General features: G+C 45.1%; 3 protein-coding genes and 1 long non-coding RNA gene across 7 annotated transcripts; 2 read left to right on the top strand and 2 right to left on the bottom strand.

Moving 5' to 3' along the window:
• Positions 1–6,713: 6,713 nt before the first annotated feature.
• Positions 6,714–18,661, bottom strand: ITPA (inosine triphosphatase). Its single transcript, XM_081867382.1, has 8 exons — positions 18,425–18,661; positions 15,443–15,500; positions 15,297–15,361; positions 12,695–12,768; positions 11,472–11,503; positions 10,464–10,579; positions 8,181–8,257; positions 6,714–6,966 (listed from the first exon to the last, which is right to left on the bottom strand). The coding sequence occupies exons 1-8, from the start codon at positions 18,644–18,646 to the stop codon at positions 6,843–6,845; spliced, it is 768 nt and encodes a 255-aa protein (XP_081723508.1). The 5' UTR covers positions 18,647–18,661; the 3' UTR covers positions 6,714–6,842.
• Positions 18,662–18,664: 3 nt separating this feature from the next.
• On the top strand, positions 18,665–27,711 carry METTL13 (methyltransferase 13, eEF1A N-terminus and K55). Of its 3 annotated transcripts, none has more exons than XM_081867324.1 (8): positions 18,665–18,913; positions 19,737–20,481; positions 21,102–21,301; positions 21,869–22,130; positions 23,225–23,389; positions 24,187–24,399; positions 26,143–26,274; positions 27,054–27,711. In XM_081867324.1, the coding sequence occupies exons 1-8, from the start codon at positions 18,680–18,682 to the stop codon at positions 27,326–27,328; spliced, it is 2,226 nt and encodes a 741-aa protein (XP_081723450.1). In that variant the 5' UTR covers positions 18,665–18,679; the 3' UTR covers positions 27,329–27,711. The 3 variants fall into 3 exon arrangements, with proteins under 3 accessions (XP_081723450.1, XP_081723448.1, XP_081723449.1); XM_081867322.1 differs by having other exon boundaries at positions 18,716–18,913; positions 21,869–22,064; XM_081867323.1 differs by having other exon boundaries at positions 18,752–18,852.
• A 2,841-nt stretch (positions 27,712–30,552) lies between these two features.
• On the bottom strand, positions 30,553–40,908 carry LOC309344768. Its single transcript, XR_014157875.1, has 2 exons — positions 40,813–40,908; positions 30,553–30,920 (listed from the first exon to the last, which is right to left on the bottom strand). It is a non-coding gene; the product is annotated as an uncharacterized lncRNA (long non-coding RNA).
• A 189-nt stretch (positions 40,909–41,097) lies between these two features.
• UAP1 (UDP-N-acetylglucosamine pyrophosphorylase 1) lies at positions 41,098–57,638 on the top strand. Of its 2 annotated transcripts, XM_081867335.1 has the most exons (11): positions 41,098–41,177; positions 42,747–43,041; positions 45,107–45,311; positions 46,130–46,305; positions 47,890–48,062; positions 48,554–48,747; positions 49,582–49,725; positions 50,486–50,674; positions 53,226–53,273; positions 55,785–55,851; positions 57,068–57,638. In XM_081867335.1, exons 2-11 carry the CDS (start codon positions 42,750–42,752, stop codon positions 57,143–57,145), a joined length of 1,566 nt encoding a protein of 521 aa, XP_081723461.1. In that variant the 5' UTR covers positions 41,098–41,177; positions 42,747–42,749; the 3' UTR covers positions 57,146–57,638. The 2 variants fall into 2 exon arrangements, with proteins under 2 accessions (XP_081723461.1, XP_081723462.1); XM_081867336.1 differs by lacking the exon at positions 53,226–53,273.
• The last annotated feature ends 2,461 nt before the right edge of the window (positions 57,639–60,099 follow it).

The raw sequence follows: 60,099 nt of genomic DNA, 5'->3' as shown, positions 1-60,099 counted from the left end.
CAGCACACAGAAACACAGTTTACCTTCCCACCGGAGTGGTACCTATTTATCTACTTGCACTTTGAGTGCTTTCGAACTGCTAGGTTGGCAGGAGCAGGGACTGAGCAACGGGAGCTCACCCTGTCGCGGGGATTCAAACTGCTGACCTTCTGAGTGGCAAGTCCTAGGCTCTGTGGTTTAACCCACAGCGCTACCCGCGTCCCCCATTTATAAGAGTCCCTCCATTTATAAGAGTATATATATTTAATGTAGATGAATAGGTGAGCAAATTCATTCATTCAGATATGCAGAAAACATAAAAATAAATAAATTTAAGGAACAGCAGAAAGGGGGAAGGAGGTTGAGTTTTGAAATGTTAAAATGATTGTAAAATTATTGAAATGTATAAAACTGAAAATCATAAACTGTAAAGAAGAGAAGGGCAGGGCAGTGAGAGATCAGCAGCCTTCCTGTCCGCATTCACCTGCACACCCACCTTGCCAGCGGAAGCCTCCCAAGTGGGAGGGGAATTCTCTCCAGGGGCACCCCATACACCCAGGCCCCGCAAGCGGAGTCAAGGGCAGCACCTTAAGATGGCTATGAAACCACTCAGATATGAATTGTGCAGGGCGAACTGTAGAGTTGGAAGGGACCCCCCAGGATCATCCAGTCCAACCCCTGCAGGGCAGAAAGATCCCACTGCCCCCCCCCATCAGGATCAAACATGCCAACGTGGCCCTATCAGCGCCATGCTTTAACCAGCTGAGCTGACCAGGCACTGAAGAAGAGAATTCATGAATGCATGCTCCCACAGAAAGAGTACCATAGATCACATGCGAACTAGCCATACTTTGTCACCCCGCATGTGCACGCATGCCTAACGGGAGGCAGTGAGCCCGGGAGGCAGAGCAACAGCCACGGGAGCAGTGTGGCTCTTCCTTGCCCCCTTCCTCCTGGTAAGCAGCAGTGATGCTGCCGCCATGTAAGTAGCAGCTAAGGCACCTCTTCTATCAAGCTCTTCTCTTCATTTTATAACATTTCTTGGCCCACCTTTCTCTCCAAGGAGTTCAGGGTGGCATACATGGTTCTTCTCATTTGATCCCCATAACAACCCTTTGAAGTGGGTGAGGCTAGACTCATTATACTCACCCCTCCCTGCCACCCCCCTTCCTTGCCTCCCTCCCTCCCCTGGTGTGGTCTTCCAGAAGGTCGCTCCTGCCAGTGCCATGTCTCCTGATGCCTGTTTTGGGGTGCCTCACTCTGGCACAACCAGCACAGGGGAGCAAAATTGGGGCAGTCAGTTCTGGGAACAGAGGCTGATTTGTGATGTCCCGATTAAAGCAGGGCATTTGAGGGGTTTGAAAGTGTGGCCCAAGGAAATAGGCTTGAGAACCACTGTGCTCATTGTTGATCCTCAAGTTTTGTGCCTCTGCTAATAGTTCTTTATCTTTCAGTTGGCCTTGAGCTGGACAGTCCTTAAAATAGAGAATCACTTCAGCTAGAAGGCTGTCTTTCTGAAGGTAGCATTGGGCCAGCTGTGCGCTGCAAGCATCTGAATCAGGGAGTTGTGCAAATGTAAGCAGGACTTTGCAGCTTTACATTTCCCTGTAGATTAGAACATGTTACGGTTACAGGTGGATGCGGTGAAATATTGTGTAGAACAATATGATGAAGTATGTTGAAAAAGGAGAAATCCGGGAACTCTCTTAACAGAGGTCATTTTTCCTCACTAGATATGGGTGTAAGACTATGATGGTGGTGCTCCTGTGTGTGAGGGGTGGGGGTGGTTAAAACAGAATAAGATAGCATTTAGGCAGTTTCTGAGAGGCAGCTGCACAGATTTATTTTCACCATTTTATGCTTCAAAATTAGTTTCCTTTTGGCAGCTAATATCAGCTTTGTGAAAGTAATCTAGCAGACTGCTTTTCTCGTATTCTGTCCAGAAATTTAAATACTAAACCCCAGAATATTCTCACAGATTCAACATGTTTTCCTGGGCATATACAAAGAACTGAACTTCTCTTTGAAATAAAGCCATTTGCTGAACCCAGGAGTTCAATGCCTGGCACCCAGAAAAACTCATGGCATAAGGGAGTTGCACCCACAAACTAGTAACATTCCACGTCCTCACAGCCTAAGGAAAGCTGTTTATTGGCAGAACACACTGGACAGAAACTGAATAAACAGGGGGATGAGGAGGTCTAAGAGCAGGCACCCCCAACCTTCGGCCCTCCAGATGTTTTGGACTACAATTCCCATCATCCCTGACCACTGGTCCTGTTAGCTAGGGATCATGGGAGTTGTAGGCCAAAACATCTGGAGGGCTGCAGGTTGCAGAAACCCTGGATGAATAGAGAGGTCCAGTGCCTGTTGCGGGAAAGGAACAGGGCTTTTAGGTCGGGCGAGGTGCAGCTTTACAGTGTGGCAAGAGCAAACTTGAAGAGGGGTATTCGACGGGCAAAACTGGTCTATAGGCAGAGGACTGAGGATAATTTAAGGAGTAACAACACAAGACAGATGTGGCAGGGGATTCAGCATATTACCAACTACAAACCTAACCTTGGTGCTGTCGACGGTGACCCTTTGCTGGCGGAGGAGCTTAACTTCTTCTTTGCTCGCTTCGAGAAGGAGCCACCTGAGACGCCGGTATTACAGCCACCAGCCCATAGGGGCCCCTCATTCACTGTAGAGGAGCATGAGGTGAGACAGGTATTGAGGATGGTGAATCCGAGGAAGGCTGCTGGACCTGATGGCATCACGGGAAAGGTGTTGAAGGGCTGTGCGGATCAGCTGGCGAGGGTCTTTACTAAGATCTTCAACAAGTCCTTACACCAGTCTATTGTCCCACCCTGCCTGAAGTCGTCAACTATTGTTCCTCTGCCTAAAAAATCCACAATCAGTAGTCTGAACGACTACAGACCAGTTGCACTGACTCCAATCATCATGAAGTGTTTTGAGAAACTGGTGCGCCGTCACATTATTTCCTGTCTTCCATCAACTTTTGACAACTACCAGTTTGCATACAGGGCAAATAGATCCACGGAAGACGCTATCACTACCACTCTCCATGCTGCTCTGTTCCATCTGGAGCAGCCGGGGAGTTATGTGAGGCTGCTGTTTGTGGATTTTAGCTCTGCTTTTAACACTATCCTCCCCCATAGACTGGTGTCCAAGCTAGAGGCGATTGGACTCTCCAACTCCACCTGTCTCTGGGTTTTGGACTTTTTGTCAGAACGTTCTCAGAGGGTTAGAGTAGGGTCACATATGTCCACAGCCCTTAGCCTTAACACCGGCTCACCACAGGGTTGTGTGTTGAGTCCCCTGCTCTATACTCTCTATACGTATGATTGTACAGCCATTTATTCCAGCAACAAAATCATCAAGTTTGCTGATGACACTACGGTGGTGGGGCTCATTTCAGGAGGGGATGAGTCCGCCTATCGGGACGAGGTGGAGCGGCTTTGTGCTTGGTGTGGAGAGAACAATCTGGCTCTTAATACGGCTAAGACCAAGGAATTGGTGGTGGATTACAGGAAAAAAAAGGCGGACATTCAGCCCTTGTATATCAACGGGGAACGGGTGGAGAGGGTGGCGGAATTCAGGTTTTTGGGAGTGACTATCGATCAGGGCATGACTTGGAGCGCAAATACCACTGCTCTGGTGAAGAAGGCCCAGCAGAGAATTTATTTCCTCAGACTTTTAAAGAAGAACAATCTGAGTGAGAGACTGCTGGTGTCCTTCTACCGAGGCTCCATAGAGAGCATTCTCACATACTGTATTTGTGCCTGGTTCTCCAGCTGTACAGCTAGGAAGAGGAAGGTGCTCCAGAAGGTCATAACCACAGCCCAAAGGATTATTGGTCATCCCCTCCCATCTTTGGAAGAACTGTACGGTTCCCGTTGTCTTAGGAAAGCAAACAATATCCTGCAGGATGCATCTCACCCGGGACACAGTCTGTTTGTACTACTGCCTTCTGGCAGGAGATACAGAAACATCAAGTCAAGGACAAATAGACTGAAAAATAGTTTCTATCCAAGAGCTGTGGCCTTCTTAAATGCAGTAACTCGATAGTGTGACCTGGGAGTTTGATGGGTGTGGGTGTGGGTGTGGCTGGAATGTGGTTTGTTTGGTTGTTGTTGTTGTTTTGCTTTTGTTGTTTTTAAAGGGATGGCATCCAATTTCGTTGCACTTGTGCAATGTTGCACTTGTGTAATGACAATAAAGAATCTATCTATCTATCTATCTATCTATCTATCTAAGAATAAAGTCTTGCTTCTGTTCATCATAATACTGGACAGATTACTACAGGGTGTCGAGAGGGGTTAATTTAACTATTAAGACTCCCTGCTTGAAATCGAAAGTGGAATTTTCAGCTGCATCAGAAGAGTTGAGAACAAAGAGAGAGACCTCTCCAGAGTAACTTTGAATCAACACAGCCGTAAGGCACAAAGGAGATCAGGAATAATTAATATAGACATAATATTTGATAAAGAATTAAAGGAACAATTGATGGAAATTAAAACCTCACACAGGAAGAAGAAAGGAGAAGTTCACTTGCAAATTTACAAATTATTATATGTGTTAATGCAAATTGAAGTTAATTATTGTAGCTGTGGTATAAGGGTTTTTATCAAGAACCGATTGTATTTGCTTTGAGCAATAATCTGGAAGTAGAATTAAAGGGACTCTGACCCTGAAGTACAGCATGTGGGAAGCCAGATCAGATTTATAATTGGCTATGTAATTGATTTGTACTTGAATTAGTATTGCTATTTAGTATTAATATAAGATGAATATCGGATTTTTGTAATTGAAAATTAATAAAAAATATTTAACAAAAATAAGAAAATACAATTTCTGCAAAACTTCCTAGCAAGCCCAAAGAGGCAGGCCCTGGTTAATAACAAATCCCATCATAGTTTTCCAACCCTGATTTTAAAAAGAAATAAATACTATTGAGCACTTTGCATTTTCAATTCACTTAAATCATTGTGGCATCCAGACTAGAGGACTCAAATGCATTTTGTTTCTGCTGCTCTACTCTTCAGCACCTTTACTTAGGAATAAACACCATAACAATTAAAATGAAATGGATAATATAACATAATAAAATGAGCACCACTTGCCATTGTTGATTGGCAAATCTGTTGTTTTCAGTTTCTTGTTTTCCAATCTTACATTCTGTTCTCAACAATTTCAAATCAGTTTGCATTTAAAAAAAGATCCCCATAAAAATGTGTCAGCATTATAGTGTGAATTTGTCCTAATGCACATATCTTTGTATGAAACATTGTCCAATATGCACAGCACTCTCTCATCATATAATGGGAATATCTCATTCTCATTAACAGATGCATTTCTTATGCACACTTAACCTGGTAATATACATCTGAACATATTACATGACTGCAGAACTGCATTGCAAAATTAAGAGAATGTTGATTACTTACGGATGACTGTGTTCTTGCACTCTGTAGGAAACTGTGGCTTAAAAGCAGGTTCGCCTTTAAATGTGAACTGAATCAAATTTCTTCCCCCTCCTTACTAATGCATATGCCTGGCCAACAACCGCTGATGATAAAACATTTAAAAGGAAAAGGAAAAATAATACTCCAGCAACCAGCTGTCACCACAGTGGGCTCCACCATGTCCATGTCAGCCCAGGTGTATATGTGGGGCTATTTGATCAGTAGCAGTCACCAGGAGGAGGGCAGAACTTTCCTACCAACATGTCAAGTACAGGAGTTCCCTTCTTTCTTCTGGAAGCTCACCAATAAGAATTAACAAGCATTTGGTCTTTTTATCACAGTATCATGTTGTGAGCAGACAGGCAACTCTCTGCAAGGATAGCAGATGCTCACTCTAATCCCTCCTCACTTCTGCAGCAAGATGTCCCTCCTCCTCTGCGTCTCCTGTGTTCTCTGACACGCTCGGACCTCCAAGTTCAGGGGGAGGGAGGGGTTCCCCCCACTCTGGATGGATGTATCACCCAGCTGCTCCCTCCCTTCTAGTTGCCTAGCTCCTCTCTCAAAGCTGGGTAGCTCCTTTCTGAACTGTGCAGCTTCTGTCTCTGCTTCTGGAAATGCTGGGAATGGGGGAGGGGTATTTCCCTTCCTCTTCTGTTAAGAGCTGATCTCCCTGTGATTGCATTCTCCAATCTTCCGATCCAGACCAGACCCTGACACAACAGTAACCATCACTGCAACTTACCAGCAGGGAGAAGCAATGAGGTCAGCATGGTGCATATGCACTGGCAGAGCCCATCTAGCACCATCTAGTGCATTTTCACCACGCTAAACTCTCTGCTGTCTCCCCCCACCCCGAGAAGTCACAGTGACACCACTGATTGGAGGTTAGGCAAGCCCCAATCATTTCCTGCTATCTGTGTGGTCATTTTGGGAGGTCCTGGGTTTTGGGGCCCCACTTGACCTGCACCACTGGCTCTAGTCACTTTAGCTTTTGCTTGGAAGAAGGTGCTTTAAGACATTTGTCTCTTTTCAAAATCTGCTCCTGATCCATTGTTGGTTTGCCTTGGAAATTCAAGGGCCTGTCTTGATAACAAAGCACATCAATCTAGTGTTTATTTTCCTAGTACTTGAACAGTTAATGCTTATTCTTGCATCTTCATTCCTGTATGCTTGAATTCTTCTAGTGCTTCTAGTGAAAATCTAAATCCTTCAACACATATTTGACATGCTGCCTTTTGGAAATAATTATTTCACAAGCAAGAAAGCTGGAAACACAGGTCTTTAAAGAAAATTAAAATTATTGGACATGATCTGTGCAGGCAAGTAAACGTCGATCTCCAACTTCAAATACAATTTTCTGTACAAAAGTCACAGGATCTCATAGACCCAGGCAGGCTAACTGGGACAAGATGTGGCCTCTGACAAGTTGTGCTCTTGAGAGAAATAGGTAGACAGTTCTTTCAGGGCTTTGTAACGATGAGAGATTGAGTTTTTCACTGACTTGGGTAATTCTGCATAGCTAAGGACAGAAAATGCAACATTATCAAGATAAACTGTAATAGTCCACCAATTCTGTAGCAGTTTTTTATTATTACTTTAAATTTGCACACCTCCCAGCCTAAAACACACACTCCTGAATTAGGAAGAATTATATTAGGCATGCAGCACTTCCCTTACCCAAGGCAGCCAGATTACATGAGCACTAACCAGAATAGCCAATGGTTAAGAGATTATGGGAACTGCAGTTCATGCCATCTGGAGGACACCATGTTGGCTCTCACTGGAGATCTTGGAATTTCACTGCTGTCAAACTACTGTAATTTCCACTAGACTCCCCCTGACAGTAACTATACAGTAAGCCTATAACTTACACACATTTAACTTGGGCACATTCAGATTTATTTGTTTGGCAAAATAAAATAAAATAAAATAAAATAAAATAAAATAAAATAAAATAAAATATAAAATATAAAATATAAAATATAAAATATAAAATATAAAATATAAAATATAAAATATAAAATATAAAATATAAAATATAAAATATAAAATATAAAATATAAAATATAAAATATAAAATATAAAATAAAATAGAATAGGGTGGGCATCTGGGGGAAAAAGACTTGGGCAATCCCATCCGTCATTGTACCCAATGTGTTTTGACTATACATGATTTTCATTTTAGACACAATCCTCACCACATAAGTTACAGGCTTACTGTGTCCACAAAGATTTCAGGGAAGAATTATGATTTCCTTGGGAAATAAACTGCATATTCTGTAGAACTACAATGTACAAACTAACCAGAGTACAGTAGTACCTCGGGTTACATACGCTTCAGGTTACAGACTCTGCTAACTCAGAAATATTACCTCAGGTTAAGAACTTTGCTGAGAACAGAAATTGTGCTCTAGCGGCGCAGCAGCAGCAGGAGGCTCCATTAGCTAAAGTGGTGCTTCAGGTTAAGAACAGTTTCAGGTTAAGAACAGACCTCCAGAACGAATTAAGTACTTAATCCGAGGTACCACTGTATTATTAAAATGTGTATACCTCCCTTCATCTGAAGATCGCAGAACAGTTTACAACAGAAAAGTACAAAATGAGAATACAAAATAGATAATAAAAGAAAAACAAACAAATAATTCCCTTCCCACATATACATTTTAAAAGCTATAGAGCTCTATGAACCCATTTTGGATATTTTACATAACAAAGAGACAAGTAGCAACTTACGTCTTATCATAACCTTCTGGCTGGAAGCATGGATCCCATCCGAAGTCTCTAGGTCCCCTTGGGTCAACTATATGTCCCTATAAGTAAGAGGGTTTTTAAAGAACTCGATTCCCATTCAGTGCCCGGCATAAAAATTAGTGATGTATAAGCCAGGCTCCACCTGTTGAGAATCCTGACGGTGCTTCAGAAACATGGAGGAAGAGCTGGACAGCATCAAAGGAAAGGTACTTTTTCTTTCTTTTAGTAGCTAGTTTCCCCTGTTCATGGATTTATACAAACATTTTACAACTGGCAGCTTTCTTTTTGATCCCTTTCTGAATAACCCCCAACATGAAATTTGTCTTTTTCACAGGTTCCATACACTGGGTCAATGTTTTCATCTAGTTATCTACTATGATCCCAAGATCCCTTTCCTACTCCATCACTGCCAGCACATATTCCATCAATGCAAAGCTTGCTCAGGACCATTTGGGTGAAGGAATTTGTTAAAGGTTCTATGAAAGTCCAAGTAAATAATGTTTTATCAAATCATCCCATCCACATGCTTGTCAATACTCTCAAAAAATTCTAAAGCAGAAGCCATTTTGATTCTACTTCAGCAAGACCTGTCCTTCTACTAGCCTACCATATTTACTCAAGTCTAATGCAACATCAAATCTAATGCGCACTTCAATTTTCAGAACCTTGAAACCAAAAAAAGTATTTGCTGGTGAATGTTAATGCGCAAAAAGTGCACTGAGTTTCAGCCAGCCAAGCAAGGGAGAGAGGGGCTCCATCCGGACTACACACCCCTTTCCTTCCCGACCGCCTGCGCTGTCTTTGGCTTCTCCTGCTCCTCCTCCTCCCCCCGCCCCTCTCAGAGCTTGTGCCAGCAGAGGGAGCTGGTTTTTTTACAAGCACACACACATTTTTCTCTGCTCCCTGTTGGTCCACCCTCTGTATCAACATTCCAAAATGGAACAGTGCCGGAGCTGTCTTGGGCCCTGATTTATCAGCCTGGCACTGCCAGTTGCAAACCAGGAGGAGGCGGCGTTGTAATCCAGGTCACCACCGCTACCTCTTTGGGGGGGGGGGCAAGAGGAAGCAGCTGGTTCTGATCTAATTCCTAACCTATTAACTGCAATGCACAACACAATGTCGAGGGATGCCTTTCCACTGCCTCCCTTGGATGAGGATGCAAGTTTAGAGAGAGGGAGATAAAGGGAAGCAAGTGCACCTTCTCTGCCTTATTGGGGGGGGGGGGATAGAAGATAATTTTCAATAGAAAGGTGGGGGGGCACAGAGGGAAGAGATCCACAGCAGCCTCTTACCCAGGGAATGGGACCCAAGGATGAGAAAGTAGCTAAGGAGTGGAAAAATTCGAAGTGTGTGAGAGTGAAAGGAGGAACAAAAAGAGTGTGAGAGGGAGAGAGGTGCCTTGGCATCCAGCCTCCCCGCTCACTTCTTCCCCAACACATGATGGGTAATTGTGAGGAGAAAGAAGAGAGGGAGGCAGGAGTGGCTATGGAAAAGGGCATTTCACAGCCCCACTCTGCCACCCCCACCCTGTGTGCGCTTTCCCCTCCTTGCTTCCTTGGGCAGCTTTGCAGGTGGTTTGAGGGCACCGAGGAGGGTGTGAGCCACCCTCCAAACATTTATGCAAATCCTAAAAATCACACACTCAGATATTATACCCCTGGAAATCCAGACATATGGCAAGCCTAACTAAACAGTCTTCCAGCCCTCGCTAGAACAGAGCTTGGACGCCCTCCTCCCTCAGCCCTTGTTGCTGATGGGAGACAGTGCTTGGATAATCTTGCTTAGCAGGCGTGTGCTGAGTGGTCACCACCCTCCTTCCCCCCCCCTTCTCAACCCAGCCCTTGAGAGCTTGGAGGATGCTGTTTACTGCCTTCCAGTCCTTGCTGGGACAGAACTTGGATGCCTCCCCCCCCCCCAGCCCTCTGATAGGGGACGGGGCTAGAGCTGGGTAGGCCCATACTGAGCGGTACTGCAGCCCAGGGATGGGGCTTGGAGGAGAGTGTTCATGTGCGCCGAGCCTGTTTACTCAAATGTAATGCACCTTTGAATTAGGGTGCCTAATTTGGCCAAAAAGGTGTATATTAGATTCAAGCAAATATGGTACTTTACCAAATCTCTGAAATAATAATATGTGATGCACTTGAACAGGCCATGGAAAGTATTACTACTGTTATACTGGCAAAACCTAGTTTGCTCAGAGCTTGGGTCCACCCTGCTCCATCATTAATCCAAAACCATCACTGTAGCAAAACCTCTTATACACACCTGAGTCTGGCCTTTGAACAGCTTCACTGGGTCATCTGGATTTCCAGTGCTATAGGCAAAGGTGCAGAGAGCATAAGCAGATTTATCTTCAAATCCTGCTAACAGTTTGTACAGCCCTAGGCCAAAGAAAAAGGAATGTCAGATAATTTCTTTTGGGGAAAGTGTTGCCCAACAAGCAGATACTTACGCAGAAACCAAGAAAACATACACATTTGGAGCATGAACAAGTGTCCCACGCACATCCCATGAATCCTATCATTACTATGAGAACTGTGCATTTCCTACTGTTGGAAGGCAGGCTGCTCTTTGGGATTCAATCAGTTCTGCACCCATCTCAGCACATATTGCTGCCTTGGTGGCCAAAGGTATTGTTTTCAGTGTTATTATTATTGTAAGACTGACATGGTCTTTTACACACTACTATACTAACACTAAGGTTGCTGGAAGCTGTAGCCCTGTAAGGACTAAACAACAGCTCCCAGGATTCTTTTCTTTGGGGGGGGGGGGAGAAGCCCTGTGCTTTAATGTACAGTGTGTATGCAGCCAGAAAGAGCAGACAAGGAAAGGGTTAAACACCCTGTTGCCACTTCTCTGATCCTTGCTGCCCCCTCTTCAAGCAGCTTTTCCTGTTTTTTTTTAGAAAGGGGGTACCTTCATCAGCATTTAAGGTCCTGTTAACTATGGTCCAGTTGTTTACCATTAACACGCTTAGCTGAATTATTTGACTCCTACCCACTTGTTCCAGGAAGAAACACATTACAATCCCTGGCTTGAATTCTGGAACTGTATGCCAAGGTAAATTCTACAGGAAAAGAAAAGCATGACTGCTTAAGAATGGAAAGCCAGGTATGGGACTGATGGCAGGGCCAGACTGCTATGGAAAGTGAGCTAGGCTGCTAGCAATACGTCTGGTCACTACAGAGCATCACTATACATTGCAGAAAAAAACAGAAAATTTCAGGAGAGGTGCCTCATCACAGAAGGAAGTAAGATGAAATACCAAATTACCTTCTGGTTTCAGCTTCTCTAGGAACCATTTTCTGAAATGAAAATTCAGGTTCAAATAATCTTCATTATTTCACATAAATAAAAGAAACAGTGAAATAGTATTTGATAAGCATGGAAACCTAAATGCTTTATTTTCAACAAACATTTCAATTATTTATTTAAACCAAAGTGACTAACTGTTGGCCTCAACTACTTTGCTGTCTGGGGCTGATGGGAGTTGAAGTCCAATGACACCTGGATGCCACAAATTTCTCACCCCAACGTGATACTGAGAAGCAAAGACAAAAAAGGCAGAAGGTGGCCTCTGAGAAAAAAGGGTAAGTGGTTTATGTTGTCCCACAGGTTAGCCAATTCTGATTTGATCACTGTATAGGCTTAGTTCAAGATTCCCAGAGTGACATACAATTTAAAATAATTTATTTTGTAACAACTGAAGTTTCTAGAAGTCTTCAACATCAGTCCCATGCACAACACATTGCAGCAGCCCATTAAAGAGGCTACCAGGGCATAGATTACTGTAATTTCCATTGCTTCTATTCATTTCAATTCTTTGTGAATTGTGCTAAATGGACTTGTGATCTACAGTATAAGTAAACACTAGTACAGCCAAAGAGGTTAAAGGCACTGCTTACCCCTCCTATTATCAGTTTGTTCTTGCTTGGGGTGCTTTTTGGGCCCACCAAGCAGGAAGAAAAAGAAAACCAATTAGGCTATAAATTTGCCATCCAAGTTCTTACTGAAATATAAGGATTCATGGACTTTGAAGCAGCACAAACTCAGGACGAAAGGGAGAAACGAGCTAAGAGGAAGGCATGTTTGGCAAACCCTCATCATAATCAACTCTTGCCCAGAAACCTACGTCCCCACTGTGCAAGGATATGCAGATGCACAATAGCAGCACTCTACCTACGGACTTTTCAGGGTACGAATGGCACCCCGAAACGGATTGCATTCGTAAGTAGAGGTACCACTGTATTTGCTATGCCAGATCAAGTCAATGAAGACTGTTACACAGGAGTAGCCAACATGGTGCTTTCCAGATGTTGTTTGATTACAACTCCCATCACCCCTGACCATTGCCCATGCTTCCTGGGGCTGATAGGAGTTATTTGGGTGACCAATCTAATCCATGTGTCAATGGATTCAAAGAATATTGTTAAACACTTTTTGACATTTTCCATTTATCAACTATACTCTGAATAAAAGCCTTAACTCTTACTTACATATATGGCCCTGGGAGTCCTCCAAGGGCTTTGAAACACAAACAAGTATCTTCGACAATAACTGGTCCCTGGATCTGTTGGTGAGAATACAGTGACAATTTAATTAATTAGACAGCAGAGTTTTCCCCCAATATTGTAAAGGGGCTTTGTATCCAAAAGTAAACATAAATCATCTTCCCAAAGAACTTATAAATATCTAATAAATAATAATAATAATAATAATAATAATAATAATATGCAAATTTATTGCAAAAGACACAGCTATGCAGCTGCTACATGGAAATAAGCAACATCCCCAATGTGTTAGGGACTCTGAGAGATTCACCTTCTTCAGGGGATAAGGTTGAGGACTCTGAAGTAGAAAGGAAGGGCATATGAGGGCAGATGCAGAAGTGTTTCCACCAAGCAAGCTGGGGGGGGGGCAATGCCTTCCTGGCCTGGTAATGTGGCACTGCCATCCTTGGACTCTGAGGGCTCCATTGCAGAAGCCCCTGTGAGACCACAGGCTCCCCTGCTCTGTTGCAGTAAGAGGCTCCTGTAATGTGCTGGACCCCATTAATTGAAGATTACCCTTCCAGAGCAGTTGGAACTAATAGCCAAGATGTAGTTGCTGCTATGATATAGAGCTCGGTATCGGTTTGTTGCTGATACCGGCTTTCATAGAATCATAGAATCATAGAGTTGGAAGAGACCACAAGGGCCATTGAGTCCAACCCCCTGCCAAGCAGAGTCTCCTTGTCTCCTTGCAGAGTAGGACATTTATGCAATTCAGAAATCCTTGTAAAAAGGCTTCAATACAAATGTGATCGAAGAACAAATAAGTTGACTTTCATAATTAATCATTCCTGCATTGCGGGGGACCCCTTGGGGTCCCTTTCAACTCAGATTATGAAGAAGTAATCTGAACTGGAAATTCTGTTCATCCTGGGACTTGTGTACAGTATTTTTTGTGTGTGAATATGATCTTTGCATTCTCTTCTGCTGCCTCTATCCAGTATGAAGAACTCCAAGAGAATCTCTCCAAAATGACTAACTGAAACTTGCCCAAATTTAATAAGGTTCAAATAACATGTTCCGTAAATCTTACTATGTATGCATACTGTCAAGAAAGGAAGGGCATACTGGGGCAACAAGAGAAAGTTCTCTGAATATATCAGTTTAATGAGCCCAATCCAGAGAGCCAAGCCTTCAGCACATGCAACAAGAGCTTTTTGACTGACTTTCTAAATCTACAGTGGAAGAGAGTATTTCAGTTTTGTGTGGAAGAGCAACAGATATGGAAATTCAGTCAAAATCATTTATTTCAGTCCAGATGTGTGCAAAAATTTGAGATCAGGCTGCATGCTACAACCAACAAAACACTAATAATATTTTTAGAAAAAGAATAGAAAACAGGAAGCATATAAGTGCATTTTGAAATTTAAAAATGTAGAATTCATTAACACAGGGTGCTGCAATGTTAATCAGCACAAACTGGTTTTAGATCCTAACTGAGAACAGGTCTGTTGGTGACTACTAACCACAACAGCCAAAATGAAAGCCTCCATATTACAAGACATTTCATATTCCTTTATTTCTGGATGCTGAAGACAAGCACCAAAGGACTGAGGAAACCCAGAAACCCAACCAGCCTTTAAAGTTCCCATTCAAGGTATCTAGTTGGACACTTTCAGCAGACAGGCTTACAACTAGACCACATTGATTGGATAACAGAATAATTATTATATTCCTAGCCATACATTGCTTTGTGTATCCATTATTCAGTTAATGAATTATATAATACAACTGATATACATAGCATTTTATAAACTCTAAGCGATTAGGTCTTTCTGCAGAGCATACAATCAGAATTCAGCACAAAGAACAGATAGTACGGGTAAGATGAGCATAAAGGGACCCCTGACCATTAGGTCTAGTCGTGACCGACTCTGGAGTTGCGGCGCTCATCTCGCTTTATTGGCTGAGGGAGCCGCCGTACAGCTTCCAGGTCATGTGGCCAGCATGACTAAGCCGCTTCTGGCGAACCAGAACAGCACATGGAAACGCCGTTTACCTTCCCGCCGGAGCGGTACCTATTTATCTACTTGCACTCTGACGTGCTTTCAAACTGCTAGGTTGGCAGGAGCAGGGACCGAGCAATTGGAGCTCATCCCATCGTGGGGATTCGAACCACCGACCTCCTCATTGGCAAGACCTAGGCTCTGTGGTTTAACCCACAGCGCCACCTGCGTCCCGAAGATGAGCATAATATGCATTTATTTCAGAAAGAGTTGTGTGTGGCAAATTTAGAGATGGTACATTTTGAACACACACTTAAAAATGTCTGGCTACTGAAACTAGATGCATTGGATGCAAACAAGCATTCTCTTTAACGACTCATAATGGCTTACAGAACTCCATTGAATATACTTCTCATGACAAACCCAGGTTGGCCACTGTACAATCCGTGAAATGGCACTGAATAATGTTAATGGGAACAGAATACTCTCTGAAAGGGAGGAAGATTGTAATAATTTTAAGTTTTTTTTCTGGCCTTAGATTTGTGCAATATTGCCCAAAAAGCTTTCAGAACTAGAGATCTAGAAGGGGGGGGGGGAAGGACCTGCTTAGCTGCTTCCTGGCACTTCTGGATAGAAATGTCATCAGGTTCCCCTTGGTACTCAGGCACTGTAAAATGAAAAGGTTGCAGTTAGCATATTGCAGGAACACTCAAAAAGTACACAAAGATGTAGTGAGGTATGAACTTACAGTCTATTTTCTTTGCAACCAGCCTGTATGGAAAGGAGTCACCTAGGATCTGAATCACCTGCAAAGATGAAGAGCACAGTAATCAGACTCCAATACAATACTGATGTAAGGCTGCTTCCACAATGGACATTTGCTGTTAAACAGCTATGCTTTGTTTACTCACTTTTTACATGGCAGCTGCTCAACTCCATAAACAATACACCCCCTCTCATTCTCCCCCTTGTTCAGGTCCCCCCCATTCGAAAACCCAGTTCACTCAGTGTCACGGTTACAGTTATGATTTTTTGTTTTCCTTCGATTGATTTGTGGCATCTTGTTGATTTTTTTGAAACTGTATTCTAAAAAATAAATTGATAAACATTTTTTTAAAATAAAAACCCACAATTTTTTTTTTTTACTCAATGGAATAGTTGTGCTATTTTCCCAGATACAGGCAGCCTATCACACTGCTAGTCTGGCCAGTAATAGCATTCATAAACAGCAGAAGTCCATTCTTTTATTTTCTATGGTCTGTACCTCCTCTTTGGGGATTTATTTTATTTATTAGTTTCATAATATGTAAAAAAACAAACCCTGAAAGTGGTTTAAAACAGTAAAATCAAGGGGGGGGGAATGCAACTGTATTTTAAAACATACAAAAGTTAAATTACTAAAACTGATTAAAATCACCTCAACTTTCTAAGCATCTTGGCAGGCTTCTCTAAACAGGAATGTTTTCAGCAAGCACTGAAAAGAGTACAGTGGTACCTCGGGTTAAGTACTTAATTTGTTCCGGAGGTCCGAACTTAACCTGAAATTGTTCTTAACCTGAAGCCCCACTTTAGCTAATGGGGCCTCCCGCTGCCGCCGCACCGCCAGACCACAATTTCTGTTCTCATCCTGAAGCAAAATTCTTAACCTGAGGTACCATTTCGGGGTTAGCGGAGTCTGTAACCTGAAGTGTATGTAACCTGAAGTGTATGTAACCCGAGGTACCACTGTACAGTGAAAGCACCTACTTTCAAAGAAGGCCAGATTTGATGAATGCATAAGGGTCGACTAAAGACACTGAGCTTTTTTTACAATTTTACCCAAAGCTTTTTTTTAGGATTTTACCCCAGGACATATACTGCCACGGGGGCCAGATTAAATTGACCGGTGGGTGAGATTAGGCCCCCAAAAGAGACTCTGGACATGCCTGACCTACTTGATCTCAACAGGCAAGGAGCTCCAAAGTGTAGGCACTGCCACATTGAACGAATGAGTTCTTATCAATGCAGAAAAGGTCTTATGTGGCACCTGTAGCAGTGCCAATTCCGCCTTTTGAAGTGGTTGAGTGGGCCCAGGTGAGGTAAGGCAATCTCATAGGTAAACTCAGGTAAATTAGTCCCAATTTGTTAAGGGCTTTATATGCTTGAACGTCAGATAAGCAACCAGTGCAGAACTCTGACCAGGGTGTTACATGCTGACAAGGCCTCACTCCAGACAGCAATTGTGTTGCAGGAAATTTACCTTTTGTCATCTTATATTTCCAAATAGTGTTGCCTTTATATCAAATTCCCCTCCTCCCCTATTGGAGAGGGCTCAGGACTGGGTATACACCGGGAGTGCAGTAAGAAAAAATGGCCTCTCCCCCCCAACACACAATGTCCTAATGAATATATTCATCTCACACACCACAAATGGGTGTCTCAATATCTCTGCCTTTCTCCTCCCTCTCTCAAACACACACAGGAGTTAATCTCAGATTAAGCCCCACATTGGATGAAAGATTCCCACATTTCAGGGGTTGGCTTAGATCAGAGGGTTTCAACCTTTCAGAGTCCATGGCCCCCTTATAAAGGGTTCCCTCAGCCTCCTCTCCTCCTCCTCTGGACCGCAGCTGCCACAGGCCTGGTCTTTGAGCCGCCGACCCCCCCCCCTCCAGGGAGAGGTGCTTCCTCACCCCGCCTCCTGGGGGCTGGAAAGAGGAGGCCTCGGCAGTGGGGGAGCGACCCCCTCGGGAGTCTGGGGCGGAGCTCTTCTTTAGGAATGGAGAACATCGCCCACACTTGCCAAGCTGCCTAGAATCATAGAATCATAGAGTTGGAAGAGACCACCAGGGCCATCGAGTCCAACCCCCTGCCAAGCAGGAAACACCATCAGAGCACTCCTGACATATGGTTGTCAAGCCTCTGCTTAAAGACCTCCAAAGAAGGAGACTCCACCACACTCCTTGGCAGCAAATTCCACTGTCAAACAGCTCTTACTGTCAGGAAGTTCTTCCTAATGTTTAGGTGGAATCTTCTTTCTTGTAGTTTGGAACCATTGCTCCGTGTCCGCTTCTCTGGAGCAGCAGAAAACAACCTTTCTCCCTCCTCTATGTGACATCCTTTTATATATTTGAACATGGCTATCATATCCCCCCTTAACCTCCTCTTCTCCAGGCTAAACATGCCCAGCTCCCTTAGCCGTTCTTCATAAGGCATCGTTTCCAGGCCTTTGACCATTTGGGTTGCCCTCCTCTGGACACGTTCCAGTTTGTCCGTGTCCTTCTTGAACTGTGGTGCCCAGAACTGGACACAGTACTCCAGGTGAGGTCTGACCAGAGCAGAATACAGTGACACTATTACTTCCCTTGATCTAGATGCTATACTCCTATTGATGCAGCCCTTTCTGAGGGCTGCCTCAGCGCCTGGCACCCAGCGCGGCCCCCCGCCCCGCCCCAGAGGCCCCTTCGCCCGCGGAGGCAGAGACGTGAGGGGGCATCCGAGGAGGGAAAGAGGCACAGAGGCCAGGGCTGCCAGCCGCACCCCGACCACCCTTCAAGGCAGCCCAGGGCGCCTCGGCACACTGCCTGGAGCCCCCCCCCCCCCACTCGAGAGCCCTCGGGGCTCCGCCGGGATGACGGCGCTCTCTCTCTCTCTCTCTCTCTCTCAGGCCGGAGAGCAATGGCGGCGGCGGCGCCTCAACCACCTGGGCCTTGGGAGCGTTTCCAGACCCCCCTCCCGCCGCTTCTCCCACCTCCTCCAGCTTCTTGGCATTGCCGGTGACGAAGACCACGCTCCTCGTCGCCATCGCGGCGCCTCCTCGCCTCGCCCGCCCAATCCCACAGTTGGGGCCCAACTGCCGCCGCCTCCGCCCGCTCGAATCGGGCCAATGAGAGAGACGGTTATACGGCCGGTGACTGACGGTTGGTTCCTCGGTTGATTGGTGGGGAGCAGTGACAGGCAACTCCGCCGGCATCCAATGAGCTTAGAGAACGGAGGGGGAGGAGCCATGCGAGGAAGGCGCTTCCGGTGTCTCGTCCCGCCGCGCAGGCGCAGTTTGTCGTCCCCTTCTCTCCTGGCCATGGCGGCGCTGCGGCTGCTGCCCGGGCGCGCGCGGGATTTCGCCTCGGCCGACTACTGGGAGCGCTTCTTTCGGGAGCGAGGCGGGCGCGCCTTCGAGTGGTACGGCGAGTGGCAGGACCTCCGGGCCTCCCTGGGACGGTACCTGCGGCCGCGGGACTCGGTGAGGCGAGGAGCGGGACCCGAGGAACTCACTGCCTCTTGATGCGCAGGCGCCTTCGCCGCGCTCTTTGCGTCCCCTGCTGAAAACATCAATACTATTATGTATTGCATCTTCATCCGAACATCTCAGGGTGGTTTTAATGAATTGCAATTTCCCTCCCCCTGATTTTATGGTTTTTACCTTTCTGTAAATCACTTTGAAGTTTTATTGTTGTAATCAAGTAGTGTATTAATTTTATTAAATAAGTAAATAAAGGCGTGGAGGGGCGGTTAAAATAAGTGTTTTAGAGGATATTGTAGGGTTGTGAAAGGTTCAGAGAAGGGCCAACACAATGATGTTGCGTCTTGCAGTGCTTATAGCATGAAAGCAACACTTTTGTGAACAGCCCCTTGCAGCTCTCTCCCCCCCCGCAATTTCCTCCAGTTATTGTGTGTAAGGAACATCCTGTATATGCTGCTGAATGAGAATAGTTATCATGTTTTAATGCTTTCAGAGGGTATTTAAAACTCATTGCCAGAAGAAAATGAGCAACTTGGCAGGAAAACTCAGCCCTCTGCCTCCTGTGTTTTACATTTCAGTGGCCATTGTGTAGTGGAACTTGTTGGTGATTATTTTTTTATTTTTTTTATTTTCTTCTGACTTCTACACAATCAATTGTTTTATTTGGGGGTATTTTGTGGTACGTAGCAACTGTAGTTCTGGTTGATAGTCCTTTACACGTTCTTGTCTCTGAATTCATGAGATTTCTTGGAATGTCTGTTTTAAGAAACCATTTTGGTTTGCTCACAAGGCATGTGACATTCCTTATGTGTTTTCCCACTAGATTCTTGTGGCTGGCTGTGGGAACTCAGAACTGAGTGAGCAGCTCTACGATGAAGGGTATCAAGATATCACCAATGTGGACATCAGTGAAGTGGTTATCAAGCAGATGCAGGAGCGCAGTGCTCACCTGAGGCCTAAGATGACTTACATGGTCATGGATGTGTTGCAAATGGATTTTCCTGATGAGCGCTTCCAAGTGGTACTGGACAAAGGCACACTTGATGCCCTCCTGACTGATGGGGAAGAGACCACGTTGAGTAGGGCAGAAAGGATGTTTGCTGAAATTAGTCGTGTTCTGCAGTTTGGGGGCCGCTACCTCTGCGTAACCTTGGCCCAAGCACATGTATCGAAGATGGCCATAGAATATTTCTCCCGGGAAGGCTGGATGGTGCGAATACACCAAGTCTCTGGCGACACTTCAGAGGGAGAATTTGCCCTGCCCATCTTTGTCTATGTCATGACAAAGATTAGGCGTGTCCCAGGCTCAGCCTTATGCATCCTGGAGCTGTGTGCTGAAGCACAGGACAAGCCTATCCGGTTCAAGAGCACTGAGCATCTGATTGAGGCAGTGAAAGAGAGGCAACACTACTCTCTGCTACGGAGCCAGATCAATAAGAACCCCAGTTCAGGCACAGTCTCACTGGACCTTTGCAGCAAGGACACTGGCCGAGCCCGTTACACTTTGCATGTGGTGCACAGCCTGACTGTGAAAGCGTCTTTTGACAATAAATTTGCTATCTTCATTGGTAAGTTTTTATCTCCTTGACTGGCCAAGGTTGGAAAGTTCAAGTTAAATCTAAACAATCCAAGAGTCTCAACTGAGTCTCCCTCCCACATTGCCAGTAATGTTTAAGAAGTGGATATGTTTTATTATTATTAAAGCAGCACCACCAAATATACTGAAAAGCAATGTCTTATGAACAGCAAATGGTCTGTTTACAGCATTATTTTTGCTCTTAGTGAATTTACAAACATTGGTTAAAAATCCCATGTATTTTTTTTGTCCCCATAGTGTAGTTTCTCATTTTCTTACTTCCAAAGGAAAGCAGCAAGCCTGAATAGATTAAAAAAAGGGTGTGTGTGTGGCTTTTACAACTGATTCTAGACATGTCTGCTTTTCCTGTTAAAGTGAAGTAAACAGCATCTGCTGCCAATTCATAGGAGTACAAACCGAGCCCATAAAAGAATTGTCTTGAGGATATAGTCATGATGTCTGTACTATTAACATTCCATATTGGAGATGGAGTAGCAGTCTTTGACTTGCTTCAGCAAAGCCCACATAAGATGTTGGAACGCCCTGACTTTGTTCACGTACCTGGACAATTGTTTCTTCATTGTCTATATTTTACATTTTGCCTCTCCCCAGTACCACAGGGCAGAGAAACTGAGTGGCTCTTTGGGACGGATGAGGGACGGAAGCAGCTGGCTACATGTGCGGGATTCTGGCGTCTAGTAACTGTGGCTTTGCACAGAGATCAACACTATGAAGGTATGGAAGCAATCCAGGCAGAACTGTCGGAAAAGGTGATGGAGCTGGCCCCACCTGGTCTCCCAGCCGGGCAGCAGGTAAACGTTGAGGAGCTTCTAGAATTAGAAATGATTTTTTCAAGGGCTGCAGAGAATGAAACTATGTTACATTTGCTGATTGCACAAGGCTTTTGCTTAATGTTCTCTTGATGCAGGAGATGATGGTAGAGGAACTCCATTGGCCACTCCTGTAGGGAGGTGCTAGATGCCTTTGAACAGATGCACACTTCAGCCACACACACCCCTTTTTTCTTCTTTTTTTTGCGCTGGAAATGAGTGTGTGGAGCTTTCCTAGCTACTGCTGCCAGATGTAGGAGCATTAGAAACATATCAACCACAATTTTGACTTGTACGTATGGGCCTATTCAAGCAAGATAAACTAAATATGTTTTGCAAGATCAGGTGGATCTAGAATTCTTAGAATAAAATTAACATTTTGCCTAAAATCCAAGAGAGCAAATCACAGACAAAACTGAGGCAGACAGGCCAGTGGCCCAACCCACTTTAAGGTAATTTCACATGTGATCTGTTTATTTGTCTGTTTCCATGCTTTTTGATAATGCCTTCCGTAAGGTGATGGCAACCTCTGACCGTCTTCTCCTGCAGGTGCCTTTTCTGTCAGTGGGAGGTGACATTGGGATCCGCACCATCCAGCATCGTGGAACGAGCCCCCTTAGTGGGGAATACGTTATTGAGGATGTGAAAGGTGATGGTGCCCACTACTTCCGCCGCCTTATCTTCCTCAGCAACAGGAATGTGGTGCAGTCAGAGGCGAGACTTTCCTTCAGAGGTTCCCACAAAGGTGAAATGAGGTGTGGTGAAGATGAAATGGGGGTGACCTTACTACAAGGAAATGAGGCTTTGCCAAGTAACTGCCAACTATTGACCTGTAAAAGGAGGTTGCTGGGAGGTGTGGGAAGCAGAATGATAGGGACTGGGCAAGTGTGGAAATAGCAAGTTGTGGCAAAAGCATGCACCATCTGGAGTAAGTATGTTTCAGTTGCAACAGTGGAGGCTTCCATTCCTCTGATTTTTGGAGAGAACTAAACTATGAGTTGTGTGTGCGTGAAAGCTTGTAAAATAAGAGGGGGTCATGTAGCACTTCCTCTCTGCATTGAGTATGTGCAGGTGTCCACAGTTCCACTCACCTGTTCACTAGTTATGAGTGCCGCTTGAAAGGGATTCTGAGGAGTTTTCCCATATCTGAGCTTTGGGCATGTGAGGACTGCTTTTCCCTCCAGACTGCCCATCTGTGCTTGTTAAATGGCTTGAGGAATTTGCAGTAAGAATTAAATATTATAAACCTCTGTGAATAAATACGGATCCCTGCTGCTGCTGTCCTGTGCCCCATTGTGTGTCAAGATTGCATGAATTCAGTTTTGGTGCATGAAGTCCTTTTATCTGACCCCTTAGCAGTATTAAGGGAGCCTCCTTTATGTATGTACTGAGGGCATAAATAACAGTGGGGAGAATAAATCTTCTGGGTTAATCATTCTAAATAAGCACAACTCTTATTTACAGAACAGGAGCTAGACTGCATGGGTGTGTTTCCTGTCTGCAATCTACCTTTAGAAACCAAGTTACTCAACTCTAAAAGATTCTTATGTATTAGGCCAAAAGGAGCTCTCTTGCTTGTGCAAGGAAAAAATGCTTTCCACATTCTTTGAAGGTAGAGAAGAGAATTGTAGAATTAACAAAGCCATCAGAAGAGGCTGTACTAAAAGAGAAGAGGAGGCTACTATATGAAAGAAAAAAAATTATTGAGAGGGCTTAGGTCTAGCAGAGCATTGATTCTTGCTTCGTGCTCAGCTTGAAACTAGTGGGGGGGGGGAGGGACATGCCAGGAGCTATTTGAAGTTGCTGTCTCCTGCCCCAAATGTTTTCAGTGATCACACCTTCCATACTATTTCTGCATGGCAAGAATAGGTTTGCCCATTTAAGTTGTTGTTGTTTTGCTTTCAGGGAATAAGAAGCACAAAAAGAAGAAAAAACCAGCCTCCATTAACTCTGCTGAGCCTGCTGCCATACCAGCCAGTCAGTCCATCGATAAAACCTATTTGTGTTGTGCTCACCATAGAGCCATGATTGCAGGATTGTGCCTGCTGAAAAATCCTGAGCACCTCCCAGGTAATTAGTAAGATAAACCTAATTTCCATTTTCGCTTGTCATTTGAGTGAGAAGTTGTGTTTGTTAGAGAAATTTGCTAGCTGTTTCACAGCTAAAATGTAGCCTGCACAAAAAGCTTGAGGGAATCCTGCTGCTTCTCTACAGCCAGGCATTTTCAGATTGCTAGCAGTAATTTCACTGATCCATTGTCAATGTAGATTGTGAATAAGAAAACAAGAGTCTGGCACCCTAACCATTCCTGAAATCTTCCATAAATTTTCATTGGCTGGAGCCCACTTTGTTAAACTGGAATGAAAAGGAGAGTGGGGACTGTTAGCAGGTATACATATATGAATAAAGGGGGGGGGGTGGAATTAAATCGATGGCGCCAAAAGGCAATAAAATGCACTGGGTAATGGCGTCACATTTCTCTGGGTACACAAGAGGTACAAATGAATGTTTGCTAGTACAAATGAATACCACCACATCTGAGAGACTGTTGAAAATGACTCCATGCAGATGCTGGCTTTATGCTTTTGCTTCCCATGAGATAAGATTGTTACTGCCAGTGTCTAAATCGTCCTCAAGGCCACAGTTCAAATCTGTTAAAGTCCATAATATGCCCTTCAAAATGTGCCAGTAGGAGCACAACTTCCATTAAGTTCGCAGTTGTAATAGAGCCATAGAGGGTTTACATATGTATTGGGGTTTGGTTAGCACTGAGTTGGGTGATATGGATATCTCACACCTCGTAACTGGCAGATGCGTCCTATCAGTTATGCCTGTTGATTCATGCCTGCTTTGTGTGCTGATTGCAGAGGCCCTGATCCGTGTGCTGGTTATTGGCCTGGGTGGCGGCAGCCTGCCCCTCTTCATCCATGACTACTTCTTGCAGTGCTATATTGATGTAGTGGAAATTGACCCAGCTATGTTGGAAGTGGCTACACGCTGGTTTGGCTTTTCACCTGAAGACAGGCTCAAAGTTCACATTGCAGATGGCTTAGTTTATGTTGACAGCCTTGCAGCAGAAGGTAACCATTTCCCATATAAGCCTGTGTAATCTGTTTGCCTTCCAGAGGCCAAGCGTTTCATGATTCTCCAAAGAATCTCTGTTGTACTCCTGCTTTTTTGTGTTGCCTACATGTCAGAGTTGACCCAAGGGGTTGGGGAGAGGGGTCTGCCCTGTTATATATCTCTTTTTCTTTACCTCCGTCTTCCCTTCCGCTTGAGAGATTGGTGGGATGGGGGCTTTTGGGGGCCCTTCTTTGTCACAATATGGGGAAATGTGCATCAAATTTAGACTTTTTGTTGTTATTCAATATTTTCTCAGATTATTTGTACTCATTATGACTCAACACTGTATTTTGGATTGTCCTGGACCTGAATACAATCATTGGGAAAAGATGCTACACATACTCAGAGGAGAGAAAGGAAATAAGAATAGCTATGATTCTGCTTTCAGCTGCCTCCAACTCCCAGTTCCCTTGTTCTGTTTGGCAGTGGTTATGGTAGTGAGGGGTCAAAGAGAAGTAAATGCAAAAAAAACCCCTAAGGTAGAGTAGTTTCTTTTGAGGGTACCCCAATGTCTAGGGCAGCCTTTTTCAGATGATGTTGTACTACAACTTCCCTCATTCCTGACTGCTTGCACTTCTCACAAGGGATGATGGGAGTTTTTGTCCAGCGAAACCTGAGACCTTGGGTTGAAAAAAGCTGGTTTAGGGCATTGCACTTCACTGCACAATTTCTATGGCATTACTGCAGTGGTACCTCTGGTTGTGAACACCTCTGGTTGCACATGCTGCAGGTTATGAGCTCTAATAATAATAATAATAATAATAAATTTTATTTATATCCCGCCCTCCCCAGCCGAAGCCGGGCTCTGGGCGGCTAACAACAATCAAACAATCAAATAATCCAACATTCTAAAAACATTTCATTATAAAAATTAATTAAAATCAAATTAATGGCAACCGTTAAGCAAAATTCTGTGCAGGTTGCCAGAGGAGGGAGTCAGGCTGCGCCCTGACCAAAGGCCTGGTGGAACAGCTCTGTCTTGCAGGCCCTGCGGAAAGATGTCAGGTCCCGCAGGGCCCTAGTCTCTTGTGACAGAGCGTTCCACCAGATTGGAGCCACGCAGCTGAGAAAGCCCTGGCTCTAGTTGAGGCCAGCCTAACCTCTCTGAGGCCTGGGACCTTCAGGATGTTTTTATTTGCAGACCGTAGGTTCCTCTGTGGGCCATACCAGGAGAGGCGGTCCCGTAGGTACGAGGGTCCTAGGCCGTCTATAACCTGGAAGTAGCCGCTCCCTTTTGCAAACTTTGCCCCGGGATGCGAGCGGAAATTGCGTGCCAGAGGGAGACACACTTTTGCTAATGGCACCTCAGGTTACGAGCAGTTTCCGGTTATGAACGGACCTCCGGAACGGATTCTGTTCATGACCAGAGGTACCACTGCAGTAAGCGCATTCTTATGGAAACAAATGGGCTTCCTAGACCATCCTTTGCCAATAGTTGTGTTCACTGTGTTCCAAATATCTGGAGGACACCAGGTTTTGGAAGGCTGTACTAGACACCCTTGAGATGGATGGAAATTGTTTCCAAATACCTTGTTGCTAGATAACTGCTCTTTACAGAGAGTCCTGTTGGTAAAAGACAGGTTGGTGTGGTCACACTGTTGGCTATTTTAGTTTGACACCAGGGCACTTACATATCCAAACACTTGTACTGCTTCACCCTATTTCTGATCTCACAGAAACACACTCCTGTTTTTCTTCAGCTTCATCCTCTTATGATGCCATCATGTTTGATGTGGACAGCAAGGACTCTGCCTTGGGTATGAGCTGCCCACCCCCAGCCTTTGTGGAGAAGTCCTTCCTTCAGAAAGTGAGGACCCTTCTGAAGAAGGAAGGTGAGGGTCAATTAGCCTTAAGTGCCCTGGGGCAGATACCTGCATTTTCATTGTCTCTCACTAAAAGCCATTACAGATTCATACACAGATCCAGCAAGTCCATTAAAGCCTATTAAAAGAAATCCAGGGATATACATCCTTTTACAATAAGTCAAATTAATGAATTGCCTGCACAATCTACAGCATTGTCTTTTATATAGCTAGCACGAATACTTTTAGCGGCTTTAGCAAATAGGGCTGTTTTGTATGTGACAAGCAGATCACAGTCAGATAACAGCAAACATATTTTCACTTCAGGATTCTGTCCCTGTAGCGGTACCTGTTTATCTTGGTAGCTCAAATGCAATATGGTATCAAGATTTGGGGGATGATAACCTGAAATAATAACCTGAAAGACCTGGAAGTGTGCCAGAATAAGTTCCTAAGGTATCTACTCACACAAAATGCGCCTAGAACAATGGGAATTTTGAACACTGTACCTTACACACACACACACACACACACACACACACTCACACACTCACACACTCTCCCACTCCCACCTTGCTACACCTGTCTTGGCCCCTTTTCTCCCACCCAGAAGATAAAAACTTTTAAAAACAATCCTCGTCTCCCAGCATTCAAACACCACCCTAAGCTATGGATCAACTACTCAGCCTACCCCCACAAATCAATAAACCCCCTCCCCCAACCCCCTTCTACAAACAAATCTAAATGGGTGCTCTGTGATCTCTGACCTCTGCTTTGTAATAATCAAAGTGTCTTATTCCCCTCTGCAGGCCTCTTCATTCTAAATTTGGTGTGCCGAGACACCCAGCTTCGAGATACTGTTCTGGCTACCCTAAGAGAGACTTTCCCTTTGCTCTATGCCCGGAGGATTGAGGGGGAGGTAAATGAAATCCTATTCTGCCAGCAGCAGCCTAAACACAAGCTACCTCCTGCAGAGCTCCGAGACACAGCTCAGATTCTGGAGAAGGCCCTGCGACAACCTGGTCAAGCATGGGACACTACTTATGTCCTGGCAGATGTACTGGAAGCAGTAAAACTGGTGTGAAGAAGGATAATTCAGTCCCATATAGTACTTTCTGGAGAGAAGCAGCAGCCTACTGAGGTTTGAGAATAATGCTGCCCATCTGTTGCACTCCCACACTTGTACTGTGGAACGACTGTCCATCTATTCAAAGCATTGTAGGGATAAGGTGTTCCTAGACTGCCCTTGAAGGCTGCACAGGTAGCCCTTCTTCATGGAAACGGTGATGTCCTATAAATGGTGTCATGAGCACTTCTCAGGAGTAACTGCTTATCCTGGACGTTCCTGAAAATTGGGGTAATGAAAATTGCCTTTCTCATTCTGTATAGTTTTTTAAAAGTCTAACATTAGGTGCAGATAAATCAGTCCCCTTTGCGTAAAATAAAATATCTTTCTATTGTGCAGTAGCTGTTGTAGTGTGAAGCAATAATTAATGATTTCTCCCAACATTTAAAAATAGGCAAGGTGGACCGTCGTATGTACAGTGGTACCTCGGGTTACATACGCTTCAGGTTACATACACTTCAGGTTACAGACTCCACTAACCCAGAAATAGTGCTTCAGGTTAAGAACTTTGCTTCAGGATGAGAAGAGAAATTGTGTTCCGGCGGTGCAGCTGCAGCAGGAGGCCCCATTAGCTAAAGTGGTGCTTCAGGTTAAGAACAGTTTCAGGTTAAGTACGGACCTCCGGAACAAATTAAGTACTTAACCCGAGGTACCACTGTACTTAAAAAATGGAATCATTGATGGGTGGGATAGAAACAGTAGCCTTCCTTATAGAAAAGTGTGATGCATGAGGGAGTCCCTTCAACACTGTGTAAAGGGTTTTGTGACTACAGGGAGGCAAACAGCCTCTTTAGCAACATTGTGAGCACATGACTGACACTCTCTTAGCCCTTCTGTGAAAGTGGGAAAAATTCAAGTCTGCATATTTTAGTTTTACCTCAGTGTGAGTCACCACCAATTAGACAGAAGCTTCCCGGTCTACTGTGACATGACCTTTTTGTAATGTCTAAAGCTAGTTGCGAAATACCCAAGAGGAGGAAATGAAACTCCCCAAGATTGCCAAAAAATACAACAGAAAGCTCAGTGTGGGGCAGGCTGCCAATGGTGTTCACAATGGAGAGGAAAAACAAGACTGAAAGAACTTAGCAAGTTGTTTTTTAAATGTGTACCATTTGAATTATAAAGCTAGTGTTCTTCCTGGGTGTCAGGTGAGGCAGGAGTTTATTCAGGAATAGTTCTTCCTCTTGGCCACAGGTATGGTCAGAGTGCTAGGATGTTGGGGCGCTAGGATGTTCCCCCAAAAAGCCAAGAGGCAAGGTGGCTTCCTCCTTCTCTCCCCCACCCCATTGCCTTGCAAGGAATGAGCAAGTCACAGACAGAATGACTGGCTTTTCCTTCCCTGTCCTGAACAGGAAATAACCTTTCTGAGAGGGTATTTAGGCCTTCCTTCTATTTCTCCTCAGCAGCCACAGAGTGGTATCCAACAGCAATATTTAACAAACTCGTCACCCTTCGTAGAGAAAACATCCAAATATGCAGTCTAATCTCTGACTTCAAAACGAGAACTTCCAACACCCTGTACCAAAGTAATTTCAGCCAACGTAAGATTGGTGGTTACAGAACACCAGCTCCATTTGCTGCATTGATCTATAGACAGTCTTGTTACATTTCTAAGAATGAGGTTCTCTAAATATGAAACCTGCTGGACACAATATGATATGATACCTGCTGGACACAACATGTCCCAGTGGCACTCAGTGGTCAATGAAATGGGACCCCCAAAATGGTGACATACAAGAGGTAAATCTTGTGACTGAGGTACAGCATGAGAAATCATTGGCTGCAGAATTTTTGGTCCTGGTGGGAGAGTAGCAGAAGAAATCTGAATCTCTGTGGCATAAAAAGATCTTTCAGTAACTCGTTGCCATATCTTTGAACCCTAGGTTTGATGACACACATTCACCTTAAATATGCAACTTGCTTTACTAAGACAAAATATCCTTTAGGTTTTGTATACTGAAAGGGAAGGGGATTCGGATACATCTTGCTAGCCTTGATATCACTACTTCATTTTGAACCTGATTAAGAGCCCACGTCTCCCCTGCAGACATTTGAGATACTGAACTGACAGAACTGTATGAATGACAACATCCAAGATTAGGACTCTAAGCAAAACATTGTGCAGAGATGGTGCTTATGGTGCCCTGAGAACCATTAGGCGTTACGGTTTTGTAACAAGTCTTGATTGGTCTGGGATTGTATATGTCTGTTTTCAGAGGCTCTTTCTGCCTTCCGGCTTGTACTGCAGAGCAAACATGCCTGCAGAGTGCTCAGATATATTCCTCATTAGGAGAGACAACCTCTTAAACTCCTCATGCTCTGAAACTAGAATAAACTTGTTTCAGGATTTGATTTCACTTCTTCAACCCTATTTGACCCCAAAAAAGGCAATGCGATGACCATTATACTCCAACAAATCTTAACCCTGGTTCGATCAGGAATGCCTCGCTGTGAAGCGGTCTTTGTTGGGACAATACAGGAACTATAGATCTGCCAATCTACCCTCACTCCCTGCAGAGTGGTTTGAAGCTAAACAAAATTATAAAGCTTTGATCAAAAAGAAAAAGCTTCAGGCCCAAAGGGGAGAGTGACAATGTTTAATAGAGACTTCTCGAAGGAGGGACTCAGCTACCTTTTGGAAAATAGTCGCAGAAGGATGGCAAGATTCCCCCTCCGAAGTGGAATATACCATCTCTGTTGGGGTTTGGGAGTCATACTTCCAATCCTTATACACAACTAAGCAACATCTGTCCCTACCTCTAAGTGATATTGGTGCTGAGTGGCCCCCGGTGTCAACTGAAGAAGCTCGCAGGCTCATTCAATCTCTTAAACCTGGCAAAGCTCCTGGTGCAGACAATATTTCACCTGAGCTTCTTAAGGCCAATATTGATTTGTGGGCCCCAGTCTTGCTGCCTTGTTCACCAGCATAGATCAATCGGCTACCATCCGTGGGGATTAGGGATTGGGAGTGAGGTTCATGGGGAAACATCTAGATATCACTACATTGGTGTCTGTTGCCAACTATCCTTGGCAAAGAAATATCAGTAAAAAAGCCAAAAGAGACGTTATGCCAACCTTTTAAGCTAAGGAACCCATCTTCAGGCATGATCTTCAAACAGTCAATGAAAGCACTAAAGGCAACCAAACTGATGTTCTAGCCTTCCAGAAACATATCAAGGGACTACCAGTTCACAGTTCATTTATTTGGACAGCATGTCTGCAAAGGTTTATGTCAAATCAGAGATTTTTCATTCCCTAATAGGAGGGCCAACAAGGCTATAGTCAAGATAGAGGTCTATCCAACCACATTTTCAAATAATGTTCATAGTAGAAATTATATTACCACAGCAGATACCCCATGTATTCAAACAGGCAGCATTAAACTTAGTTAATAATAATTATTATTTGCTATTTTCAAAGTAATCTGATTGATTCAAGAATAAATAAAAAGAGGTGGAAACGATGCGTTTTGCATAATGTATATAGTTTGTCCTCGAAGGAAGGCCACTGTGCAGTAGCTCCTCTTCAAAAGCACGGACGAAAGCAGAAGCTGAAAAAAAGGAATGAGAATTAGCGGAAGTATAAATACTCAAAAGGGCTTATTTATGTATGTTCTCTATTCCTAATCCTTTTGGCATATTTGATATTGGTATATATTTGAAATGTAACAAAATATTTCATAACTGGACAAATTCTGGAAATACAAATACCGACACAAAGAAATTAAACATTTCTGTGCTGAAAACTCACTTGGCCAGCATCCTTCCTATCTCATTATTGGTAAACTCCCAAGTTCTTTCTCCAGGGAATGGGCGTTGTGCTGCCCCACCAAGGCTGTAATGATCACTCATTTAGGTCATTCTGAGACAACTGTCACTGTGCCTCACCCACACACGTGATGGGACATTAAGTGAGGCATGCTGTGTTGTTTTCAGTGTTGCAGTGTTAGTGATGGGTGGGAGCATAAAGTTCAGACAGGCACTGAAGATTAAAGATTGCTGCCTGATGCAAAGATGTTCCTTAGATCCGAAATCCCTTCGGGTATCTCATTATAAATCTACATTTTGGGGGGTCCATTGATGTGTACAGCAGTGAAGGTACATTCCAGACCGAAGAATGCCAAGCACAAAAGTTCAAGGAGAAATTGAGAATAAATAGGTGTGGGGGTTTGAGGCAAGACAAAGCTACAATGTGAGCTGAGAGGCATGTGCAATAAGAATATAGTGGCTGGATTAATACCAGAAGTGGCTGTAGAGGGAAGTTTGATATTGCAGAAACTGAATTGGGCATCTGTAGTGTGGAACACAGTGCATGTCAGTGGTGAATAGGGCATGGAGATCTTAAGAACTGCAGCCCTCTGAATTTTTGTTTGCTTGAATGGTCCAAATAAAATACGCTAGAAACAAGCCTGCCTGGATATTTCACAGGCTGTTTAAGTACTGCCTCCTCCAAAGCATTTTGGAGACTGGTAGTTATTAAGAAGGAGGTAAAGGTAAAGGACCCCTGATAGTTAAGTCCAGTCACGAACCACTCTGGGGTTGCGGCGCTCATCTCGCTTTACTGGCGAAACTAGAGCAGCGCAGAGAAACGCAGTTTACCTTCCCACCGGAGCGGTACCTATTTACTTGCACTTTGAAGTGCTTTCGAACTGCTAGGTGGGCAGGAGCTGGGACTGAACAATGGGAGCTCACCCCATTGCGGGGATTCGAACCGCTGACCTTCCGATCGGCAAGCCCAAGGCTCAGTGGTTTAGACCACAGCGCCATCTGCGTCCTGCTAAGAAGGAGGTAGTGTGCTCATATTCAGTTCATGCTCTTTTACTATGATAATTGTTTAACATATTCCGGGGCTGAATTTTTTTAAGGAAAAAAATTATTTGTATAATGTGTGCAGTACGTATAAAAAGGGCATCAGGACTAAAAAGTGCACCCTGAGGAAAACCATACAAAACAGAAAGCAATCAAGAAGCAAAACTACTATAAGAGTTTGAAGGTTTGGCATCTGTCTGTCTCAGGACTTCACCGTTTGTGAAGTCAAACTGTTGGACCATAGTAGTGCCTGCAGGAAGGACATGTTTTGTTGCAGCTGGGGCAGATGAAGGCCTCCAGTTGTTCTGCTGCTGATGCACCACGACGTTTCTGCTCCGCACTCCTCCCAGTGGGTATTTCTCCTCTGGTCACCGCTGTTGTTGTTTAGTCGTTTAGTCATGTCTGACTCTTCGTGACCCTGCTATGGATACACAACTTGATTTCTTGTCTCCAGGCGTTGTGGTTGACTGCTAGGGATTCCCACATGGCAGGATTGTTGATGCTGCCAGCCTTCATGTCACGGTGGCAAGACATCTTTGTAACACAGAGTTGGACTACCAATGAGCCTGGTGCTGTAAGTCAGCTTCCCATAAGAGCACGTCCTGGAGTGCCAGCAACTGATATGAGTGGAACAGCAAAGAAAAGGGGTGGGGAGAATTGAATGGGCACGAGAAGACAAAGGGCCAAATAAGTTCAAACATTCTTCCAAGTAAAATCGTACTTCCCATAAGTCAAAAGAGGCTTCCATATGGTTGAATCTTAACATCCACAATTTTGTGGAAAAATATCAAGTCAACCAGGAAAGTTTCCAAAATCATATGGCGCAATCCCTCTGTGTAACAGATATTCAATCCAAACCACGAAGGAGTGTGTGCTTTAGCTTAGCAGTAAATTGTACATTGTGTTTTGGTAACCACAACAAAAAATAAAAGGCCTGTTACTTGACAAAAAGCAGCTGAATTCATGATATTTTGATTTCTCCCTTAAAAATGAATCATTGGTCATAACTTTATGCTGCAGATTCTTCCTGATAAATTTATGAACCAGTGGCCCACAAATATACAGTGGTACCTCAGGTTACATATGCTTCAGGTTACAGACTCCGCTAACCCAGAAATAGTACTTCGGCTTAAGAACTTTGCTTCAGGATGAGAACAGAAATTGTGCAGCGGTGGCGCAGCGGCAGCAGGAGGCCCCATTAGCTAAAGTGGTGCTTCAGGTTAAGAACAGTTTCAGGTTAAGAATGGACCTCCAGAACGAATTAACTACTGTACTTAACCCGAGGTACCACTGTATTGGAGTAGGGAGAGTTCACATGTTTCATTTTTGCAAGGGCCCACTTGTTGACTTAGACGTATCATTTTTTAAATTAAAAAAATCATTGTTACACAAAGCAATTTCAAGGCATTATGAAATAAATGCAATAATTCTATACAAAATGATTCCTCTGCCTGCTGCAGTCAGTTGGTGTTCCTCTATTATAGGTAGCTTGGTCAGCAAACCAGTGGGTCAGTTTATACCTAAAACTGTAAGAGCAGAGTCAAAGAACTCTAAAGAATGATTTATGTTCTTGTTAGCAGCTAGCAGCTCTGCTGGGAAATGAGAGGGGTGGCTCCTCAAGGACGGAAGATTGCAAGTACACCTGTACTGGGGGGTTGCTGTCACAAACACAATGGTGTATACAAGAAAGGCATATTGAATTGAAATTGAATTGAAATACTTCATTGTCCCTTGTATATAGTGAGATTACACAAGCACCCCCTACCCAGCTCTCTTAGTTTTAATTCCCCTTGTTTACTGACACACACCCACCAAACCCAAAAGTCAGTTGCCCTGTTGTTATCTTTTCATTTAACAGCCCAACAGCCCATGGATAGAAGCTGTTCTTTACCCTGTTGGTGCAACTAATCATGCTTCTATATCTTCTGCCCGAGGGCAGGAGATCAAGAAAGTGCTGGCCAGGGTGTGAATCATTCCTGAGAATTTTCCTCACTCTCCTGAGGCAACGTTCTTCCGCTATTTCATCCAGCGGATTCACAGGACAGCCCATAATATCTTGTGCTGTATTCACCACCCTCTGTAGGCACTTTCTATCAGATGATGTCAAACCAGCGTACCACACCGTGATGCAGTATGAAAGGACACTTTCTATTGTGGACCGGTAGAAGGAGATCATCAAATGTTGATTCACATCATTCTTCCGCAATACTCTGAGGAGATGCCACACCTCTCTCCACTTGAATATATTCCCTACAACACATGAAGGCGGAAAGGGGGACAGACAAAAATAACCCTGTCTCCCCCCGCCCCCCATCCAAGTGTGGGAAAGCAGAAGACGCAGTCACCAAGAAATTACCCGGAGATTATGAGGTGCATATGCTGGCTCTTAGACAGGATTAACTGCATAAATCTAATAGAAATACAAAGGAAGGTTTTCCTACCCCAAACCTGGCTGTAGAAATTCAGCAAAAAAGTGAATGCTGTTTTAGTCTGCAACAACAGAAGTCTAGTGTCCAGATCAAGGGAAGTAATAATACCATTTGATTGTGCCTTAGACCACACCAGTAACCAGTTCTGGGCACCTCAATTTATGGTAAGAAAGGATGCTGACAAGCTGGAACATGTGCAGAGGAGGGTGACCAAGATGATCGAGGGTCTGGAAACGAAGCCTTACGATGAATGCTTGAAGGAGCTGGGGATATTTAGCCTGGAAAAGAGGAGACTGAGCGAGATATAATAGCCATCTTCAAATATCTGAAGGACTGTCAAACAGAAGAGGAAGCATTCTTGTTTTCTCCTGCTTTTGAGGGCAGGACTCCAGGCAATGGCTTCAAGTTTCAAGAAAGGAGATTCCGACTAAACATTCAGAAAAGCTGACTGTTATGTAGTGAAGTTTCACCCTGGGCCAGCAGGGGGATACTGTATATAGTTTCCCCTCAGGTCTGTAGATAGTTTTCCCTCAGGTCCGCGTCAGTTATTTTAGGCGGGAACTCTGGGCTGTTGTTGTTACAATGTTGACAGCCGGCTGCCTATAAAAGCAGGCCGGCTGAGCTGTTTGGAGTCAGTTCTATTCCAGCTTACGAAATAAAGAGCTACTTGGAGAAATCGCTGTGTCGTCTGCTATGTCAACCCACAACTTAACACTGGCGACGAAGGTGGGATTGATGGACATCAGAGCACAGCCAGATGCGGCCAGCCTCTGAACTGAGCTGAATCACTGAGCTGAATCACAGAGCGAAATCACTGAGTGAAACCACTGGACAGAACCAATTCAGAGCTGACTGTTCTGGTTAGAGCACGGTGTTCCATCCATCGCCCTTCACGCCGGCATCGGAATCATGGCTTCACTTGTGCCTCTACCGCCGTTTGCGCCAGCCTCTGAATCATGGGATTCCTACCTCGCTCGGTTCGACTGCTACCTCCAAGCCAACGAGCTGACAGCAGTATCAAAGGATCGGAAGCGGGGCCTATTCCTCAGCCTCTGTGGGCCTGAGGTGTTTGAGACGGCCCGAGCATTGGTTGCGCCCGAAGCAGTCCAGGCAACACCATGGGACACGATCCAAGAGAAGCTCCGCAACCACTACGCACCAAAGCCGTCCAAGATTGCTGCCCGCCATGCGTTCTACCACCGGAACCAGGCAGAGGGGGAGTCAATCAACAACTACACCACCGCCCTGCGACAGGCTGCAATGCACTGTGAGTTCCGAGACTTAGACGATGCCCTGATGGATCGAATCGTCTGCGGGGTCCGGGACATCCATCTGCAACGGCGTCTCCTCGCCAAGCCAGACCTCACGCTGCAGAAAGCCATTGAGGAGGCTGTGGCCTCAGAAGCTGCTGAACGCTCCGCCCAGGAGATCCGCAAGTGCAGCAGCCCGCGTCTTGCTAGGGAGCCAGTTCCGGTGCATCATGAAGAGGCCAGCAGTGATGAGGCATCCTCCAGTGAAGGCGATGACGTGCACCAGACAAAGCGGGAGCACAGGAAGTTTCAACAGAAGTCCAAGGGCCAACCGGAATGTGCCGGCTGCGGAGGCAACCATTCCCGTGCCAAGTGTCGATTCAGAGATGCCATCTGTAGGAAGTGTTCCAGAAGGGGCCACATCGCTAAGGTCTGCCGATCGGCTCCGTCTGACACCCCCCCTTCATCGACTCGCAAGTCCAAGCCTTCACTCCAGTCTGCCAAGGAAAGTTGTTTCGCTCTCACCAACTGCCGCTGCCCGTCTGGAACCACGATTGGCCAAACCGACTCGCCTACGCGACGCAAGCTGAACGTCACGGTGCTCATTGAAGGAGCTCCATGTGACATGGAGATCGACACCGGGTCTGCCCTGTCCATCGTGTCGTGGAGCACCATCAAAAGACTGGTACCCAGAGTGTCCAAAAGGCAACTCGACTCTCACCGCGTACACCTGAGAGACTACCAGGGAAACGACATTCCCGTGGTAGGCGTTGGCCGGTTCCGGATTGCCTTCAAGGATTTTTCGGGCCTGCTCCGGTTGGTGGTGGTCGAAGGTCAGCGGCCAAGCCTCCTAGGGCTAGACTGGTTTGATGCCCTCGGCCTGGAAGTCACCGGCATCAACTGCATCTCTAACGCAGAGACTGAGGGTCTGGTCAAAGACTTTGCTGAGGTTTTTGACGGCACCTTGGGGCAATATACAGGTACGCCCATCTCCTTTAGCCTTGATCCACAAGTCGCCCCCATCAAGCTAAAGCCACGCCGGGTTCCCTTTGCTCTCAAGGCTAAGGTGGACGAACAACTGGACAAACTGATCGCCCAAGGAGTTTTGGAGCCGGTTGACCACGCCAAGTGGGACACCCCCATCGTCACGCCTGTCAAGCCAGATGGGTCGGTGAGAATCTGCGCTGACTACAAGTGCACGATCAACAAGGCACTTCAGCAGCACGCTTATCCGGTTCCTGTTGTCCAACACCTGCTGCATTCCCTGGGTGAGGGTAAGGTCTTCGCTAAGCTGGACCTTGCCCAAGCCTATCAACAACTGCCAGTCGATGATGCCACTGCTGAAGCCCAGACGATCGTCACCCACCGGGGGGCATTCCGTTGCCGCCGGTTGCAGTTCGGGGTGAGTGTGGCTCCTGGCATTTTCCAAAGCCTTATGGAGCGTCTCCTGCAAGGGCTTCCGGGCGTGGTACCATATTTTGATGACGTCTTGGTGTCTGCAGACTCACACCAGCAGCTGTTCGAGCGCCTCCGTGCCGTGCTGACCAGGTTCCAAGAGGCCGGGCTCAAGGTAAAGAGGGAGAAGTGCCAGATCGCCGTTCCACAGGTAGAGTTCCTGGGCTATCTTATCGATGCCTCCGGCCTTCACCCGACCACATCCAAGATCCGCGCTATCCAGCAGGCCCCCACCCCAAAGAACAAGACGGAGTTGCAGGCATTCCTGGGGCTGCTGAACTTTTATAACATGTTCCTGCCCCACAAAGCCACAGTGGCTGAGCCTCTTCACCGACTCCTTAGTACAAAGACGCCTTGGGCCTGGGGTCATCGGGAGACGGCGGCCTTCAACGCGGTTAAGGCTCTCCTTTCATCAGACAGTGTGCTGGTACAGTACAGTGAATCCAGGCCGCTGGTCCTTGCCTGCGACGCCTCACCTTTTGGCATCGGTGCTGTCCTTAGTCACCGTTTTCCAGATGGAAGAGAAGCACCACTCGCCTACTTTTCCAGGACACTATCTCTGACGGAACGGAATTACAGCCAGCTCGACAAGGAGGCATTGGCACTTGTGGCTGGAGTGAAGAGGTTCCATGAATACCTCTATGGCAGGACTTTTGACCTCATCACTGACCACAAGCCACTCCTGGGCCTCCTCGCCGGTGATCGTCCAACTCCACCGGTCCTCTCGCCACGCATGCTGCGATGGACTGTTTTCCTGGCTGCCTACCACTACCGGCTCATCCATCGCCCGGGGAAATCGATGGGCCATGCCGACGCCCTCAGCCGTTGCCCTCTTCCAGCATTTGTGGAAGACCCGGCTCCAGCTTCATCGCTCCTTCTGATTGAGGATCTTCCGGCAGCGCCTGTATCAGCTGCCACTGTGGCCTCCGCGTCTGCCCAGGATCGCACCATCAGCCGGGTGCTCAACTGGGTGTGGAGGGGGTGGCCACAAGGGCCTTTTGCATCAGAGTTCCAGCCCTTCGCAACCAGACAACATGAACTCTCAGCTCATCGCGGCTGTCTGCTGTGGGGAGACCGCGTCGTGATTCCCCAGGGACTCCGTCAGCGCGTCCTGGAGGCTCTGCACGTTGGCCACCCGGGAATTGTCAAAATGAAGGCGTTGGCTCGGTGTTACGTCTGGTGGCCTAATATGGACGATGCCATCACTGCCTGGGTGTCCGCCTGTCAAGCGTGCCAAGAGTCGAGGCCTGCACCACCGGCAGCTAAGGGACACACCTGGGAGACGCCAAAGACACCCTGGTCGAGGGTGCACATTGATCTGGCTGGCCCCTTTCACGGCCGGACCTTTATGGTAGTGGTGGACGCCTATTCCAAATGGCTGGAGGTCGCCCTGATGCCCTCCACCACTACCGAAGCTGTCATCCGGGTGCTGCGAGGCCTGTTTGCAACGCATGGGTGTCCTGATGTCCTTGTCTCTGACAACGGACCACAGTTCACGTCAGGCACGTTTGAGCGGTATCTTTTGGGACTGGGCATCCGCCATGCCCTAACGGCACCCTTTCATCCATCCAGCAACGGGCAAGCGGAAAGAATGGTGCGCTCGGCAAAAGAGGCACTGGCGCGCCTGGACCGGGGAGACTGGCATGAGCGGGTCGCCGAATACTTGTTCGTGCAACACATCACCCCTCATGCGGCCACAGGGAGGAGTCCTGCTGAACTGCTTATGGGCCGCCGCCTCAGGTCACCGCTCGACCGGCTACACCCGGACTTTGCCGTGGCTGAACCCCCAGGCTGTGTCAACGCGCCACGGTCATTTGTCCCAGGAAACCAGGTCTTTGCCCGGAACTATGTGGGGGACATTCCTTGGGTGCCAGCCACAGTAGTGGGAGTCACTGGACCTCGCTCGTACCAGGTGGCACTCGAAGACGGACGCTTGTGGCGACGGCACATAGACCAGCTTAGGCGCAGGGTTGGGGACTTGGACACTACCTAGGTGCCCCCAACTGCGTTTGCGGCTCCAGAAGAGACACGTACAGATGGCGAGGCCCCACCTACACCTCCCTCGCAAACTGCCAGCGTGGAGCCGAACCAAGCCGCTTCAGAGGGTCTGCCAGACTTACCACAGACTCAGACCACTCCACTTGCGGAGGCTCCACCCACAGCAGCGGATCCAGGGGAGTTGGTTCCAACGCCATCTAGGGTCGCACCACAGCCTCAGCAAGAACTGTGTGGCCCCCCGGACTTGGCTACCAGTCCCCGGCGGTCTGGCAGAGTTCCCAAGCACCCAACTTATTTAAAGGACTATGTTGTTGGACATGTATCACTGTTGGTCTAAGTATGGGAAATGTAACCGATATGCTTTTGTGCCTAATTGAACCATTACGCGTAGTGCTGTATATAAGGAAACCATTACGATTGTAACTAACGCCTTGTCTCGGTGGGGAGGGGTGTTATGTAGTGAAGTTTCACCCTGGGCCAGCAGGGGGATACTGTATATAGTTTTCCCTCAGGTCTGTAGATAGTTTTCCCTCAGGTCCGCGTCAGTTATTTTAGGCGGGAACTCTGGGCTGTTGTTGTTACAATGTTGACAGCCGGCTGCCTATAAAAGCAGGCCGGCTGAGCTGTTTGCAGTCAGTTCGATTCCAGCTTACGAAATAAAGAGCTACTTGGAGAAATCGCTGTGTCGTCTGCTATGTCAACCCACAACTTAACACTGACAGTAAGAGGAGTTCAGCAGTGGAACAGACTCCCACGAGAGGTGTGGACTCTCCTTCCTTGGAGGTTTAAGCAGAGTTTGGATGGCCCTCTGTCCCGGGAGCTTCAGTTGCGATTCCTGCATTGCAGATGGTTAGACGAGATGACCCTCAAGGTCTCTTCCAACTCTACAATCCTCCCTTCACGATTATATGATCCTATGATCTCATTCATCTTTACAACTGCCCCAAAGAGCAATAGAATGATCCCCAAGTCCTCACCCCACTCAGCCATCATGCTGCAGTATTCTGCACCAGCAGGATTGGTGGCAATAGCAACAAATATGGCCATTTTTATTTAATTTTATTCTCTTGCTAATTATGCTGCCTTACTTGTGCATTTTATATTTGACATCCTTTAGTTGTTTTCTTTTGAAAAGTCCTCCTTCCCTCCCGTTAGCTTTGCTGTTGAATGTGCCTTGTGCAGCTGACCACCTTTGTAAACTTTTGTTTTGAAATCTTTAAAATAGTATTTCCGCTCTCTCTTAATTATGCTGCTTTGAATGTACTTTCTGACTTTCTTCGGTAATGTTTAATTCTGGACTGTTTCATCTGATGTTTTAATGTGGGTTGTAAACCGTTTTGAGATTTAAATCTTAAAAACGTAAAGCAGTTTCGTAATGAAGTGACTAATAATAATGAAGATTTTAAGAGAAGTCAGGACTCAGCAGACCGGCCTAGGAAGGAAGTCCTGGCCTTAGGGACCACTCCCTACATAATCTTACGATACTTATTTGGGTGTCATACGTTTTATTTGCAAATATGCGTGTTGTAACCCTATGACTCAGGGAAGAAGAGAGGAACCAGGCCTCGCGCCTTTCGGGACCATGACGCCAAAGGGGCCCGTTGCCATAGCAACGGCAGGCCGCCCCGCGCAAGGCGCCCGTCCCCGGGCGAGCCCCGCCCCGCTCCGCGCGCGCCCTGGCGCCCAGCCAATGCCGTCGCGCGGCTCCTCCGGGACCTGGCCTGACGTGGCAGAGGCGCCTCCCCGCCCCGCGGAGCTTGCCATTGGTGGAGGTGGGTGGGGAGGGGCGGGGCTTGAGAAGAGGGCTCTGGCTGGGCTGCTGCGGGGAAGGAAGGAGCCGAGACGGCGCTGCGAGTCGCCCCGGGAGGTGAGCCCGGGCGGGCGGGGGGAGAGTGAAGTCGCGCAGAATCTAGCTTGTCTGTGTATATACAGTATCTCTCTCTATATATATATAGAGAGAGAGAGAGAGAATGTTATTTTTATAGACACAGCATAAGGATGTTTTCTGTGTCACACCTGGCACCCCCATGTTATAAGGAAGTTACCATAGTCAGTGGCAGAAGTATGATGTGGCTCAGTGACACGAGTGAGGCGTTTGTGTGCATGTGTACAAGTCTAGCAAGCTGGTCTGTTTGTTGCAGTAACTCGGGGGTGCTTCAAAAGGGCACATATATATGCAGAGAATGTATATGTTCTATAGAGAGGACATGGGGATAAAAAAAGAAATGGGTGTTGTTATTGGTGTTTATAGTAATATTGGGGGTATGCACTTGTTACTGTTTGTAAAGGGTGTGTGTGTGTGTGTGTGAGAGAGAGAGAGAGAGAGAGACTGTTTTTAACTGTTGCGTGATTTCATGCCACCTTGAATTCCTTTTTTGGAAAATAAGATGGGACGTAAGCACTAAACTAAACACAATTTAAAAAAGAACAACCCTGTTTCAGTATTTGCCTTTACAGATGTGAATTAGGCTATCTTTGCCTCCTTGTGCCAGGAATCTTTCCCGCTGCAGAACTGTTCACTTAGCTATCACTGGAATTGGTGCTTTCCCCTTCTTAATGGTGGCCTTCTTGCATCAAGATTCAGGCCAGCATCCTGCACATCCTTTTCAAAATGTCTTATGTTCTATAATCCAGTTTTGTAAATCATTCCACAAAAAATAGTGGGCTTCAAATACTTTGATGAGGTTATTAAGAGGCAAGTGGCCTGTAATTCCATGCTAGCCATAGACGAAGATTAGTCACATCCACTGCAGCCAGTATGAAAATGCAAGCTAGTAAGGAAAAGGGAAAGTGCCTTCTAACTATGCCTTTTCTTCTTCTTTTTATTATGTATTTTGTGTTTTTTATCTTGTATTTTTATGTTCTGAACTGCCTTGAGATCTATGGATAAAGAACAGTATCAAAATTTAATAAATAAACAAGGAAGAGGCTTTCTTTCTTTTCACTAGCATGGAAACCAAGTAGTTTGGTAAACGTGGGGAGGAGTGACTCGCACATCTCCCAGTCTACTCAACTACCGTATTTTTTGCACCATAACACTCACTTTTTTCCTCCTAGAAAGTAAGGGGAAATATCTGTGCGTGTTATGGAGGGAATGCCTGCGGATTTTCCTCCTCTAAAAACTATGTGCGTGTTATGGTCGGGTGCGTGTTATAGAGCGAAAAATACGGTACTTTCTTGAATCTCACCTATGCGACTACCTGCTTGGCTATGGCTACCTGGTGAATTGTTAAATTCAAGGCTGCTGTAGCTGTACTGTTTTTAATATTCAGTTGGAAGCCGCCCATCATGGCTGGGGAAACCCAGCCAGATGGGCGGGGCATAAATAATAAATAATAATTATTATTATTATTATTATTATTAGCTGGGGGAAGTGCAAAGTGTTTTTGGGCTAAGAGTTTCTCAGTGAGTCTTACTGTTCTCTTCTCCTCCATAGGCCATGGACGGGGACAATGAGATCCATGAGCTCCAGCGCTGCTTGGCTGAGGCAGGACAGAGCCATCTGCTTCGGTTCTGGGAAGAACTGGATGTGTCAGAGCAGCAAGAGCTGTATAGAGACTTGAAGGACATGAATCTGGGAGAGCTGGGCCAAGCTTTCCAGAAAGCCATGAAGGAAAGCAGCCATTTGCCAGGACAGGAGAACGTGGATGCCAAAATGGAACCTGTGCCGCGTGAAGTGCTAGGGAGTGCAACTCGGGACCAAGCCCAGCTGTCAGCCTGGGAGCAGGAAGGTAACAAGAGGAACCCCACTTGCCACATAGTCAGACCTGGTCCCTGAAGTGATACAGACTATGTAAAGAACAACACAGATCATAGGCTTGCTTCTCTACACTTCTTATATAATATCCACAGTTTGTGAAATATGAAAGCATTCTCTGTTAGAAGGTGTAGGCTGATGTTACGGCAAGCTCAGTTGGGACCCCTTGTAGCAAGGTTTTAGCATGTGCTTTGAGGGAAGTGGGAAGTCTCACAACTTCATAAAGTTTTCTTACAGACCGTTGTGTAACTATAATAATACAATGGCAAATCTATGTATTTTGAGACTAACATTTTAAAAAATGGTTGTGTATGTCTCTAGACTCTTATGGAAGGTGCTTGCTGAATGCCAAATTATGAATAATTTTAAAGTGGGGAGAACATACCAATTCCTTGGTTTTCGTTCTATTAGTAACAATGCTGAATAGCACTCTTTAGATTAATTTTCTCTGTCTTGTTGTGTTCCTCCACTTGGTTGTCTTGACTGTATGGAGCCTTGGTGGCCTACGTGGGAGTCTGCTATTCCTTTTACTATGTAGCCAAAGGGATTTAGGCCTGAGTGCCATTTCTTAATATGATCTCTTCCACTAGAAACTGCAGGAAAAAGTAGAAACAGTGGACCCTTGAGCAATCTGTTTGTGTCAGTTCTCTGGACCGCTGAAGTGCATGTTGGTCCATAAAGACTCTCCTTGTTATCCCAAAGAGCTATGACCTTTCCCAGTGCTTTCCCCTCAGAGTCAGCTGGAGACTGACTCTATCATACCATAGTCGTAAGATCTGTGGGCTTGGAGTATGGTCTGGATTGAAGCAGTGACAGAGAGAGAGAAGAAAGAATTAAAGAATTAAAGAAAAAGTAATATCTAGGCTCAAGTCTGATTGCTCTGGACTAGAAAAATATTAAAACTTGCAAAAGCAGCAGCAGCAGCAGCAGCAGCTGTGTTGCTGTTAAGAAGAGAATAAGCAAGATTTTGCTTTTACTATCTCAGTAACTGTTTAAAATGTCATAAAGCAGGCTTTTGAGTAATACAGCATTCTTCTCCAGGCCAAGAAAACTTGGTACTACTGAATATTTTTTGAAGTTAGCTTTGTTCTGGCTTGCTGCTTAGGTTGCTCTTTGCCTGTGTTCCTCATTCACCTATACTGTGTGCCCTTTTTTAAAAAAAACAAATGCTTAAATAGTTTCAGGCATGTTTCCAAGCAGGAAGTAATCCAGGAAGCATTTTATCATGGGGAGGCCAAATAAACATTTAACACATAATGTATCTTTAGAAACACCCATATTTGAACTCCTGTGATAATAAAATTATTGATGAGAACCCCAGATTTGCATGCAACATTCTTTCTTGCCATTTCCCCAACCTATTGTCTAGCCAACTTGCCTGGCTTGAGGCAAACCATCAATTTGCCACTTCATCCAAACCAACAGTCTCTGCTTTTCAAACTTGGAAATTAGGCAAGGAATTAGCAAGTGAGCCTGAGATTCATTCCAGCATTGTACATGTAATGTCAAACACAGGTTGGCATAACCACTGATTCCCCATCTTCCAAGGTCTATTCTGAAAAATGAATGATGTAACTTTTAATGTGCTTGTTCACACATTTTTTATTTTTTGATGTTGAGAAGCAATCAAACCTGAGAGTAGTATTATAGGATGGGAAAGGCAGTCATACAGAGTACAGATGCTCTACCCCCTTTCCCCCTTAAAAGCAGCAACAAAAATATACTTTAAACAATGCACATATATCTCCAGAACTGTAATTACTTTTCTTGTTCTTAAGTGAAGCTTTTGGTTCAAGATGCAAATTCTAGTGGTGTAGAAGGATGTTAGGGAATTTCTCATTACTCTTGGTTCCAAGTAGCGCATAAAACAGCCTTAGATTAGTAGTAGAGAGGACTGGAGTCTCCAAGGGCACTTTGAGCAGGATACAGAGATTCTAGCTTCATTATGTGACGCACGTCTGTTTGGATCAGTTAGATTCTTTGAGTAATGCCTTGCTGTCAATCACTGGAGTAACATTTATTTTTCTTGCTCTTTTCAGGTCTCCGACAGATTTCCCAAAACAAAGTTGCTGTTCTTCTTCTAGCTGGTGGGCAAGGAACAAGGCTGGGTGTCTCGTACCCCAAGGGGATGTATGATGTAGGTCTGCCATCCCACAAAACCCTCTTCCAGATCCAAGCAGAGCGCATCCTGAAACTGCAGCAGCTGGCTGAAAGACAACATGGCCTGAAATGTGTTATTCCATGGTAAGCAGCTTGGACACTTCAGTCATTTTATCAGTGTTCTTCAGGAGCATGTGGAAGCAGATGATCCCTGCTAGTGGTCTTTGTTTTGTTGGTTCAGAAGCTTTTGCTGCCTTGCTTTCAGGGCTGCATGGCTACTCAGGGTTGCATCCAGCAGTGGTGTGAGCAGAAGACAGCTTGCCTGCAGAAGACATTATTTTCCCTTCCTCTACATCATCAACCCCTACACACACTCCACCCCCCAAGAGTACTTTGGGGCCCTTCAACCGTGAGGGGTGTATCCTATAAAGTTGCAGTGCAAGGGTAAAATAGCTATAAGTTGGCATAAGATCTCTTGCCCCAGTTTTGAATTATTTCCTCTGAAGTTTTCTGGCACGTATGGTTTCAGAGCCCATAAGAAAGCTGTGAAATAACACTTGTGAATGCATGGCTTCTTTTGGCCCTTTGGAGAGGAAGGTTCCTACGTATGTCTAGTAGCAAGGAAAGGCCACGAGCTTTGTATCCCATAATAGGTGAACACTTTCGTTTTCCAACAGGCTTTGGGAAAGTGACTGCTTTTAGTTAAAAGGCTGGTGCCATGCTGATTTTATTATAATTATGTGTATGCTTTAAACAGATTTTATAGATTTATTTAGTTATAATTCTATTGTTTTTCAATGATAGATTTTTCCATGTTCGTAGCAGTTCTTGTTTTATTTGTAAGCCACTTTGAGTTCTGATGTGGGGAATGCAGGATATAAATATATAATAGATGATGATGTTGATGATATGATATGCACCCTGTCTTAATTATCTATGATTCTTTTATTTGTGCCATTCAGGTACATCATGACAAGTGGTAGGACAATGGAATTGACTAAAGAATTTTTCCTGAAGCACAAATACTTTGGCTTAAAGAACGAGAATGTGATCTTCTTCCAGCAAGGGATGCTGCCTGCTATGGACTTTGATGGGAAAATCCTCTTGGAAGAGAAAGGCAAAGTTTCTATGGCACCAGGTGCAACATCTATAGGAACCCTTTCCAAACCCATATTGGCAATTGCCCCTCTTTGCTCTAGCATTCATCAGCTTCTGCTATGTCCGTAATTTGCTTCCTGTGACTTGATGAGAAAAGGTGCTGAGGAAAGGGGCAGCTGGGGCTTCTGCTTAATAGTTGAGGCTACCAGCAAGCCTTTTTCCTACTCTCATGTTTTGTTTCCCAGTTGTGTCCCTCAGAAGTCTATGCAAATCCACAGTTTGACATGATGGCCTCAATTAAAAATGTCATTTTTTCCTCATTCTTCTTCACCCCCCATTATGTCTTCCAAAAGCAACTCCTCCCTTTTTATCATTCAAAAAATAGAACAGATTGTGATTATAAAGAAAACAATGTAGAAAATAGGAATATCATACAAAAACCAACAAGACGTAGACTCCCAAACTTCATAGAGAATCATGACAACCAGCAGCTAAGCTTGAATAACACCAGTAACTATAATAAGTGAGACACTAAAAATTTGCCATCTAACTTGTATTTTTGTGGCATTGTGTAACAGGGCTCCAAATTTGATTGTTTCAGTAGTGACTAAGTTAACAAGTATGGTTTTTTTCCAAACTTTGAGCAACCGTTCTTTTTTTATTTTTATGATGGTTCCAAATAACACCCTTCAGTATCTTCCAAATTCAGAAATTTAACACATAGAAGTTGCTCATGCTTATTCATCTGGTTATTTTTTATTAGCTCAATAAAAAAGCTTTCAGGTCATTATGTAAGGCAACATGTGAAAGTTCTTGAACCATATAACCAGGCCCCCAACATCACTTTGCCCTTACATCGTGGTCATTTTCTCAAAGCCAACATTTTCAGCTTCCAGATACTTCAAGCATGGAAACGCTGAATCTTGAAGACATTTTCTTTCTGATTGAACGCTTGCGATTAGCATGAACCTTTATTAAAAAGGAAGTTCCATACTTCATGAAAGATTAGCTGTGGGGGCATAGGCTATCATTTGTGCAGCAGCCATCATGGCTGCCCCAGCATCTGATATGTTGCACAGCAAATCTTTTAGTGAATAATGTTTGTGTTGTTTTTTGGATTGCCCAGCTGGCAGTTAGCTCATGCATAGAGCTGAAATGCTTTTCTATGTGGAGCTCAGTTAATGGTTTTGCTTCTTACCTTTAAAAGCCCTAAAGGGAAGGCTGCCTCCTTTGTGGACCTCACTGGCCCCTCAGAGTTTTGGACAAGGTCCTGCTGTACCCAGGGTAACACTGGAGGCCATGAAGAAGGCAGACTGCCTCAGCTGAAACACCATCACTTACAGAGCTCTCTCGAGAGGGGGGGGTGGTTTTCTCTGACTTTTGTGTGTGGGCAGGACTTTAAAAAAAATCGAAAGGCATTTGGAATATAAGGTTTTCAGTGATGCTGCTGATATTTTCTGTGTTACCAGTAATGCTGAATTTTTAGGATTTTTACTGACAAACCTTAAGTATGTTAACTTGTCTTTGTGGTGGGTCATGTCAAAAAAAGGTGCACAAAACCTGATGTGAAAAAATAACTTTTCTGACCTACTGAACTGCTTCCTTTTCTTCTCCCCTCCTAAAGATGGTAATGGTGGTCTCTACCGAGCTCTGGCAGCCCATCATATTGTGGAGGACATGGAAAAGCGAGGCATTGGCAGCATCCATGTCTATTGTGTTGACAATATTTTAGTCAAAGTGGCTGACCCTCGCTTCATTGGCTTCTGTGTACAGAAGGGAGCAGACTGTGGAGCAAAGGTAACCCATGTTGATGCAGGCTGTAGAGAGGGAGTAGCCCCCTCACCTCCCGTTGTTAGGTTTGTAAGACCTTGTGGGGGTGGGGTAGTGTTAGGTGTAACTAACTGCACTCTTTTATCTTCTGAATGGCTTCATCATTGAACTGTCAGACTTTAGTTTTTATTGCCTTTTGATTCCACTGTTTCCCTCCTCTCTACTCATGCATGAATACCAGTAGCTGAAAGCCACGGGGGGGGGGGAGAGAGTTGCTCTTGCGCTTGCGTCCTGCCTGCTGGTTTCCTGCCGGCGCCTGCTTGGCCACTGTGAGAACAGGATGCTGGACTCCGTGGGCCTGATCCAGCTGGCTCTTCTTATGTTCATATTATACTGTGGTACCTAAGAATAGCATCCATGTACGTTCATGCATATGATGAAGCCCACCAAGGTGCATGCTGTAATCAGTTTGTTAGCCTTCTAAGTATAACAAAGCTGTTGTTGTTCTTCTATATTAGGTTGTTGAAAAGACCAATCCCACGGAGCCAGTTGGTGTGGTGTGCCGAGTGGGTGGCGTTTACCAAGTGGTGGAGTACAGTGAGATTTCTCTGGCCACAGCGCAGAAAAGGGGTCCTGATGGCCGGCTGCTGTTTAATGCTGGGAACATAGCCAACCACTACTTCACCCTGGAGTTTCTGAAAGACATTGTCAAGTACGGGCATCCTTTAGTCCTGAGATGCACTCCTACAGGAGTGGAATAGCTCTTATATATTATTTCCTTCTATCTATCCTCATATATCTGCAGTTGCTACCTTCCTTTTGTGTCACAAATTTTTAGCAAACAATGCCAGTTTATACATGTAGCGGAATCAAGGGGTAAATCTTTTCCTGAACTATACTACCATATTTTTCCGTGTGTAAGACTAGGGTTTTTATTTTTTTTAAAAAAAGGTTTAAAATTGGGGCTCGTCTTATACACGGGTAGTACTAAGGGGTGTTTTCTTATTTTGGAGTCCCCCCCAAATGGGGGGGGCATCTTAAACATGAGGGCGTCTTATACACAGAAAAATATGGCACTTCAGGCAGCTGGAGACAGGGAGCTGCATGTTTGAATGCACCCCTGGGGGGGAGGGAGAACAGCGAATTCTCGCTTTTAAAGTGGTAGTGAGTCCTAACTGCAGATCATCTGTAGAAAATGGCACCTTCTACCTTTGCAGCCAAAAGGTAAAGCAAAGGTGTGGATCAAATATCCTACACTTGGGATAGATGGCTTCTTCTGTGCCAGAATAACTAGATATCAAGCGTCTTCTGCTGGAAATACATTAATATTCAATGGAAACCTAAGAACTGCCTTGTTATATCAAGGTCCATCTCATTCAGTATTGGTTTTCAGTTGCCGTGCAAGTGGTTCACAAGCCTGGCATGAAGGTGATGTCTTTCCCCATTCTCTGCCCCCAACATCTGGTACCTGGAGGCTTCATTTAGCTAATGACCCTTGATTCCCTGTGTGCTTCAGACTCTGCTGACTCTTCCCTTGATGTTTCAGTCTTTACGAGCCTCAGCTACAGCACCACGTGGCCCAAAAGAAGATCCCGTGTATAGATGTAGCCACTGGAAAGCCTCTGAAGCCAGACAAACCAAATGGGATTAAGATGGAGAAATTCGTATTTGACATCTTCCAGTTTGCCAAGTATGTCCTTTTGTGCTGCTCCTCTGCCTAGTCCTGAGAGTGTTTTGTGTTACCTGTCGCAACTTCATTTTGGTATGTTAGCTTTACTTTCAAAACAAGAAGCTCAATTTTGGATCTTCACAGTTGTAAAAGGTACAAACTATATGAGGCATATGCGCTGGGAAGCTGAGCTGCCAAGAAATTAGCTGAGATTAGCAAAGAGAGGAACTAAGTTAATCTTGCAGTTTGGAGAGCAGAAAGAAGTACGTTGCATGAGGAGTTGAGAATAGTATTTTACTTATGGGTGAGGAGCATTCTTGCATCCTGAGACTCTTGTGGCAACTGATAGCACAGAGGCAGTCATAGTAGGAAACCAGCAAGAGGGCAGGGGGCCTTCTTGGAGAGGAGGAGGTGGCCTGTATACTAAACCTCTGCTATGGTGCCAAGGTGAGCTCCCAGGAAGGTCCCTCTTTGCCACAGTGCCTTCAGTTGTCCCTTTGTGTGTAAGATTGGGACTGCCCTTGCAGCCTAGAAAGAGGGAAACTGAAAATCTGCAGTCCACTTCTGAAGACTGGGGAAAGATTCTCTTTGCTTCTTACAAGTCCTTGGCCTTTGCCTTGGAAACTGATGTCCATGCTTGCGTGCTTGCGTGGCTGGCCTGTCACAGTAAAATTTGAGGTATTTGGGAACCTTCTTGAACTTTGGCTGGTTTCCTTCTAATTTGATGGATTAAAAAAAAAAACACCTTACCAGAGCTGTCTCTGCTTTCTTGCTCTTCTAGAAAATTTGTGGTTTACGAAGTGCTGAGAGAAGACGAGTTCTCTCCTCTGAAGAACGCAGACAGCCAGAATGGGAAAGACAGCCCCACCACTGCACGCCACTCGCTGATGTCACTGCATCACTGTTGGGTTCTCAATGCTGGAGGGCACTTTGTGGATGAAAATGGAAGACGCCTTTCTGCAATTCCCCGGTAAGAATATTTAGGCATAGCTTTAGCTTTTGCCTTCCGTCCCTGAGTATAGCCTATGGAAGTGGGTGTAGTGGCTGTACATCTGGGAGAGTGTGCAAGGATGCTGGAGGTTCCAGTTGATCGGGTTTCTAGTAATATTCTGCAACAGGCTCCCATGTCCATAATATCTCCCTTTGATTGTAATTAGCATGGCTGAGATAACTACACAGTGTGAGGCAACAATCTTGATTGATGTACTTGATCATCACAGTTGCATCTGTGTCATTGGGGACAAGTGAATGGAACCCCAGCATTTAGGAAACTCCTCCAGCCTTCCATAATTCAAACTGGAGCCGGGATATCCAAGCCTTTTTAGAGAATAGCTGCTTTAGGCTCCCTCTTCTTCAGATGTGGGAAGGTACCAGTGCCTTCACCCTTTTAGAATAATAGCAGCAAGCAGAAGACAACAATTTGTCTATACCTTGAAGTGTATTTATAAAATATTTTTACCCCACTCTTTAACTGAAAAGGCTCACACAGTGGCTAACAAATCAATAGAAAAATCCCAGACTTAAAATCTGAAAGGCACAACACACCAGAAACAAAAGATGGAGAGGAAGGGAGAAGGTGAACACAAGCACCAGTAGGTTAAAAAGGTAAAGGTAGCTCTGACCAGTTACAGATAGGTAGCCGTGTTGGTCTGCCATAGTCAAAACAAAACAAATTCCTTCCAGTAGCACCTTAAAGACCAACTAAGTCAGTTCTTGGTATGAGCTTTCGTGTGCATGCACACTTCTTCAGATACACTGAAACAGAACAAAATAAAAAAATTCCTTCCAGTAGCACCTTAAAGACCAACTGAGTTAGTTCTAGGTATGAGCTTTCGTGTGCATGCACACTTCTTCAGATACCTGAAGATACCTGAAGATATCTTCAGATATCTGAAGAAGTGTGCATGCACACGAAAGCTCATACCTAGAACTAACTCAGTTGGTCTTTAAGGTGCTACTGGAAGGAATTTTTTTATTTTGTTTTGACCATGGCAGACCAACACGGCTACCTATCTGTAACTGAAACAGAAGTTCTTCAGATACACTGAAACTTCTGTTTCAATGTATCTGAAGAAGTGTGCATGCACACGAAAGCTCATACCAAGAACTGACTTAGTTGGTCTTTAAGGTGCTACTGGAAGGAATTTGTTTTGTTGTAGCTCTGACCGTTAGGTCCAGTTGCAGACGACTCTGGGGTTGTGCTTTCATCTTGCTCTGTAGTCCAAGGGAGCTGGCGTTTGTCCGCAGACAGCTTCTGGGTCATGTGGCCAGCATAACAGCCACTTCTGGTGAAACTAGAGCAGTGCACAGAAATGCCATTTACCTTCCCGCCAGAGCTGTACCTATTTATCTACTTGCACTTTGATGTGCTTTCGAACTGCTAGGTGGGCAGGAGCTGGGACCGAACAACAGGAGCTCATTCCGTCGGGGGGTTTCGAACCGCCGACCTTCTGATCGGCAAGCCCTAGGCTCTGTGGTTTAGACCACAGCGCCACCCGTGTCCCAGTAGGTTACAGTGTTCTTATAATGACCATCTGGAATGGAAAGATTTCGGAAGAAGAGGAGATAATATTAGCTGGTTTCTCAGCAGAGCTGATGAATTTACCAAGGCCTAGTATCTAATGCAGTCTTTGTCAGTCTTGGGTCCCTAGAGGTTGTTGGGCTGCAACTCCCTAGCCAGTGAGGCCAGTGGTCAGGAATGGTGGGAGTTGTCATTCAAGAACATTGGGGACCCAAGGTTGAGAGAGGCTGCTCTAATGTATGGTTTAGGAAACAACTGGGATAACAGCTTTATAATGGTTGAATAGAAGCTGCTTGGCAGATGAGCCTTGCTTGTACATACTTGAGTGCCTCAACACATTTGCTCATAGGACTAGAGTGATCATCACCTCAACTGCGTCCGTGCTTGGAGCTGGTGGAATTAAGAGTTTTCTGGCTGGGGGAGTTATGAGGGGTCTTGGAATCATACTTAGAGATCAGCACTGAATTTACATGATCAAGATTAAGTTTGTGGGAGACTGCGTCTGTTGCATAGAAATATCTATGTTGTTCTGAAGAGAGTGGAATTGAGTGAAGTGGTCTACCACACTCATGGCACATGCAAAACAATTTGTTTAGTTAGAAGTAGAATCCTAAATAACATGCCACTGTCATTCAGTTCAGCCAGCAGTGGCCTCCAAGGCCCCTTAGGAGTCATATCAATTGAATGAGCCCCACCAACCATTGTACAGTGGTACCTTGGTTGTTGAACTTAATAAAAAACCAAGGTGCGGCTTCTGATTGGCTGTAGGAGTTTCCTGCACTCAATCGGAAATTGTTTCGGATGTTCGGTTTCCAAAAAAACATTCGCAAACCGGAACACTCACTTCCAGGTTTGCGGCATTCGGGAGCCGATTTGCTTGGGAGCCAAGCCATTTGACAACCAAGGTACCAAGAGACTCAGGAAAGTCTGCTGTTTTGATTTGGCATATTCCCTAGCTTCATTTCCCTTCTCATTAATCCTTTTTCTTCCCATGTGACAGTTGCACTAATGGAAGGTCTGATGCGATCCAGGCGGATGTCAGTCACAAGTAAATATACTATCCTGGACGGTGGAGGTGCATGGTGATGGCGCTGCGCTTGGCACTGACTAACAATCCTTTCTGCAGCATGCAGGGTCTCGGTGCTCAGCCTGTTCTGTTTCATTTTTTAAGGGAGTGGGTTGCTGTTTGTTGCTGTGATAAACCTGTCTCTTGGGAAGGGTCTGGCAGCTGAGGTGAATGCTGGGGAAAGGTGCATGTCTTGACTGTGTAGATTCCAGGAGGTGATGACGAGTGAAACTGAAGAGTAACCTGGCCACATTCCTTTGAGAAATCTGTGAATCTGAAAGGCTTAACTGGGAGCTGATGGCATATGACCCTGTGACTGCTTTTATGGTATACCAAGACAAGAGGTTTAATGAAAATGAGCTGGTAGGGCTCTCAGTTTTGCATGCAGTGTAGTATGCACTGCGTTTTTGCCAGGCTTAGAGTCTGTTTTTAAGTTTGCCAGAAGGCTTGCTTATGTTTTGGAAGACAGAGTGACACAGTTTAGGTATTGCTTTTGTCATGTTTGATCTCTGCTATATAGTTCAGTAATTACTGTAAGCTACTGTGCCCATCGGTCATCCTGTTTTCTCACATAGACTTCATTTCCAGATCCCAATGAGGTTCTTATCATTGCTATTATTGTTCTGTGCCTAAGGGCTCAGTATTTTAAAATGGAGAAGACTGTTCACAGGAAGAAATTTCCACACAAAACTTGTGAAAGCCATTTTAAAACAAACTGGCAAGAGGAGAGTCAACTGAGAATCTAGTGCTTCTGCATAGTTACGAACAGCTCTTCTGACAGATTCAGCTCCATAGTTCATATGAATTTAAAAAACATATACACAGCACCTCTGAGAATTGCAGTGCTCGTGTGCAGCTGCACTGTATTAACAGAACTTTCTAGAGCTGCTGTGCAACAAACTTCCTGCAGCCAATAGGAAGCCGTGGCCCCATGCAAAGCAACAGGCAGTTTAGCTCCGCGCGGAGACTGACCGAGCGGGCGGCAGGGGCTGGGAGCCGGTTTAATGACCCACTCGGCCATATACGGCCCACGGACCGTGGTTTGCCGACCTCTGGTCTTGGTAGTGCTGCAATTTGGAAAGTGCTGGTTTCTCTTGCTGTTTCTTCCCTTTTCCAAAGGGCATCACAAGTGAGAGAGAAATCTTTCTCTGCCAAAGGAGGTGGGCAAGAACATTATTGCAAGCAAGGCTGCTAAGCCAGCCCAAGGCGTGTACACTTTGCTCTCTCCCTTAGATTCTAGAGCCCCATGGCTTGGTGGAGTAAGCAGTGCTGAGCTAGCTAGATGGACCAATAGTCAGGTTTCCTTTTGGGTATCATCATACATTCTACTCTACTAATTTTACTGTTAGGACCACAAAATCTAGCAAAATGGATCACTTGCTGGAATTTCTTGTGACTTTTGACCTGGAACAAAGTGCTTATGAATTCCTTGATTGTGAGCCGAAACCTTTATGGGCCACTTAAGATAGCTTTTGTCTAATTTCCAACATGGAAAGCATATGTGCACAGGAGTTTGCAATTGTGCAAGCAGACTTTCATGCCTTGTTTTTGTTCTGAAACCCAAAGGGCTGTCAAACAACTGCCTCTTGTATTCAGTTAAATTGAAATAATTTGCAGTACCAACATTTTCACAAACAGCTACCAGTCATAGTAATAAGGAAAGACCACATTTTATTAAAAAATGCACTCCATATTCTATTAACACCAGAACCAAAATAACACCCGAGAACGTAATGACATTGTCTTAAACTCTGAGCCTTGCTGATTTAAAATTTGTGTCTCTTGGATTCGACAACTAAAGCTTTATAGTCAGTTGAGCTACAATTTTTAAATTCAGAACCCTCATAAATTGTCTGAAGATGGAAGGCACAATGCTTGAAATGATGTACAGTGGTACCTCGGGTTACAAACACCTCAGGTTACAAACACTTCAGGTTACAAACTCCGCTAACCTAGAAGTAGTACCTGGGTTAAGAACTTTACCTCAGGATGAGAACAGAAATTGCAGCAGCAGCGGGAGGCCCTATTAGCTAAAGTGGTACCTCAGGTTGAGAACGGATTCAGGTTAAGAACAAATGAATTAAGTTTGTAACCAGAGGTACCACTGTATTAGAGTGGGTTTTTTAAGCAAATGGTCTGCTCAGTTTAATATTGACGCTCATTAATAAGAAGATATGTATGTGAAAGGAGCAGTGAAGTTTTAATTTTTTTACTCCCACTTCTCAGTTGCCACTGGTGCGTTGTGTGTGTGTGTGTGTGTGTGTGTGTGTGTGTCTCAGGGCACAAGCTTAACTAACCCCTGTGGATTCAGGTGCTGGAGCTGCTGCATGGGTGCCATCTTAGTTTCCTTATTGCTGCTGAACTGTTTCCTTGGCAGGAGCTGAGGAAGATGCTAATCCTTAACAAAGTGACAAGAGTGACTACCTTCCTAACTGAAAGACGTGTATCTTGTCTGATTTGTTTATGTTTTTCTCCCTCACTTTTTTTCTTTAGTCTGAAGGATGCCAATGATTTCCCAATTCAGTGTGAGATTTCTCCTCTTGTTTCCTACGGGGGTGAAGTAAGTTCATGTGGTGTTCTCTATTTCTCTCCCCACCCCCATCCAGTTTGAATTTGTAATTCCCCTGTCTTAACGCTCAGGGCACATAGCAAGGCTTGACGTAAACCACAGGAAGGTATGCTATGCACGCCTTATAAAAATGAGCTGGTGGCTGTCTGTCCTTGGCACTGTAGCGGAGAAGGGGTAAGATGAGCCTAGAGAGCTGGCACGTGGAAGTCATCCTATCTTGTAGATGCAGGCGTGAGTTTATCTGGCCATTCAAACAGTGGTGTAAGTCATGGGTAGGCAAACTAAGATCCGCAGGCCCAATTGCCTTCTGGATCCGGCCCGCGAATGGTCTGGGAATCTCTGCATGGCTTGCCAGTGCGCGTGTTCTTTCCCTCCCACTCCCTCCCACGGCAGTGGCGCCGGCGCCTCCTCCCTCCTGGCTTCTCCCCGCCCTGCCTAGAGGAGGAAGGGGGCTGGGCTTTGTTGGTGCCAGCAGCACCAGTGCTCGAGTGGGCGCCATTTTAAGCAGCCCCTCTTCGGAGCCCTTTTGTGCACCGCTCATGACCCCTCTGCTGCCAGCCCCTGCCGCTCGCAAGACACAGGTAAGCAGCCACCAGGGCTTGTGGTGCTCTTGCACCATTCCCCCCCCCAAAAAAAATAGTCTGGCCCCCCACAAGGTCTGTCACGAGTCTTGTACTCCCAGCAGGGTCACCCAAGGCAGTAAGGTCAAAGGGGAGGAGCTAGACCTGTGGTTCCCAACGTGGGGCTCACCCACAGGGGGGTAATTTGGTTTTTAAGGGGGGCAAATTGAGAATGAATTAGACCAAGTTAATGGCCTTTTAGGTTTCCTCCATGTGAATAGGAGTTCACTTTTTGAATAGTAAGAATTATATGTGACCAGGGGAGGAGCATTAGGATTTTAGAGATGCTTAGGTGGGGCATGGCCCCAAAAAGTTTGGGAACCACTGAGCTAGACATAGAATAATCCTAGAAGTCCTCAATGGCAGAACAGGCGGAAGTTAAAAAGCGGTATGTTACAATGACTGTGAAGGCGAATGAAGGCCTCAGCAGATAAGACTGTACCGGTTGTTGTGAAATTTGAACCTGGTGTTCCCAAGTTCAGAGCTGCACTTTGGTTTGCACTGAAGTTTTGACTCCCTAGCCTTTAGTACTACTAAATCTGCTGTGCCCAGTTTCTGAATATCTGTTGCTGCTTTTATTCTCCTAGGGCCTGGAGGAATACGTGAAGGACAAAGAATTCCATGCCCCTTTGATTATCCATGAGTTGGTGAAGAATGGATTGTGAGATCCCCCTGTTCATCTTTCTGGTCTAGAACTTGTTGTGATCCTCGATTCTCAGACTGTGAATATTCGAATTAAAGTTTCAGTATCACACTGTGGGTTTTTCACTTAAATTGAATTCCCTCAAAATCCAGGACTTGGCTGCAGTAAGAATGGATGTAGTCCTTTTCACGCTTTTTATCTTGAGGATAGCTATTTATATAACTTTTAATTTAAGGGTAGTAACACTTAAAATAGCAAGGATGCTACATTTCATTCTACAGTACTTCAAGGCATTTTGTATCAAATCCAATGGTACACCTTCAAAAAGGCTTTATGGTACGGGGTTTGAGTTGGAGAAATTTTATTTTTCTCAAATATATGCGACTTTTAAAAAAGTGATGGGGTTTTATGGCTACCCATATTGTGCTTTTATTAACAGTTGTATCTTGCAAAGGTTGCACAGTTGAAAGATTGCTGAAGGAGTGAAACTGGATTAAATTGTCTCTCCCCCCCAATGCTGTGTTTCCTCAAACTTCTTGAACCTGCTTCTGAATTTCCACTCTTTGTGTGGGGCGGGGGCTGACCCTGTACCTCCACGTGTTTCACATGAGATTGTATAAATGATCCTTGCATGCAGTTTTGTGCATAGAGCACACTGCTTCTTGTGAAGATATGTGTACTGGGGTATTAATGCCAAATACCATCAGTTAGAGGAGGGATAGAACAGGATTCCTTGATGGGGTAATGTGGGCGCAATTGGGGATTATGAGGACACTGCCAAGAAGCATTTGGTCCACCCAGAGCTTTGGGGAAGGAGCCAAACAAAGACTTTGTGTGCCTCTCCAGGTGCCTGCTGTCCAAGTTTGACAACCAAAATGAATGTCTCATTCCCCTGCCCCCCGAATTATTTTTATTAATACAGTTTCTTAAAATCAGGTTTCCTGCTCCTGTTCCAAACATACGATCATTATTTCCTCACACTGCCACATCATTTTGTATTTAGAGTCCAAGTAACACCATTCACTTGCTGTTAAACCATTCTTCCAGCTGGCCACCTTTTTCACCTTACAAACAGAACCTCCGTTACATCTTATAAGTAAATATTTTATTTCAAGTGTTGTTCCAGACCTGGCGTGCTGGGAGAGTTAATTACTATCTTCCTTTGTTCAGTCTTTGGAGTGTTTATCTGGTCACATTCCATTCCTTTCACCGTTTACCGACTCGCATACCAGCTGTCACCATAAATAATTCACAGAGTGTGTATCCAAACTGTGCCATTAAAATTCCACTCTGGAGTTCTTCCTCGGCACACAGTTGAAAGTAAGATCTTCTCTCAAATTCAGCCTCTTTACCACATCTGTTCGGCAGCAGTTCATTCCCAACTGCATTACTCCATCAGCACTCCTAGTCCAGGAATAATTTTAAAGTCCATTCAGCCTTGGTTTGGGTGGGGGGGAATCTTAGTAAAACCTTGTTAAATTCTTTGTTGAGTATAAATCAAAAGCCTTCCCTTCCCCCCTCTTTTCTGAAGTAACAAACAGAATAGCACAGCAGTGGCTACACATGTCTCTCTCCTTTTGCAGGGGAGGACAAGAAGAAATGAGACCATTTGAAAACCATAAGAAAGCACAAAGCACCTTGTCCTCCCCCTTCCATTCCCGGCTGTTCTGAAGCTTCAAAGAAAACATTCAGATACCTTCAAAGAACCAAGCCCAGTCCTTTAGGCAGCTGACTGGTTGCAGCATTAGCATTAGCATATGTTGGTCTAGGAGCGCCTCTTGATTAATGTCAATTGTCTGAATTATGGAGGAACTAACCACAAATTATGCCGGCGATGGAGGCTCCTCCATGGCAGGGACACACTCCCAGGTCGTACCCGCTGTGCATTTCAAGTTGGCAGACATGGGCTTGCGTGGCAGTGAGCTCCTCAGAACCCACTGGGGAACACTGCCAGGATTTTTGCCTCATAAATCCTGGCTTTCTCCTGCCTGAACCTCCCCTTCGCTGCCTCCGGAGGGCAGCGAGGAGCAGCCACCGCTGGAAACCGGAATGTCTCTCATTTTTTATGTCTCAACACTGGAAGCATCGCCAGTGTTGTTGTTTGTTGGAGTTTAATCTTTAGGGGCAGCAGTATGTGGCATCAAATAAATCCAAACTGTATGCCAAGGAAACTTGTCATCTGTATGAGAAAAAAGTCTTGTGCTCCTAAAAGATTTGTGCAAATTTGTCATGAAAGTATTTAATTTGTGTCAGTTGCAACACTGAAGTTTTACATAAGTGAATTCATTTGGCAAGGGCTGAAGTCACGTGCCAAGGATTTTGGGTCGTGGAGGGTGGACAGGAGGTTGTGCAGATCAAGCTGTCTCAACTCTGGTCAATCCCTCTGTCTTGCTTGTGAGCTGCCTCCAAGAGAAATTGTTTTCATCTGGAAAGAAATAACAGGATGGTTTTCTTAATCTTCATAATATGTCGAACGAATGTCTGAATTCTGATACCCACAATTACGGTAAAATATTGACTTACGTTCTGGCTCTCCTGACAATTTAGTAACTGAAAGCAGAATTTTGCCTGAGATGTTGCAATACAGTGTTAGAAATCCTTTATTTGGATATACATTTTGATCTACCAAAAAAGGATATGTTCCGAGTACAGTATTGGTAAAGTTTTGCTTTGGCATTAAGTTTCCTTGGAGCCAATGTCTTCCTTTCATCCTGAGTTCCAGCGTCTTCAAAGCACATGACACCTTTGGTAAAAGCTGTTCTCCAATTGGGGCACTCGCAGGCTAGTGTTTCCCAGTTGTCAGTGTTTATACTATATTTTTAAAGATTTGCCTTGATAGAGTCTTTAAACCTCTTTTGTTGACCACTAGCATTGCGCTTTTCATTTTCAAGTTTGGAATAGAGTAGTTTCTTTGGAAGACAATAATCGGGCATCTGAACAACATGACCAGTCCAATGAAGTTGATGTTGAAGAATC

This window comes from Podarcis erhardii (assembly GCF_964252035.2).
Source record: "Podarcis erhardii genome assembly, chromosome: 6".
NCBI lineage: Eukaryota > Metazoa > Chordata > Lepidosauria > Squamata > Lacertidae > Podarcis > Podarcis erhardii.
Note: the sequence above shows the minus strand (reverse complement) of the source record. Positions and strands in the feature narration are given on the sequence as shown.

What these genes read in the sequence shown, in the direction of transcription:
- METTL13 (XM_081867324.1), top strand. Translation starts at nt 18,680, where the DNA reads ATGCGAGGAAGGCGCTTCCGGTGTCTCGTCCCGCCGCGCAGGCGCAGT. An exon ending in GTCTCCCAGCCGGGCAGCAG is followed by an intron (nt 21,302 to 21,868) that starts GTAAACGTTGAG and finishes CTTCTCCTGCAG; the next exon opens with GTGCCTTTTCTGTCAGTGGG. An exon ending in AAATCCTGAGCACCTCCCAG is followed by an intron (nt 23,390 to 24,186) that starts GTAATTAGTAAG and finishes TGCTGATTGCAG; the next exon opens with AGGCCCTGATCCGTGTGCTG.
- ITPA (XM_081867382.1), bottom strand. Translation starts at nt 18,646, where the DNA reads ATGCCGGCGGAGTTGCCTGTCACTGCTCCCCACCAATCAACCGAGGAA. An exon ending in ATGCCAAGAAGCTGGAGGAG is followed by an intron (nt 15,501 to 18,424) that starts GTGGGAGAAGCG and finishes TCATCTTTGCAG; the next exon opens with GTGATTCAGATCCTAGGTGA. An exon ending in GCCAGGAAGCAGCTAAGCAG is followed by an intron (nt 12,769 to 15,296) that starts GTCCTTCCCCCC and finishes TCTCACCAACAG; the next exon opens with ATCCAGGGACCAGTTATTGT.
- UAP1 (XM_081867335.1), top strand. Translation starts at nt 42,750, where the DNA reads ATGGACGGGGACAATGAGATCCATGAGCTCCAGCGCTGCTTGGCTGAG. An exon ending in CGCCTTTCTGCAATTCCCCG is followed by an intron (nt 50,675 to 53,225) that starts GTAAGAATATTT and finishes CCCATGTGACAG; the next exon opens with TTGCACTAATGGAAGGTCTG. An exon ending in CAGGCGGATGTCAGTCACAA is followed by an intron (nt 53,274 to 55,784) that starts GTAAATATACTA and finishes TTTTTTCTTTAG; the next exon opens with TCTGAAGGATGCCAATGATT.